The sequence below is a fragment of the Triticum aestivum genome, chromosome 1B (genome assembly GCF_018294505.1).
Source record: "Triticum aestivum cultivar Chinese Spring chromosome 1B, IWGSC CS RefSeq v2.1, whole genome shotgun sequence".
Taxonomy (NCBI): Eukaryota; Viridiplantae; Streptophyta; class Magnoliopsida; order Poales; family Poaceae; genus Triticum; species Triticum aestivum.
Genome location: NC_057795.1, coordinates 589,702,623 through 589,774,711, shown reverse-complemented (window position 1 = coordinate 589,774,711; position 72,089 = coordinate 589,702,623). Strand labels below are relative to the sequence as shown.

General features: G+C 45.6%; 1 protein-coding gene and 1 pseudogene across 2 annotated transcripts; both read right to left on the bottom strand.

Annotated features, from left to right (window-relative positions):
• Positions 1-20,338: 20,338 nt before the first annotated feature.
• On the bottom strand, positions 20,339-41,681 carry LOC123140366 (putative disease resistance protein RGA1). 2 transcript variants are annotated; one of them, XM_044559913.1, is made up of 7 exons: positions 41,403-41,681; positions 41,096-41,284; positions 26,493-26,755; positions 23,239-26,419; positions 21,398-22,440; positions 21,146-21,308; positions 20,339-20,652 (listed from the first exon to the last, which is right to left on the bottom strand). In XM_044559913.1, the coding sequence occupies exon 4, from the start codon at positions 26,401-26,403 to the stop codon at positions 23,275-23,277; it is 3,129 nt and encodes a 1,042-aa protein (XP_044415848.1). In that variant the 5' UTR covers positions 26,404-26,419; positions 26,493-26,755; positions 41,096-41,284; positions 41,403-41,681; the 3' UTR covers positions 20,339-20,652; positions 21,146-21,308; positions 21,398-22,440; positions 23,239-23,274. The 2 variants fall into 2 exon arrangements, with proteins under 2 accessions (XP_044415848.1, XP_044415847.1); XM_044559912.1 differs by having other exon boundaries at positions 23,239-26,755; positions 41,403-41,680.
• A 927-nt stretch (positions 41,682-42,608) lies between these two features.
• On the bottom strand, positions 42,609-49,017 carry LOC123140349 (disease resistance protein RGA2-like; annotated as a pseudogene).
• Between the last annotated feature and the right edge of the window lie 23,072 nt (positions 49,018-72,089).

Here is a 72,089-nt window from a genome sequence, read left to right as displayed (position 1 = left end):
GACGACGAGGCACACTCCTCCCCCGAAGGAGGGGGAGGCTGGGACGTCCAAGAAGGGAAAGACGTCCCTTCTGGACTACTCCACCACGGCCGCTCACAGCGAGGAAGAGTGGCTGCCCAGGGGGAAGCCCCTAGCGGGATCGTAAGTCTCCACACTCTATTGTACTTTAGTGTGACTTTGCTTCATAGTCTTGTTATAATGCCGAACATATATGCAGTCCGGCCCGGGTCCATCCGGAGGTGTCGTCTTCAGATGGGTCCTTGAGCGATTCAGCGATGGACTTGCTCCCGACGGCTACCACTCCTCGACCCGCGGATGACACGGAGGTATTGTCCCAAAGGCTCCCAAAGCAGGGGAGGTGACTCTAGAGGCGCCCCAAGGCGTAATTCCAGATGTCGGACACGCGGGGTTCAAGATCCCCGCGGATCGTGCCGATGAGAGCCGTAGTAAGCCGGGCTCTCAGCCGGATACTGTTCCGGAACCTCCAATGGTTCCGGACTCAGGCGGGCAGCCCCTTGTTAGGAAGGGCGAGCCGTCCATGCCGAGGACTTATGTTATGCCCGAGGCGTCGGATAGTCTGCTGGAAGCGCTTCGCGGCGCTTCCATGGATGAAGAGCATCGTACTCTTATGAGTGCGGTGATTCAGAAGGTTCTATCTGCCAAGAGCGGACTAACCAAAGCTTGCACCGGCCTCCTGACAGGCTTTGAGGTAAGTAAGAAATATATAAAATTACCACCCGATAGGTAGTAGCCCCTGATACTCTGTTCGGTGTTCGGAAGGAAAAGCCAAATGGAGGTTCAATTATAATCCGCAGGAGTCTAATAGTAAGTGTGTATGTGAATAAGCAGGATGTGCTGCTTGCCACTGTTGTCCGCACAGTCGAGGTCGCCGTACTAAAACGGGACCTGGAGCAGGCGCAGGGAGAGCTCGACCTCACGAAGAGGCAGCTCGAAGAGAACAAAGGTGAGTAATTCCCCGCTCTCATATAATGAAGGATAGACAAAGTTGGTTATTCTAACGGCAAAGCATCGTGACTTTGTAATAGGGGCCACCACCGAAGTGGCATCTTTGAAGAAAGCGTTGTCCGAGGCCGAAAACAAGGAGGCCTTGGAGCGCAAGGAGCGCGAAAAGCAAGATGCTAGAGTGGGCGAGGTACAACAAGAGCTGCAGGAGTTCGGCAACAAGTTCGAGTCCTTGGAGCATGATTTTAAGATGAAAGAGACTGAGCTTGCATAGGCCCTTGCGAGTGTGAAAGACGCCAAGGCCGAAGCCGAAAAGGCACAGCAGGAAATCCAGGCGGCCAAGAAGATAGCGGCGGGTAAGACATTCTTTATGCAAAGCAAACATGTGGAGGAGGCGTTTCTTTTACTTACCCGAATTCGGAGCTCTCCAGGGGCATTCGCAGATCTGCCATGCAGCGTATCAGATGCCGCGGACTTCTACCGTGCCCAGGAGGGGAGCTCAATGGAGAAGCTGTTCTGGTCCTAGTATGCTGGGGCCAAACACCCAACGCCTCTGAGCGACAAACTGAAGCAGTTGGTTGAACTCCACAAGGCGGTCGAAGTGGCTATGAAAGATTTCATAGTCCGGATGTGGCCTGGTGAGCCCCTGCCCACTAGCTACTTCGGCCTGATCAAGCGGATGGTAAATGCCTGTCCGCGGCTTGAAGTGATCAAGCTATCCATTTGCATTGAGGGTGCCCGCCGGGCCTTTGCCCGTGCGAAGGTGCATTGGGGTAATCTGGATGCGGAGAAGCTGGTGAAGGACAGGCCGCCGGAGGGCAAGGCGTATCGCTGTCCCGAGAAATATTATGATGGCATTATGAAGGGCGCTCGTCTCGTGGCCGATGAATGTACCAAGGATACCATCCTTGAGTAAATGTACTTCTGTCATTGTTGTAATGTAAAGATGAAGTTACTTGCGCTCTGTAGCGCTTTTGATTTAAAATATTACCTTCTGTGCGGCTGTTTATAGAATTCTAAAAATAGGCCAGTCGTCGGCTTCCGCCCCCATGCAACTAGTACCGGGGTGTTCCTGGAAAAACCTGGACACTCTTTATCCAAATTTTTGGTCCCTTAAGGAGGTATCCAGCGCAGCGAAAAAGGCAATCGGACTATGCGGCTTTATAACTTTCACTTAGCCATAGAAGTCTACAATTTTAAATTTCGGCGAAGCCCCTAGAATTCAGAAGGCCGAATTGGGGCACTATATATGCCTAAATAGGACGAAGCCGATTCCTCGCCTAAAGCGGAAAAAATCTTTAAGGATTTTAAGACCTCTCGAACAGCGACCAGCTCTCGCCGCATCATGCCGGTCAGTTTTCGGCTTTCTCTACTGAGGTGCTCGCCCGGAAGAACCGGGACACAATCGCAGTAGTTCTCCCTACGCTACCTTAGCCGATATAACGGAATGTAAGGTACCAAAATAAGGGAGCCGGGCAAACCCAACTATTGACCCAAGACGTGATTCGGAGCTGATGCATATAGTGCTATAAGTTCGGGGTGCCGCGCTGTTGAAAGTGTTCGGACTTGTTTTGCCGTATCATGAGGCGCCATAAGAAGCCCCTGGCAAACTGATCGTACCAAGGTGTACGGATGCAATATTAAATAAGCATTTGCAATAAAATTGCGCAAATAGGAATAATAAGCTGACACTATATATTATCTCCCATTGATGAATAATACATTTAAGCGTATGTTTACAATGGGTGCGTTTAAGCGTAAGTAAATAGGACTATTTAACATGCCCTATCCAAGGGCAGGCTGTATGTAGGTATATAAAACAGGTATAACGATCGTGAACAGATTCCACCTGGGTATTTCCTTTTGTGCGCAAAGCCTGTTGCCTCCTTGGTTTTCTCTCCTGTGTAAGTCCGACAATCCGGCTCTTCTGAAGAGGCTGCCCTAAAGCAGTGTCCTGAAAGATAAGAAGGGAGGGTTATGAAGGTATGTTGCAGTTATACCGTACTGTTGACTGAGTCACTATTGCGCCTCCGCCTATGCCCATGGTATTTTGAGTGCGTAATCGTGTACGCGTGGCACGAATGCTGCTTTGATGGGGCTTGAGCGGAGGCCGGACTGCTAGTCGTGCTCTTGGCATGCCTGGTGATCCTGTTGCGGGGTGCTCCGGACTCGCTTGACGGTGCTCGAGGTGGCCGTCGCCGGATTGGTGGTTTGTCGGAGGAGGCCGCATTGTACTTCCGCCGCGAGGGCTGCAGTATGCTCTTCTGTTCGGAGAGAGCGGTCCATGTTTCCGTTGACTGTTATGACCCCGCGCGGTCCTGGCATCTTGAGCTTGAGGTATGCATAGTGTGGTACCGCATTGAATCTAGCGAATGCGGTTCGTCCAAGCAGTGCATGGTAACTACTACGGAAAGGGACGATATCGAAGATTAACTCTTCGGTTCGGAAATTATCTGGAGATCTGAATACCACTTCCAATGTTATAGAGCCCGTGCAACGGGCCTCTACTCCAGGAATTACACCTTTAAAGGTGGTTTTGGTGGGCTTGATCCTTGAAGGGTCGATGCCCATTTTGCGCACTGTGTCCTGATAGAGCAGGTTCAGGCTGCTGCCGTCGTCCATAAGGACTCGCGTGAGGTGGAATCGTTGATGATTGGGTCTAGGACCAATGCGGCTGAGCCGCCGTGATGGATGCTAGTAGGGTGATCCCTACGATCAAAGGTGATCGGACAAGCTGACCATGGGTTGAATTTGGGGGCAACTGGCTCCATCGCATAGACATCCCATAGTTCTCGCTTCCGTTCCCGCTTGGGAATGTGGGTGGCGTAGATCATGTTGACCGTTTTCACCTGGGGAGGAAATTTCTTCTGTCCCCCGATGTTCGGACGCCGGGGCTCCTCGTCATCGTCGCTGTGCAGCCCCTTGTCCTTGTTTTTTGCGTTTATTTTACCGGCCTGTTTGAACACCCAGCAGTCTCTATTAGTGTGGTTGGCTGGTTTGTCCGGGGTGCCATGAATTTCGCACGAGCGTTCCAGTATGCGGTCTAGACTGGACGATCCCTGATTGTTTCTTTTGAACGGCTTCTTCCGCTGACCGGACTTGGATACGCCGAATCCGGTGTTGACTGTCGTGTCTTCAGTGTTGTCGCCGTTGTTCCGTCGCTTATGTCTGTTGCACCGTGGCTTGCCTTTATTATCGCGGACGTCCGAAGTGCCAGAATGTGGCGTAGTGCTGCTGCGAGCCAACCAGCTGTCCTTGCCCGCGCAAAAGTGGGTCATTAGTGTCGTGAGAGCTGCCATGGAGTTGGGTTTTTCCTGGCCGAGGTGTCGGGCGAGCTACTCGTCACGGATATTATGCTTAAAGGCCTCCAGGGCTTCGGCGTCCGGACAGTTGACTATTTGGTTCTTTTTAGTTAGGAACCGAGTCCAGAATTTCCTGGCTGACTATCCAGGCTGTTGAGTAATGTGGCTCAAGTCATCGGCGTTCGGTGGCCGCACATATGTTCCCTGGAAGTTGTCGAGGAACGCGTCTTCCAGGTTTTCCCAACTGCCAATGGAATTTGCGGGCAGGCTATTTAGCCAGTGTCGGGCGGGTCCTTTGAGCTTAAGGGGAGGATACTTGATGGCATGTAGATCGTCTCCGCGGGCCATGTGAATGTGGAGAAGGAAGTCTTCGATCCATACTGTGGGGTCTATTGTGCCATCGTATGATTCGATGTTTACAGGTTTGAACCCTTCTGGTAATTCATGATCCATCACTTCGTCAGTGAAGCAGAGGGGGTGTGCGGTGCCTCTGTGCTGGGCTATGTGGCTACGCAATTCGAATTGGTCTGGGTGGCTGTGTTCGGCCCGGCCGGACTTGTTGATAGTGTATCCGGCGTGACGGTCATCGTCGCGTGTTGGGGCACACCCCCGCGATCCGTAGATCGATCTTGGCTGTCCTGCTTTGTTTTCCAGTATATCTTGCAGGTCTTGCCTATTGCCCCGGGCCGTAGTGTATTGGCGTGGGGGTGCGGGCTGGTATTCGGGCTGATATGCTGTTTTATCCCGGCCACGAGGTGGCCGGTCAGCCGTGTGGCGCTCGAGTCCATATTCCTCGGCTGCCAGGACTTCAGTCCATCTATCTGTGAGCAGGTCTTGATCAGCTTGGAGTTGCTGCTGCTTCTTTTTCAGGATCCTCGCAGTGGCCATAAGCCGACGCTTGAAGCGTTCCTGCTCGACGGGGTCCTCAGGCATGCCGAACTCGTCGTCACCGAGGCTAATCTCGTCTTCGGAGGGGGCATATAGTTGTCCTCCTCCGGATATCCGTCCATCGCCTGTTCGTCTGGGCTGACCTGCCCGTCTTCCTGCTCGGCCTGCTCGAAGGCAGGCTGATCAGGGTTGAATTCCTCTTCGGCACCATCCGGGTTGTTTTCGTCTCCTGGGCCGGTATTGTTGTGGCGAGGCTTGGAGCGGCGCCGATGACGCCAGTGCTTTGTTTTTCTCCCTGAGGGGTTATCCTCCGTTGCCTCATCGCCATTGGTTTCCTTCGGAGTGTCCACCATATATATATATCGTATGAGGAGGTGACTGTCCACCGCCCCGTGAGCGGTGGTTCCTGTTCTTCTCCTGCATCGTCGTCAATACCGTCGATGTCTTCGGAGTCGAAGTCAAGCACGTCGGCTAGATCATCGACCGTGGCAATGAAGTGGGTGGTGGGTGGGCAACAAATTCCTTCGTCGCCTGCTTCCCACTCGAGCCGGACATAGTTCGGCCACGAGCCTCCTAACAAAGAGAGAGACTTTAACGAGTTCAGCACGTCGCCAAAGGGCGAGTGTTGGAAGATATCCGCTGCGGTGGACTCCATTACAGGAGCCCAACCAGGTTTGGCGGGCTCAGGAGAGCGCGGACTGGAACCTACAGCTTGATATGAGTCCGGGGGTCCGGCGTCACAGGCTTCTTTGGGGGCGAGGCCTGTGTTCGGCTCTACCGCCAATGAGTGTGCGGCCTGCGGGGAGGGGTCCATCCATCCGTCCTTAGGCAACGCGGTCTGCTCCGGATTTAGGTCCGGGTCTACCGCAGGGACGACATCCCGAGCATTGTCTGACAACAGGTCTAAGCCGTGCTCATCGTGACTGTCCTGCGCTCCTGGCACTAGCCCAAATCCGTTGAAGATCAAGTCTCCGCGGATATCTGCCGTGTAGTTCAAGTTTCCGAACCTGACCTGGTGGTTAGGGGCGTAGCTGTCGATCTGCTCCAGTTGGCCAAGCGAATTGGCCCGCAGCACGGAGCCGCCGAACACGAAGATCTGTTCGAGAAGAAAAGTCTCACCCTGGACCGTGTTCTTGACGATTGAAGGAGCCATCAAGCCTTGCAACAACGACACAGAGGAACTCTCAATTAAAGCACCAATGTCGGTGTCAAAACCGGCGGATCTTGGGTAGGGGGCCCCGATCTGTGCGTCTTAGGCTGATGGTAACAGGAGGCAAGGGACACAATGTTTACCCAGGTTCGGGCCCTCTCGATGGAGATAAAACCCTACTTCCTGCTTGATTGATATTGATGATATGAGTAGTACAAGAGTAGATCTACCACGAGATCATAAAGGCTAAACCCTAGAAGCTAGTCTATGATGATTATGATTGTGATCGTCCCTCTAAGGACCAACATCTCCGGTTTATATAGACAGCGGACAAGGCTAGGGTTTACATGGAGTTGGTTACAAGGAAAGAAATATAATATCCGGATCGCCAAGCTTGTCTTCCACGCAAATGAGAGTCCCATCTGGACACGGGACGGAGTCTTGAGTCTTGTATCTTCACGCTCCAATAGTCCGGACGAAGTATATAGTCCGGTTGTCCGGATACCCCCTAATCCAGGTCTCCCTCACCTATGCCGCCCCGTCCCCACCTCGCTCCCTCATCCCTCTTGGCGTCGTCTCGATCGCATCGCCCCTGGCACGGCCACTCGTCGCCCGAAGCCGTCCACCGCCGCCCGGAACACCGCCTGGACCTCGCCGGAGCGCGTCCTCGCCGGCCTGCTTCCTCTCCGCCGCGTCGTCTCCGCCCTTCTCCTCGCCCCCCGTTGCCTCGAACCCCATGACCCGTGGTGAGGCCCGACCTCTCCTCTCTCCCCGCATCCTTCGTCCGCTCCGGCCACGGCCTCGCCTAACCCTGCCCGCTCGACCCTGCAGGCTGCTTCCCCCGCTCTCCTGGCTCCGCCAACGCGCTTACCGGCCCTTGGCCGCGCGGCGCACATGGGCGCGCCCCGCCCCACCCCTGTGGCTGCTCCCCGTTGCCCCGGGCTCCAGCGCCCTGCCACTCAGCCGCAGCCACCTCCGCCGCTGCTTGCCGACCCGCCCCGCGGTGGTCCGATCACACCCTTCACGGCCCCGACGTCCTCCTCTGGCGACTGCCCGCTTCGCCACGGCCCCACCCCGTTGTGACCTCGTTGGCGCCGCGTCGGCACCCATCCGCGCACGCTGGGCGTCGCTCGGGTTCGCCCTGACGGGCAACCTCGCCCCTGCACCCGTTACGCCCACGCTCCGCTAAGGCCCCTGGGGCCTATGACAGATGGGCCCCATGCCCCCATGCCCAGAGAACGTTAAAAAAAGAAGAGAAAGAAATAAAAATATATAATTAAAAAATAATAATTAATTAATTAAATACTTAATTAATTAACTTAATTAATCCTGATTAGATTAACCTAATCACTTAGGTTAGTTAAATAATCGGTTAGGTTAGTTAACAGTCAATGACACCTGGGACCCACACGTCAGTTTGACCCAGTCAATGCCCTATTGGCTGCTGACGTCATGATGACATCAGCATACACTATTCTGGATAATGTTGATATAAAATAATTAAATAAATTCTAAAAATGATTAAATCTTTTAAAATTAATATAAAATAGACCGTAGCTCGGATGGAAAAACTTTGTACATGAAAGTTGCTCAGAACGACGAGACGAATCCAGATACACAGCCCGTTCGTCTGCCACGCGTTCCTAGCATAGTGAACCTACAACATTTCACCTTCGGTTCATCTGTCCGAAAACGCGAAACACCGGGGATACTTTCCCGGATGTTTCCCCCTTTCGCCGGTACCACCTACTGACGCGTTAGGGCACACCTAGCACCGCGTATTGCCATGTTACGCTTTGTGATGCTTTGATTGCTCTATTATTTATTGTGTTCCTCCTCCGTTACTTCTTTCCGGTAGACCCCGAGACTGCCGGCAACCCCTAGTTCGACTACGGAGTTGACGATCCCTCCTTCTTGCCAGAGCAACCAGGCAAGCCCCCCCCCCTTGATCACCAGATATCGCCTATTGTTCTCTCTACTGCGTGCATTAGAGTAGTGTAGCATGTTACTGTTCGGTTACTCCTATTCTGTTGCATAGCCTGTCATTGTTGCTACAGTAATTGATACCTTAGCCGCAATCCTAAATGCCTAGTATAGGATGCTAGTTTATCATCATTGGCCCTACATTCTTGTCAGTCTGCCTTGCTATACTATCGGGGCCGTGATCTCTCGGGAGGTGATCACGGGTATATACTATACATATATATATACTATACAGATGGTGACTAAAGTCGGGTCGGCCGTTGACTACCCGCACGTGATTCCGATGTGGGGGGTGAAAGGACAGGTGGCTCCATCCCGGTAGAGGTGGGCCTGGGTTCCCGACGGCCCCCGACTGTTACTTTGAGGCAGAGCGACAGGGCAGGTTGAGACCACCTAGGAGAGAGGTGGGCCAGGCCCTGGTCGGCGTTCGTGGTTATTTCATAATAACATGCTTAACGAGATCTTGGTATTTGACCTGAGTCTGGCCACTGGCCTATACGCACTAACCAGCTACGCGGAAACAGTTATGGGCACTCGACGTCGTGGTATCAGTCGAAGCCTTCTTGACGTCAGCGACTGAGCGGCACGCGCCGGGTTGGACCGCGTAACGCAACTTCCTTTGTAATGGAGGTTGCTAGGTCTGCTCTTTGGCTGCCCACGCAATGTGCAGGTGTGCAATGGGCGATGGGCCCAGACCCCTGCGCGCATAGGATTTAGACCGGCGTGCTGACCTCTCTGTTGTGCCTAGGTGGGGCTGCGACGTGTTGATCTTCCGAGGCCGGGCATGACCCAGGAAAGTGTGTCCGGCCAAATGGGATCAAACATGTTGGGTTATGTGGTGCACCCCTGCAGGGAAGTTTATCTATTCGAATAGCCGTGTCCCTCGGTAAAAGGACGACCCGGAGTTGTACCTTTGGCCTTATGACAACTAGAACCGACTTAATAAAACACACCCAGACAAGTTCCAGAGACAACCCGGTGATCGCTTTCCCACAGGGCGACGAGGGAAGGATCGCCGGGTAGGATTATGCTATGCGATGCTACTTGGAGGACTTCAATCTACTCTCTTCTACATGTTGTAAGACGGAGGCTGCTAGAAGCGTAGTCTTCGATAGGACTAGCTATCCCCCTCTTATTCTGGCATTCTGCAGTTCAGTCCACCGATATTGCCTCTTTACACATATACCCATGCATATATAGTGTAGATCCTTGCTTGCGAGTACTTTGGATGAGTACTCACGGTTGTTTTGCTCCCCTTTTTCCCCTTTTGCCTCTTCTTCTTGGATGCCGCAACCAGACGTTGGAGCCCAGGAGCCAGACGCCACCGTCGACGATGACTCCTACTACACTAGAGGTGCCTACTAATACGTGCAGGCCGCTGACAACGACCAGGAGTAGTTTAGGAGGATCCCAAGCAGGAGGCCTGCGCCTCTTTCGATCTGTATCCCAGTTTGTGCTAGCCATCTTATGGCAACTTGTTTAACTTATGTCTGTACTCAGATATTGTTGTTTCCGCTGACTCGTCTATGATCGAGTACTTGTATTCGAGCCCTAGAGGCCCCTGGCTTGTATTATGATGCTTGTATGACTTATTTTAGTTTTAGAGTTGTGTTGTGATATCTTCCCGTGAGTCCCTGATCTTGATCGTACACATTTGCGTGCATGATTAGTGTATGATTGAATCAGGGGGCGTCACAGAGACGCGGCGGGCGCGGCGGCAGCGGCGAGCAGCGTGCGCGGCAGGAGCGAGGCGCGGCAGCAGCGGGAGCGGCGCGCGGTGGACGTGGCGAGCAGCAGCAGCTCTGGACGTGCTGGTCCAACGACGGGAGGTTGACGAGCATCAGTTTTTTTTTCTTTTTTGTTTCAATGACAGGTGGACCTCACGGGGCCACACATAATGATAACGTTAGCCAACATCGCGGTTACTTATGCTGTGCCACGTCAGCCTGACTGGTGGACCCCATTTATCATAAACTCACTTAACTGAGCCCGATTCGCTTATCAATGTTTTTTGCAAAGGATTACCGTAGACGTGGTGTTTTTTGTAAAGAAAATGTATTATAGTGTGTTTCGTAAACCCAACCTTCAAAGTGATGGTTTTGTGCAATTTACTCCCAATTAACTAACTCTAAGCTGCGCCTGGTTGATGGTAGCAAGGCAAAAAAGGGCAGAAAGGAGCGAGCTCCCTGCAAAACACACTGAAACAACCAAAGTCGGCACGAGCTGTCACCAGCCAAGTTTGGAGTATAAAACTGTTCACAAATCAACCGAGCAAAAGCAAAAGCAAATGACACAGCCACACCATAAAAGGCAACAGTAGCGCAATACGTGTTTTACCCTCACTTGTTGCAAATACAGCAGAATATGTTCTCAGACACTCGTAGAAACACTCCTTTTATTTTTTGGAAGATTCAGGTTCACTGGCTTTCATGGTTCTCAGACACTCGTAGAAACACATTGGAAATTACTGGATTGCGTCTGTATCAAGCATTGCAAAGAACAAGTGGACTCCCTTGAAAGATACCGGGGCGTTATCAACGGCTAGAAAGCGTCTTCTGCCGTTCTGCGGAACCGGTAGTTATCAGCATATATAAGTTTGGACTGGAGAGACGCATTTTTCCTCCTCACTGGCCTTGATGCGAGTCAACTCTCACTCGGTAATAAGCTGCATCTGGAGAAGAAGGCATTGATCAGTAAAGTGCATCGAGGAAAATCAGTAAATTGCTGAATAGGAAAATGGGGCTACAGGCTGCAATGAGAATTAAGAATTTGTCCTCGCATCATATACAGAGTTTCAAAGTGCAGGTGTTTCGGCCAACAGAAGCATGTAGTGGTTAGGTAGAAGGTTCGAGCATGATGCACGAGGCACTCATTTAGCTAGAACATTCTACTCCCTCCGTTCGGAATTACTTGTCGTAGAAATGGATGTATCTAGATGTATTTTAGTTCTAGATACATTCATTTCCGAGACAAGTAATTCCGAACGGAGGGAGTACTTGTACAAGGTCAGAAACAAATAACCAGACAGACTGTATTAGCTAACTAAGCACGCTCACGCCCAATTTGCAACGCCCTTGGATCCTAAATATATGCAGTGATAAATCGTAGCAACACAGGAAGGCAACTTGATTAACTTCAGTATACATGTACTCACAGCTAATGTTGAAATAAAACATTGGAAGCAATTGTCGCTCAACTTTCCTTCACGTGTTTGCTAGTACTGTGCAAAGTGACCATGGATGAGAAAAGTGCACTGAATGAGGTGTTATCAGTAGGTCGCCCAGCATACGCAGCTACAGACGTGTTATATTGTTGTACTCCCTCCGTTCGGAATTACTTGTCGCGAAAATGGATGTATCTAGATGTATTTTAGTTCTAGATACATCCATTTCCGAGACAAGTAATTCCGAACGGAGGGAGTACATCAGAACAATGCAAGAACAAATGAAGAAAATCTGGAAAGGAACTAGTGTGAACTTCTGTGAGATGTAAACACACGTACCATGTGGAAAGAGAGACCCCACTCTCTTACAACTGAGTCGGAAATGAACAGGAGGGTGAAGGTCGAAGTGTAAGTGACAACATATCTGTGCCTCTGCTCACAGGCTGCTTAAGATCCTCCATCTTTGGGCAATCGTAAATGCCCACATACTTTATTTTTGCAACAGCCTTTGCTCCACCAATTGACACGAGGTCCGGACAACCCGAGATATGCAAATCACGAAGTGATGCGAGATTACTTCTGCAAGCGCCGGGTGGAATGGATGTTATACTTGGACATCCAATCAAAGCCAGATCAACCAGAGATTTGAGGTTTTGTAGGCAGCTTAAAAACCAGGAGGAAATATCCCCACATCGAACTAAGTGAAGCTTTTTTAGGGATGATGGTAACACTAGTTCCCTTGGCCATTTGAGACTAGGGCAATCACGAACCAACAGATCTTTCAGGTAAGGAAAACTCCCAGGCCTTTCACCAAAAAGGAACTGTAACTTGCCACAATTCCTAACATCAATCGTTTGAATGGCAGGCAAACATTGTTCCGTTAGGAGACCGTCCAGTGTTGTCAGGTTCTCACAATTATCAATGATTAGCAATGTAAGGGATTCGAATGCCCTGATTGGTGGTTGTCCTTGTCCAACAGATAAAAGATATCTGCAGTTTGCAACATGCAACTTTTGTAGAGCTGGAAGATTCCACATTTGGGGTTGGATGGTCGTGACATAGTCACTTGATAAATAGAACTCGATGAGGGAGCAGCACTGGATATTGTTTGTGAGATACCCAGAACTTCCCAGTTTGAGTGTCTTGAGGGAGTGCGCCACCAAACTTCTCGAGCAGATATTTGGACAACCATGCACTTCTAAGCTCTCAAGGGAATGAAAATCCCCAAAAGTTTCAGTTGATAATGATACTAACTGCTTGCAATCAACAATCCTTAATTTCTTGATGGTAGGCACATAAGCTGGACGCAGAAGTTGCTCAACGCTTCGTAGATTTTGACACTGAAGAATGATTAGCTCTTCCAAGGACGGCAAAGTACCAATCTCGTCATTATTGTTGTCAGGCATCTCATTTACGTTTCTATGCTGCTGAAACCAATTTGGGAGAGACACATCTGGATAACCGTTGAGGAACAGAGATTCCAGACTGGTGGGAGGCTGTAGGGCTTGAAGCACTTCTTTCTCAACGTCCTCAGGAGAGAACGGCAAAGACCATGTCAGTCCCAGTCGGCGAAGATACTTCTTATCCTTCAGTTTAAATTCTGCCGCATAACAATTGCTCACAGAACCAAGATTCCTTATGTTCATATGTCCATCAAATTGGTTCAAATTCTTTATCAACATCATTTCGAACCGATTGGTTGCATCAATATTCAGAGTACACCCTGCATAATATTCAAATCCTCGTGATTTAAATCTCTGTAAACTTATCAACTTACTAAAATCACAGGGCAAACTTTCTAACTTGCACTCCTTCGCGTATAATCTCTGCATATTATAGAGGGAACAAAATGCTGAAGAAAAGCTATTGAAAGCACAAGCCTTGGAGATTTCAAGATGCCGAAGATGCTTCAAGTTGGCAATACTGTCTGGCAACTCATTTGGAGAGGCCCAAAAAAGCACACGCAAACGCTGAAGCTCACAACACCAACGGTCCATTATAACTGCAGCTTGATTCCGAAAAGACATGTCACAAATTAGTGTATGCAGCTTTGTGTGCTTGCTTAGGCTTAACAAGTTGGGAAGGCTCAAGTCTCTGCTTGGGAGTATGTACAGATGACGAACATTCTGGGGAACCATTTGGAAGTCCCTCATATTTCTTATGGTGAAGCAGTCATGACCTGACACTAGTTTTGTCATGTCATGCAGCAAGTCATGGATTATGTATGTACCACAAACTTCTTGAAAGAAGGACCTATTTACAAGGTCCTGAAAGTACTGATGGCCAATATCATCAAGTGGAATGTCGCCTTGAGGCTCCACAAAGCCTTCTGCTACCCAAATTTCAGCTAAATGGCCCTTTTCAAATTTGTGATCTTTGGCGTATAGAGCACAGAACGAGAATCATCTCTTCAAGTGGAATGGCAAATATATGTAGCTCAACCGAAGGGCTAGCAAAATATCAGTCTTCTCTTGTTTCAACTTCCAGAGTTCACTCTCTAGTATATTATTCCAGTGTGTTGTATGAAGGTTCATTCCTAATAGACGTCCAAGAGTTTTGGCGGCCAAAGGAGAACCCTTCAACTTTGGAACTATGCCTTTTCCAATCCTCTCTAACTCAGGATCATTCCGGGAATTCACAGACCCAAACGCACAAAGTTTAAAGAAATCCCAAAACACATCCTCCTTCAAACCATCTAATGGGAAAGGCTCCATTGTGCGCACTCTATCAGCAACATCTGGAAATCTTGTTGTGACCAACATCATACTTCCCTGTACCACATTTGTTAAAGAATCATAGAAATCTTTCCAACGCTGCTCATTTTCCTTCAAGGCATCATCCCACACATCATCAACAACAATCAAGAACCTTTTATTGCTCACACTGTGAGAAAGAGCATGTTGAAGAGAAGCTAAATGATCAAGAATTGTCCATTTTCCGGAAGCGGATTGTATGGCATCTTTAATTAATCTCTTTACATCAAAGTCATCTGCACAAATCCAGATTATTAACTCAAAGTAATCTTTCACCTGTTGATGATTGCATATATATTGAGCCAAAGTGGTCTTTCCAACGCCCCCCATTCCAACTATTGGCAAAACAGGAATAGCTGGTATTCTTGATTCATTACTAATTTGGTTCCATGCTGATGTGCTTGTTGATGCATTGACTGCACTACTTTCTCTCTTCCGTTTTAACCACGCCCATCCTTTATTTTGAGGTACACCAAGAAATCCCATCACCTCCTCCAGTTCCTTGTCACGACCAAATATATTTTTTTCATTCGGGAAAGGGGTAGTGTCTGGCCTGACTGATTTGTCGAACCCTGGTGTCACTCCATATAACCCCATTTTCTCTAGCTGACCAGAAATACTATTCAACCTTGCTTGGATATCATTCACTTTGTTGAAGCTTCCTTGTACGGTAGTGTTGTAGAAGTCATCAAAAGCAGAATGATTTGCATTGCCCTCCACCTTCATCTTTAGCTCATGCCATCTGAACTCATCAAGAAGGTCATCAGCATCATTCACTGCATCTTTGAGGTTGGGAAGGAGCTCAGAGACACGACCTTCGTGGATCCTCCACTCTGCTTGGTCAATAAGGCCGTACATTGCAGGAAGAATATCCCTAAGACGTTGTAAGCTGTAAAACTATAATATTGGGGCAACTGCTCGACACCCTTTGGGGGTGCGGCTATCTCATTATATATAAGTACCAAAGGGTACAAGTACAAGTACAACACGTATACACAAGTCTACGCATCCATATACAGTCTAACACCCTCCCTCAATCTTAACTGTGGCCTGAAGTACAAACTAAGTTAAGATTGCGCCTGCAGCCTACAAACTGTGGTTGTGGAAGAGGCTTCGTGAAGATGTCAGCAAGTTGATCCTTTGATGATATGAACTTGATGCTAAGCAGCTTCTGTGCAACACGCTCTCGAACAAAGTGATAGTCAACCTCAATATGTTTTGTTCGAGCATGAAACACTGGGTTAGATGATATGTAGCATCAATGTTATCACACCAAAGCACTGGAGAGTGAACTGAAGGAACTCGCAACTCCCTCAGCAAGGACTGAACCCAAATGATCTCAGCTGTCGCATCAGCAACTGCTTTGTACTCGGCTTCTGTGCTGCTGCGAGACACCGTAGCCTGCTTGCGAGCATTCCAGGCAATCAAGTTGGGACCAAGAAACACTGCATAGCCCCCCGTGGATCGCCGGTCATCAGGACTACTAGCCCAGTCAGCATCAGAGAAGGCCGAGATCTCATAAGACGGCGCACGCTGGAGAAGCAAACCATGAGATGCAGTGAGGCATATATATCGCAGAATGCGCTTCACAGCGGACCAATGGGATGTCGTGGGCGCATGAAGAAACTGACAGACACGATTGACTGCATAAGAGACATCTGGTCTGGTGATAGTAAGATACTGCAGGCCTCCAACAAGATTGCGGTACTCAGTGGCATCATCAGAGGAGAGAGGGTCACCATCAAAAGCAGACAACCGATCAGTGGCAGACATAGGAGTAGCGACAGGTTTACACTGCAGCATACCCGCAACAAATCCAGAGCGTACTTCTTCTGAGTAAGAGTGACTCCAGCAGAAGACCGTGACACCTCCAGACTAAGGAAGAAGTGCAGAGCACCGAGATCCTTAACAGCAAAATCACCACTCAATGCAGCCACAAGGCGGTCTGCCGCAGCATCTGAGGAACTGATGAGAATAATATCATCAACATAGACCAGTAAATACATCGTAACCTCAGGGCATTGAAGAAGGAACAATGATGTGTCAGCAGTAGAAGGAATGAACCCAAGTGCACGCAAAACCGAACCAAGACGTGCATGCCAGGCACGGGGAGCCTGCTTAAGACCATAGAGCGCCTTAAAAAGACGACAGAGATGATTAGGACGTGCAGGATCCACAAACCCTGGTGGCTGACGCATATAAACCTCCTCCTCCAGAACTCCATGCAAAAAAGCGTTCTGCACATCAAGTTGATGGAGAAACCATCCTCGAGTAACAGCAAGGGATAGTAGCAGACGAATGGTAGTAGGCTTGATAACTGGACTGAACGTGTCTTCATAGTCAAGACCATACCTCTGTTTGAAGCCCTTAGCCACTAACCTTGCCTTGTAACGCTCAATGGAGCCATCAGCATGCCTTTTAACTTTAAACACCCACTTAGAGTCAATGATATTGACCCCAGACACTGGAGGAACAAGCTGCCAGGTGTCATTCTTCAGCAATGCTTGAAACTCCTGTTCCATCGCGGCACGCCAGTGGGGAATGCCTAGTGCAGCCTGAAAGTGGTGAGGCTCAGTAGTGGGATCCGCAGCAGCATGAGCCATGCACGCGGCGAGCCACACAACAGTCCCATCGGTCCGGATCTTAGGCTGAAAGACACCGGTCTGACTGCGCGTGCGATGTCGAGGAGCAACAGGTTGTGGTGACGACGCAGGGCATGATGCAGGCGACGAAGAAGGTGACCCCGAGTCGCCAGGGCTCGCGTCGGAGCCACTGGGCGTTGGGGAGGCGGGCGGTGTGGCGCCCGACATGGCCACGTCGCCCAGGCCCACGCCGGAGCCGCTGAGCGCCGAAGAAGCAGGCGAGCCTGGGGTGGCCAGCCCATCGGGAGCCGAAGCCGGCCCAGGCGAGCCTGGCGTGGCTGGCCCAGGAGCAACCTCCTGTGAGGCCACCTCGGGGAACTCCCACGAGGCGGGCGAGGACGCCGCTCGCGGAGCGGGGTCGGGCGATGCCCGCGAGGCAGCCGCGGCGCAGCTCTTGCGGGTTGCGGTGTGCCGCCCGATATGCATGCCCCATGCACGCGATCGTCCTCCGGACGCGCCGGTGCTTGTTCTTCAAGGAGCTCGAGACGAGCGCCACGGCCAACACCTGCAGCATGGTTAGGGAGCAACACAGGAGCATATGCAACATCCACAAATTGATCAGGCAGAGGTGTGGTAGAAGAAGCGTCTGGCATAAGAGTGATAGAGGTATTCGGAAGTGCACGAAGGGGAAACACATTCTCATCAAAAACAACGTCACGAGAAATGTAAACGCGATTGGTGGGAACATGTAGGCATTTGTACCCTTTGTGAAGGGAACTATACCCAAGAAAAACGCACTTTTTCGACCGAAACTCTAGCTTATGTTTATTATATGGAAGCAAATAAGGCCAACAGGCACACCCGAAGACTTTGAGAAAGGTGTAGTCTGGGATTTCATTGAGCAAGAGTTCAAGTGGGGTTTTCATATTCAGTAGTCGTGAAGGAAGCCTATTGATCAAAAAACAGGCAGTGGAGAAAGCATCACTCCAGAACCTAAAAGGTACGGAGGCATGAGCTAACAAAGTGATGCCAGTTTCTACAAGGTGACGATGCTTACGTTCGGCAGTCCCATTCTGCTGATGCGTATGGGGGCAAGACACACGGTGTGTAATCCCAAGCTTGTTAAAGAATGAGTTGAGGTTGTGGTATTCACCCCCCCAGTCGCTTTGGACATGAATAATTTTCTGGCGAAGGAGACGCTCAACATGTGCTTGAAACTGGATAAACACATCAAACACATTAGATTTTTTCTTAATAAGATAGAGCCAGGTAAACCGAGTGTAAGCATCAATGAAACTGACATAATAATTATGGCCACTAACAGATGTTTGGGCATGACCCCATACATCGGAAAAAATAAGCTCAAGAGGATGTTTCACAACACGACTAGACTCTGAAAACGGGAGTTGGTGACTCTTGCCCTGCTGACAGGCATCACAAATAGTTTCAGCAGTTTTATTTGACACAACTGGTAGCTCATGACGATGCAACACATGACGGACTATGGGAGCGGCAGGATGACCAAGTCGCGCGTGCCAATGTGTAGTCGAGACACGAACACCACTGAACGCCTGAGGAGAAAACTGCATGGGAGGTGCGGTTGGCGCGTCAAGTGCATACAAGCCACGGCGAAGACTACCGCTAAGCAGAACGGCCCTCGTGTCCCGATCCTTGATAAAGAAATGAAAAGGGTGAAATTCAGCAAGGACATTATTGTCACGAGTAAGTTGTGGAACAGACAACAAACTACGCGAAGCAGTGGGAATACGAAGGATGTTAGACAAATGCAGTTTTCGTGAATTGTGTGCAAGAAGGGATGCCTGACCAACATGGGAGATGCGCATACCTGCTCCGTTAGCGGTGTGCACCTGATCATGACCGCGATATGGCTCCTGGACCGAGAGCTTGCTCATGTCGTTGGTGAGGTGGTTGGTAGCTCCCGTGTCCATGTACCACGAGGTATCAATCGAGTAGGATGGAGTACGCCCGTGCTCATGACCCACCACCGCAGCGGCCGCCTGTTTTTCATTCCCCTTGCCATTGTTGCCGAGGCCAAGGAAATCTTGCTTGTAGTGGCGATGACAGCGAGAAGCTACGTGGCGCTCAATCCCACACAGCTGGCACGCCTGCTGAGCACCACAACTGGGGCAGCAAGCCACCGGCCGCGATCCCCCTGTGATGGACGGCGCGGCGCCCCGTGAGGGCTGAGATGTGCCCGCCGGCTTGGCAGGGAGCGACGGCTTCTGCGATTTGCCACGGGTTGCGGCGTTAGCAGAGGCAAAACTCGGAGTAGATCGACGCGCTTTGATGCGCTGTTCGCAACCAAGGAGCCGCGCATACAGTTCCCGTGGCGGGAGAGGCGCCTCGCGCCCATGGACGTTCTCAATGAGATTGTCATAGTCATCATCGAGGCCATTGAGCACATGAGTGGTGAAGTCCTCATCTCCAAGGGGCTGGCCAATGGAGGCCAGCGTGTCTGCAAGTCCTGACATCTTGTTGAAGTACTCCGTGATGGTGAGGCCTCCAAGCTTGGTCTCCCCCAACTCAGTGCGGATAGAGTGAGCACGCGCCTGAGACTGAGAGGCAAAACTGCTGTGAAGTGCAGACCAAGCCTCCCGGGATGTCGCGGCGAAGATGACAAGCGACGACACGCTCGGAGTCAGCGAGGACTGGATGGCCGAAAGTATCGCCTGGTCTTGGGCCACCCACACATGATGAGCCGGGTGATACGGCGGCGGACACGGGATAGAGCCATCAACATAGCCCTCCAAGTAGCGACTCCGTAGGAGAGGTAGCACCTGCGCCCGCCAAGATAGGTAGTTGTCCGGTGTAAGCTTCACCGGAAGAAGATGCGAGAAGTAGAACGGCGATGGCGCCGGAGCATAACCCGCATGGGGACCCATGTTCTGCCCATCATGGGGATCGAGGGCCAAGGACGCCTCGTAGCCAGGACCGGAAGGGGCATCCACCGGACCAGGCGTGGCCACCGAAGACACGGCGGGCGCGGCGCCGTAGGCAGCGCCATAGAGTGACGGCGCTATCTGTGACGGCGGAGGCATCGGCCAGGTAGAAGGCATCGGTGGCGCGGCGCCGTAGGTTGGTGCAGGGGCGCCGTACCATGGAGCGTAGGTCGGGGTAGCGCCATAGTAGGGCGGAGGGGCTCCGTAGGGTTGGGGAGCCGCCCCGTAGGCGGACGGTGCAGCGCCGCGAGAGGGTGGCGGCGCGAAGGCGAAGGTCGAGGGCGAGGCGCCACCAGTGGCGATCGGCGGCTGGGGCAGGCTCGGCCCGCCCTGCTCCTGCCCGCCCTGCCCGCCCTGCAGATGGCTTTCGGCGGGCAGCGACGGCTGCCGCCAAGCCGTGGCGAGCGGGGGGGATGCGAGAAAGGGCGACGAGGGAGCGACAGGCGCGCCAGCAGGAGAGGAAGCCGAGGCGGCGGCGGAGTGCGCGGAGGCCATCGGGCTAGGCGGCGGCAGCGATCGGCGGAGGCGGCGGCGGCAGCAAGGGGTGCAGCGGAAGACGGGAACCCTAGTCTGATACCATGTAAAACTATAATATTGGGGCAACTGCTCGACACCCTTGGGGGGTGCGGCTATCTCATTATATATAAGTACCAGAGGGTACAAGTACAAGTACAACACGTATACACAAGTCTACGTATCCATATACAGTCTAACATAAGCCACTCTGCAAGTGCAATACTTCATGATGAATACTTTCCTCCTGTGTTGCGGACCACCGGGAGCGCAGATATGAAATAGAAGATCCAGCCCACTGAAACAAATTGACACATTCATTGAGGCCACTAATGACCCCAATGGCCCGGGATATGCTCATAGAGATTGGAGTCTGGATGTCAATTTCTTTGGTCCTATGAACAAAAAGGGGATGCATTAAGCATTCTGGAAGCATACTTGTTCAGAGCAATACTAAAAATACAAAACAAGTATATGAAATACATCTTGAAATTCTTTTCATTGATAGTTTCATCAGGAAGTAGGAAAACATGGAAATAAAGTTTAAGCGTGTCCTTGCAATTAAGTAAATTTAGATTTTACTTTGTACTGTAGCTACAAGAGGATGACCATAGGAAAAACACAACATAATACAGCTTACAGCTGCCTAATGATATATGATCTGATGAAGAAAGGTAAGACTGAAACTGGTGTTCCAGTTTTCGGAGTTCGTATCATCTCCATTTCTTAACATTTTGTTAATCATTTATACATGTATTCAGTTTGGATCTTTTATATTCTCCTGCCTTGTTTATGAAGCCTGGCAGCTTTCGGCCTTCCATTGAAAAGAATATGCAAAAAAAGAAGAAGATAAATACAGTAGAAGAGGGAATGGATGTACAAGCTTACTCCTATCGATCTTGGGTGCCAGTGATATGGAAAGCTGCTATCCCTTTCCGCTGTCGGCCATCATCATTCGCTGATCAATCGGTGCTTCAGCAAGGTAACCGAACTGAAAGATAGCTTGCACAGCCCGATCTACTCACCGGTCAGTTAGTCACCAGTATAGATCCTGAAAATAAGAACAGGTCAATCGAATTTATGCGCGAATTTGTTAAAGGAAAGTGAAGCCAAATTGTTCAAACTCGTGCATTTCAGTACCAGGCAAGTGATTGGCGTTCTTGGAGCAGATGGTGGAGCAGACTCTGGCAGCAAAGATTGGAGATGGATGAAAGGGAAGGAGGGGAACTGCGATATAATGTGCGTGTGTGCGAGGCCGTCTACCTGAACAATGATGAAATGTTCACCCACTCCTCCTACTCGAATCAATTAATTGGTTGTAGGTGGGCTTTGTTCTTTTGTGGAGGAAAATGCTGCGAACTTACGGGATAGTACTGGCACGTTTTTCTGAACGGCGGCTTATCGGAGTTGGAAGGAACGCGAGTTGGGTTAGGTGGGGTATGATGTGGCTGCCGTGATATTCGTTGTTCACTTATTCTTCTTCCTATGGCGTCCCCGTTGAGTGAGTTGTTGCTACGTGGACGTCGACGAGTGTGGACTGGGGTGTGGGGTGGGTTTCTGATTGGCATGGCATGGGGCCCGGACCGGGGAGCTGTGACCTCACGCGCTTGACTGTGGAACCGGAGCCAAGACGAGAGATAGCGGCACCATCAACAAGGCAACAACTACGGGCCGGGGCGGGGCGCATCCACCGGCGGGCGCGCCATGGATGACGTCTCCCGTGCCGGCCGGCCGCAGCGTGGCCCCGCGTGCGTGTGTCTTGTCGGCTGCGCTGCGCTGCGCCGGGGTGTGTTGCTTCAGGTGCAGGCTTGCAGCCGCTAGCCGCCCCCTCGCGTACGCGAGCGATGCTACAGTCACACGCAATTTATCACGGATTAAAAGAAACTTACGCGCAGATGTGCAGTACATGTTTTACCCTCACTTATTCCAAATACAGAAGAAAAAATATCAGGAATACGCAAAGAAATGCGATACAAATTACTAGATGGCGTCTGTACCACACGTTGCCAAGAACAAGTAAACTCGCTTCGAAGACATCGAGACGTTATGAATGGCTCTAGAGACGCCTTCTGCCGGAACCGGTAGTTATTATCATCATAAGTTTGGATTGCCGGAACCGAGACAAATGCTCTTTTTTCTCCTCACTGGCCTTGATGCGAGTCTAACTCTCACTCGATGATAAGCTACATCAAGAGAAGAAGGCATTGATCAGCAAAGTGCATAGAGCGAAAATCCACACATTTCTGAATAGGAAAATGAGACTGGAGGCTGCAATGATACTTAAGAATCTGTCCTCACGTCATATACAGAGTTTCAAAGACCATACATCACTGAAGCATGTACCACTCCTACTTAGCTAGAAGGTTCAAGCATGATTCACGAGGCGCTTCAGTTAGCTACAATATTCTACTTGTACTGGACCAGAAACAAATAACCTGACAGACGTATTGGCTAACTAAGCATGCACACGCCCAACTTGCATCCATTGCGAATTCCCGGTGCCCTTGGATCCTAGATATATGCAGTGATAAATTGTAGCGACACAGGAAGACAATTAGTACTGCGGTAATTAACTCTAGTATATACTCCTATATGTGCTCACAGCTAATATAAAAAAACAAAATCATTGAAAACAAAACCATCGGTCAACTTTCCTTCACGTGATTGCTACTGTGCATAGTGAATTCAGGCAACACAGAAAAGAAAGCATTTTGACCATGGATCAGAAAAGTGCATTGAATAAGGTGTTATCAGTAGGTCGCCCAACATACGCAGCTACAGACGTGTAATATTGTTGTACTCCCTCCGTTCGGAATTACTCGTCCAAGAAATGAATGTATCTAGTTGTGGATACTTAGATACATTCATTTCTTGGACGAGTAATTCCGAACGGAGGGAGTACATCAGAACAATGCAAGAACAAATGAACAAAATCTGGAAAGGAACTAGTGTGAACTTCTGTGAGATGTAAACACACATACCAGGTGGAATATAAGATTAGTGGAAGCGGCCTCTCCTCACAAACAGGTCGGAAATTTATGAGAAGATTGAAGTCTAAGGGACAACATATCTGTGTTTGAGCGGCCTCGAATCAGAGGCTGCTTAAGACCCTCCATCTTTGGACAATCATTAATGCGCACATACTTTAATTTTGCAACTGCCTTTGCTCCACCAATTGACACAAGGTCTGGACAGCCCGAGATATACAACTCATCAAGTGATGTGAGATTATTTCTGCAGACTCCGAGTGGAATGGATGTTATACTTGGACATCCAACCAAAACCAGTTCAACCAGAGATTTGAAGTTTTGTAGGCAGTTTGAATACCAGGAAGAGATATCCCCACATCGAACTAAGTGGAGCCTTTTTAAGGATGATGGTAACACTAATTCCCTTGGCCATCTGAGAGTAGGGCAATCATAAAGCAACAGATCTCCCAGGGAAGGAAGACTCCCAGGCGTTTCACCAAAAATCAACAGTAACTTGCCACAATTCCTGACATCAATCTTTCGAATGGCAGGCAAACATTGTTCCGTTAGGAGACCATCAATGGTTTTCAGGTTCTCACAATTGTCAATGATTAGCAATGTAAGGGATTCGAATGCCCTAATGGGTGGTCGTCCTTGTCCAACAATTGTAAGAGATCTGCAATTTTTAACATGCAACTTTTGTAGAGCTGGAAGATTCCACGTTTGGGGTTGGATGCCCATGACATAGTCACATGATAAATAAAACTCGGTGAGGGAGCAGCACTGGATATTGTCTGTGAGATTCCGAGAACTTCCCAGTTTCAACTTCAAGAGGGAGTGCGCCACCAAACTTCTTGAGCAGATATTTGGACAATCCAGGTCTAACTTCTCAAGGGAATTAAAATCCCCAAACGTTTCAGTTGGTAATGATACTAACTGGTTGCAAGCAAAAATCCTTAATTTCTTGATGGCAGGCACATAAGCTGGACGCAGAAGTTGTTCGACACTTCGTAGATTTTGACACCAAGAAATGGATAGCTCTTCCAGGGACGACAAAGTACTAATCTCGTCATTATTGTTGTCAACTAGCACATCAGGAATCTCATTTAAGTTTATACGTGGCTGAAACCAGTTTGGGAGCGACACATCTGGATAATTAAAGAGGAAAAGAGATTTGAGACTGGTGGTAGGTTGTAGGACTTGAAGCACTTCTCTCTCACGGTTCTCAGGAGAACAATCCCAAGACCAGTTCAGTGCCAGTCTGCGAAGATATTTCTTATCCTTTAGTTTGAATTCTGCTGCATGATCCTTGCTCATAGAACCAAGATTCGATATGTCCATATGTCCATCGAATTGGTTAAAATTCTTATATAACTTCATTTCGCACTGATTGGTTGCATCAATGCTCTGTTCACGCCCTGCATAATATTGAAATCCCCGTGATTTAAATCCCCGTAAACTTATCAACTTACTGAAGTCACCGGCCAAACTTTCTAAGTTGCACTCCTCCACATATAACCTCTGCAGATTATAGAGGGAACAGAATGCTGAAGAACTCTTGAAAGGACAATCCTTGGAGATGTCAAGATACCGAAGATGCTTCAAGTTGGCAATACTGTCTGGCAACTCATTTGAAGAGGCCCAAAAAATCACACGTAAACACTGAAGCTCACTACACCAACGGTCCATTATAGCTGCAGCTTCATTCCCAAAAGACTTGTCACAAATTAGCGTACGCAGCTTTTTTGTGCGCTTGCTTAGGCTCAACAAGTTGGAAGAGCTCAATTCTCTGCTTGGGAGTATGTACAGATGACGAACATTCTCGGGAACCATTTGGATGTCCCTCATATTTCTTATGGTGAAGCAGTCATGACCTGACACTAGTTTTGCCATGTCATGCAGCAAGTCATGGATTACGTATGTACCACGAACTTGTTGAAAGAAGGACCTATTTACAAGGTCGTCAAAGTACTGATGGCCAATATCTTCAAGTGGAGTATTACCTTGAGGTTCCACAAAGCCTTCTGCTACCCAAATTTCAGCTAGACGGCCCTTTTCAAATCTGTGATCTTTGGCGTATACAGCACAGAATGAGAAGCATCTCTTCAAGTGAAATGGCAAATATATGTAGCTCAATCGAAGGGCTGGCAAAATATCAGTCCTCTCTTGTTCCAAATTCCAGAGTTCATTCTCTAGTATATTATTCCAATGTGTTGTATGAAGGTTCTTTCCTAATAGGCGTCCAAGAGTTTTGGCGGCCAAAGGAGAACCCTTCAACTTTGGAACTATGCTTTTTCCAATCCTCTCTAACTCGGGATCATTCTCGGAACTCTCAGACCCAAATGCACAAAGTTTGAAGAAATCCCAAAACACATCCTCCTTCAAACCAGCTAATGGAATGGGCTCCATTGTGTGCACTCTATCAGCAACATCTGGAAATCTTGTTGTGACCAACATCATACTTCCCTGTACCACGTTTGTCAAAGAATCATAAAAGTCTTTCCAACGCTGCTCATTTTCCTTCAAGGCATCATCCCACACGTCATCAACAACAATCAAGAACCGTTTATTGCTCACACTGTCAGAAAGAGCATGTTGAAGAGAAGCTAAATGATCAAGTTTTGTCTTTTTTCCGGAAGCGGATTGTATGGCATCTTTAATTAATCTCTTCACATCAAAGTCATCTGCACAAATCCAGATTATTAACTCAAAGTAATCTTTCACCTGTTGATGATTGCATATATGTTGAGCCAAAGTGGTCTTTCCAACGCCCCCCATTCCAACTATTGGCAAAACAGGAATAGCTGGTATTCTTGATTCATTAACTTGGTTCCGTGCTGATGTGCTTGTTGATGCATTGACTGCGCTACTTGCTCTCTTGCGTTTTGAACAGGTCATTCCTTTACTTTGAGTTTGAGGTACACCGAGAAATCCCATCACCTCCTTCAGTTCCTCGTCACGACCAAATATGTTTTTTTCATTCGGGAAAGGGGTAGTGTCTGGCCTGACTGATTTGTCGAACCCTGGTGTCACTCCATACAGTTTCATTTTCCCTAGCTGGCCAGAAATACTATTCATCCTCTCTTGGATAACATTCACTTTGTTGAAGCTTCCTTGTACGGTGGTGTTGTAGAAGTCAAGAAAAGCACAATGATCTGCATTGCCCTCCACCTCCATCTTTAGCTCATGCCATCTGAACTCATCAAGAAGGTCATCAGCATCATTCACTGCATCTTTGAGGCTGGGAAGGAGTTCAGAGACAAGACCTTCGTGGATCCTCCACTCTGCTTGGTCAATAAGGCCGTACATTGCAGGCAGGGTATCTCTAAGACGTTGTAAGCCACTCTGCAAGTGCAATACTTCATGATGAATACTTTCCTCCTGTGTTGCAGACCACCGGGAGCGCAGATATGAAATAGAAGATCCAGCCCACTGAAACAAATTGACACATTCATTGAGGCCACTAATGACCCCAATGGCCCTTGATATGCTCATAGAGATTGGAGTCTGGAGATCAGTTTCTCTGTTCCTGTGGACAAATGAGAGATGCACTCAGCATTTTGGGATTATACTTTGATCAGAGCAATACTAAAAATACAAAGCAAGTATACGACAAGCAGCTGGTGCGGTAATCATTTTGTCCACAAATGTTTCTATCAAAAGGATGTTACCTTGAAGTTATTGTCATGGATAATTTCATCAGCTAGTAATTCATAAAGTGTGACCTTGCAACTAATTAAATAGAGATGCGATGAGACTTTAAAGTTCAAGGGGTTGACTACGATGAGACTTTGTCATCCGTAGCGATGCTTAAGTTTGTCCGAATCATGTTAGCAATTGCCGCATTTTATGATTACAAAATCTAGCAAATGGATGTCAAAATTGCATTCCTTGATGGATTTCTTAAAGAAAAGTTGTATATGATGCAACCAAAAGATTTTGTCAATCCTAAAGGTGCTGACAAAGTGTGCAAGCTCTAGCGATCCATCTATGGACCGGTGCAAGCATCTCGGAGTTGGAATATAAGCTTTGATGAGGTGATTGACACGTCTCCATCGTATATACTTTTCCAAACTCTTTCACCCTTGTTTTGGACTCTAATTTGTATGATTTGAATGGAACTAACCCGGACTGACGGTGTTTTCAGTAGAATTGCCTTGATGTTATTTTTATGCAGAAATAAAAATTCTTGGATTGACCTGAAAATTCACGAAGAATATTTCTGAAATAAATAAAAAATATTGGCGAAACAATCAATGAGAGGGGACCCACCACGTGTCCACAAGGGTGGAGGACGCCCCCCCCCTAGGGCGCCCCCTACCCTATGGGTCCCCTGGACCTCCTCCGACCCTAACTCCAACTCCATATATTCACGTTCAGGGAGAAAAAATCAGAGAGAAGGATTCATCGCGTTTTACGATACGGAGCCGCCGCCGCCTCCTGTTCTTCATTGGGAGGGCTGATCTGGAGTCCGTTCGGAGCTCCAGAGAGGGGCATCCATCGCCATCATCATCATTAACCTTCCTCCATCAGCAATTTCATGATGCTTACCGCCGTGTGTGAGTAATTCTATCGTAGGCTTGCTGGACGGTGATGGGTTGGATGAGATTTATCAAGTAATCGAGTTATTTTTGTTAGGGTTTGATCCCTAGTATCCACTATGTTCTCAGATTGATGTTGCTATGACTTTGCTATGCCTAATGCTTGTCACTAGGGTCCTAGTGTCATGGTTTCAGATCTGAACCTATTATGTTTTCATGAATATATTTGTGTTCTTGATCCTATCTTGCAAGTTGTAGACACCTATTACGAGTTATGATCTGCATACCCCAAGGTGACAATAATTGGGATTTTTTTCGATGATTACCGTAGTTTGAGGAGTTCATGTATTCACTAAGTGCTAATGCTTTGGTCCGATTCTCTATTAAAAGGAGGCCTTAATATCCCTTAGTTTCCATTAGGACCCCGCTGCCACGGGAGGGTAGGACAAAAAATGTCATGCAAGTTCTTTTCCATAAGCATGTATGACTATATTCAAAATACATGCCTACAATATATTGATGAATCGGAGCTAGTTCTGTGTCACCCTAGGTTATAACTGTTGCATGATGAATGCCATCCAACATAATTATCCATCACTGATCCATTTCCTACGAGCTTTTCACATATTGATCTTTGCTACATTACTTTTCCGTTGCCATTGTTACAATTGCTACAAAACTGCTACTGTTACTTTTGCAATTGTTACCGTTACTTCCATACTACTTTTCTACTAAATAATTTGCTGCAGATATTAAGTCTTTCAAGTGTGGTTGAATTGACAACTCAGCTGTTAATACTTGAATATTTTTTGGCTCCCCTTGTGTTGAATCAATAAATTTGGGTTGAATACTCTACCCTCGAAAATTGTTGCGATCCCCTATACTTGTGGGTTATCAAGATCTTTTTCTGGCGCCGTTGCCGGGGAGCATAGCTCTATTCTCTGAGTCACTTGGGATTTATATCTGTTAATCACTATGAAGAGTTTGAAAGATACCAAAACCAACATCTATCCCTCTACTACGAAGGGAGGTAAGGAACTGCCATCTAGCTCTGCACTTGATTCACCTTCTGTTTTGACTAAGCTTGCGACACCTACACCTGCTATTGATTCTGATATGTTGCATGTTATTGATGATGCTACTTCTGCTATGAATTATGCTTATGATGCTACTACTTTGCTTGAGAAAACTGTGCCACTGGGAGAATTACTTGGTGAACATCTTGCTAGAGTTAGAACTATTGATTATGCTGAAGATGATGCTATTTCTGAAACTGATGAAATTATTGAAACTGAAAACTTTGAAACGCGTATAAGACCAGCTCTCCTAGATAGGAACTTCCTGTTATGCCTGAGGGTTATGTTATGGATGGACTGGTAGCTAGGGACTTTCTTGCCTGTAAGGATAGAGATGATCTTAAGAATTTATTATGCAAGTGGAAAAAAACTCTTTGAATGCTAGAATGCAATATGATTCTAAGTTTGCTACTTCACCTATCTGTGTTACTGATAAGGATTATGAATTCTTTGTCGATCCTGAATTAATTACTTTGGTTGAATCTGATCCTTTCCATGGGTATGAATCTGAAGCTATCGTGGCACATCTTACTAAACTGAATGATACAGCCACCCTATTTGCTCATGAGGAAAAAATCGCTATTACTATATTCTTAAATTGTTTCCTTTCTCGTTAAAGGGTGATGCTAAGTTATGTTTTAATTCTCTTACTCTTGGTTGTGTGCGTAGTCCCCAGGATATGATTTATTACTTCTCTGAAAAATATTTTCCTGCTCATTAGAAACAAGCTCCTTTAAATGAAATATTTAATTTTGTGCAAATTGAAGAAGATAGTCTCCCACAAGCTTTGGGGAGGCTTCTCCAGTTACTTAATTGTGATGCCCCGAGACCGACGCTCCAGATGCCTTTCATATATTTCGTGTTGGTCGTGATAATTATTTGCTTGTTGCATTCATCTTAGCATCAATTGCATCATGTCATTATGCCATCTTCTCATTAAAATTCTTGCACTCTTTTAAATAAACTGTATGGATCTTCGATCCACTTAAATTGAGGGATGTCACATGGTGATTTATCTTTATAACATATCCTCCCAATATTTAGGGAGCTATGATAAAATACTATTGAAATAAATCATACCACACTTACAATTTAAGTTCCATGCATTTTCTATCTCAATTTCTTGCCTCAAACTTTGCCAACAATTCTTTCATCACTTTCTTGAGCACCACCTAATTCTCAACATTTTTGGACACTTCTAAATCCTAGTCCTAGTTCAAACCATCCGAACTAAATTCAAATGAGTTTGAATTTAATTCCTGCAATCTTGCCGCTTCTATTTTTCTATGAACATGCACATTTTTGCGAGTCCAGAAAAATAATCCCCATGCCCAAATTATATCTCTACCTTCCTTTCTTCTCCTTTTGTTCTTTGATATTTTCTGTATTGGGAAATAAAATAAGCAGGGAGAGAGAGAGAGAACCGGGCCAGCCCATTTACATCATGACCCAGCCAACAGCCCAGCCACCTGCTCCTAGGCCCAGGCGCCCCCACCTAATCCTAACCCTTGCCTGATTTCATCCCGACCGGTAGATCCCCATCTCCCTTCGATCTCCTCCCTCGCGCCGCCATCTCCCACGCTCGACCCCGATCTCCTCCTACCTCCTCCTGATCCCCAACTCCTTCTTCCTCACGCCGCCGACGTCCCCCTCGATCCGGCCCTTTGGCCCTGACTCCGGCGAGCGCCACCCCGTCGCCTCTCCGCGGGCTGCCTCTCCTCCTCGCTCCCCTCTGCTTCCTTGTCCTCTGCCCGTGTGCCGTCCGTCCCGGACGCCTCGTCCCTCGACAGCTCCAACCGCCGGCGAGCCAGCCCAGGCCCCCTCGCTCCCCCACGCCGCCCGACTCCCACCACCGCCGTTGCTCCCTCTGCCATGGAGCTCACCTCCTCTCGCGTTATGATACGTCTCCAACGTATAATTTTTTATTGTTCCATGCTATTATATTATCTGTTTTGGATGTTTAATGGGCTTTATTATACACTTTTATATTATTTTTGGGACTAACCTATTAACCAGAGGCCCAGTGCAATTTTTTTTTTTTTGCTTATTTCAGTGTTTTATAGAAAAGGAATATCAAATGGAGTCCAAACGGAATGAAACCTTTGGGAGAATCATTTTTGGAACAAACACAATCCAGGAGACTTGGAGTGGACGTTAAGGAAGCAACAAGGCGGCCACGAGGTAGGAGGGCGCGCCCCCCACCCTCGTGGGCCCCTCATGGCTCCACTGACCTACTTCTTTCGCCTATATACTCATATATCCCGAAAACATCCAAGAGCACCACGAAACCCTATTTCCACCACCGCAACCTTCTGTACCCGTGAGATCCCATGTTGGGGCCTTTTCCGATGCTCCGTCGGAGGGCGTATCGATCATGGAGGGCTTCTACATCAACACCATAGCCTCTCCGATGATGTGTGAGTAGTTTACCACAGACCTTTGGGTCCATAGTTATTAGCTAGATGATTTCTTCTCTCTCTTTGATTCTCAATACAAAGTTCTCCTCGATCTTCTTGGAGATCTATCCGATGTAATACTTTTTGCGGTGTGTTTGTCGACATCCGATGAATTGTGGGTTTATGATCAAGATTATTTATGAACAATATTTGATTCTTCTCTGAATTCTTATATGTATGATTTTATATCTTTGCAAGTCTCTTCGAATTATCAGTTTGGTTTGGCCTACTAGATTGATCTTTCTTGCAATGGGAGAAGTGCTTAGCTTTGGGTTCAATCTTGCGGTGTCCTTTCCCAGTGACAGCAGGGGCAGCAAGGCACGTATTGTATAGTTGCCATCGAGGATAAAAAGATGGGGTTTATTTCATATTGCTTGAGTTTATCCCTCTACATCATGTCATCTTGCTTAATGCGTTACTCTGTTCTTATGAACTTAATACTCTAGATGCATGCTGGATAGCGGTCGATGTGTGGAGTAAAAGTAGTAGATGCAGAATCGTTTCGATCTACTTGTCACGGACGTGATGCCTATATACATGATCATGCCTAGATATTCTCATAACTATGCGCTTTTCTATCAATTGTTCGATAGTAATTTGTTCAGCCACCGTAAGATATGCTATCTTGAGAGAAGTCACTAATGAAACCTATGGCCCTGGGTCTCTTTTCCATCGTATTATATCTCTTTTATTTACATTGCATCTCGTTTACTATTTTGCAATCTTTACTTTTCAATCTATACAACAAAAATACCAAAAATATTGATCTTATTATCTCTATCAGATCTCACTTTTGCAAGTGGACGTGAAGGGATTGACAACCCCTTTATCGCGTTGGTTGCAAGGTTCTTATTTGTTTGTGCAGGTACAAGGGGACTTGCGTGTAACCTCCTACTAGATTGATACCTTGTTTCTCAAAACTGAGGGAAATACTTACGCTACTTAGATGCATCACCCTTTCCTCTTCAAGGGAAAACCAACACATGCTCAAGAGGTAGCACGTTGCGCTGCCTGCCTCCTCTCCGGCTAGGCTCGTCCCCTACTCCTCCCCTTCGCCCCGACCTCGACCCGAGCTCCTCCTCACCAGCACATCCCCGTCGTCAATAGCTCTGGCCGCGGCTCCGAGCTCCTACAGGCCAGCCACCACAACACCAGCCGGAGCGCTGCCGAGCCGTCCACCACCACAGGAGCTCCCAGCGCCATGGCCTCCCCAAGCGATGTTGTGGCTGCAGCCTCCCCGGCCGAATTCGAGTGGTTCCGCCAACTGCCGCCCAAGACCACCGCCTCGCTGCCCTCGTGCGCCCCCGCCTCCTGTTGTTGTTGACGCCAAGATAGCAACTCTAAGACACCATCAATGACAAGTACCCCACCAACAAGACCGCACGGATGCCGAACAACTACCACACCGGAACGCCAAGTACATGGATACGCCAAGTTCCTCTCCGATACGTGTACGACTACCATCGTGGCGAATCTGACAAGATACGTGTACAACTACTTCCACTATGTCGCGAGAACATCTACTTCCTCTACCGAACTCGAACCGCTCCAAAAATGCACCCTTGGAAGGTATAACCGCCAGAACGATGACTGTGGACCATATGCATGTGTTGTATGAGATGCTCGTGTTTGCACCTTGTCCGAATTGTCATTTCCGCATTCCTCTTTTCCATGCCACCGACATGTGGGACACCCAGTATCCGGGATCACCCCACCATCTTTTGCATGTTCGGCACATCCACACCTTCTTTTGCACCGGTATCTCCATGAGTTACCAGAACCGGAATGTTGCCGTGGCATTGTTTCCGTTTTCATCGTCGTGGCACGCAATTCTTTCCGCCATGGTGACCAAATGCTCCTTATCATCTTCATGTCCACACTTCAATAAAGTTGCATATAACTTGAATATGTCATCCGCATCATGATAACCACATTTAAATGCTTAAAATTGTTGTTTGCATTAATTTGCTTAGATGACATGTTAAAAATGGTTTAATTCATAACTAAATAATCGTAGCTCCGAATTAAATAAACTTCATATGCATATGGGGATTTTCTGGATTTGTTGTTTGTTGTTTCAACCTCATTTAAACTTGCCTAGATAGGTAGTTTTATTATGCCTTGCCTCTTGCCATGTTAACCAACATTTAATATTGATGAGTAGCATAAACAAGAATGAACTAAATGATTGTTGTGAAGTTTCATCAATATGCAACTCGTTGCATATTGAGCTCCACTTAATTTGTAGTATCCTTTGTTGCACATTGACATGCCATGCCTCTTTAAACCGGACATGCATCATACTTGGTTGTGCATCATGCCATGATTGTGCTTGTTTGTTTACGATGTTGTTTGCATCTTTCCGGTGTTGCTTCTTAGTTCCAATAATGTTGCGATCATGAGGATTCATTCAACTAGGTTGGTTCATCTACTTCATGCACTCGTTCTTCTTCCTAGCAGGATTTCAGGAAAGATGAACGTTACCCTGGATACCACTACTATCTTTGCTCTGTTATTTGTCTCGATGCTATCGCTATGTCACGCTACCCGCCACTTGTTTCTCAAGCCTCCCAAATTGCGACGACAGCCTCTAACCTTTTCCACCACCCAGAAAACCATTGTTTGGCTATGTTACCGCTTTGCTCAGCCTCTCTTATAGCGTTGCCAGTTGCAGGTTGTTCCACGTTGGGACATGGATATCATGGTATATCACAATATCTCTTATTTAATTAATGCACATATATACTTGGTAAAGGGCGGAAGGCTCGGCCTTTTGCCTGGTGTTTTTTTCCACTCTTGCCGCCCTAGTTTCCGTTATACCAGTGTTATGTTCCTTGATTTTGCGTTCCTAACACGGTCAGGGTTTATGGGCACCCCCTTGGCAGTTCGCTTTGAATAAAACTCTTCCAGCAAGGCCCAACATTGATTTTACCATTTGCCTAATAACAACTAAAACTTGCATAGGGACCGACTAGCACCCGAGGACTCTTAATCAATAACCCGGGCCAGTGCTCCTCGTGAGTGTTGGTCCAAACTAGAGCACCTTGCGGCGCCCCTTGGCAACTTGGGTCTCAGCGACCAAAAGCTTAGCTCATCCGTCATGGCCTGATACGAGATACGCGCGGCTACTATCAGGGTGTCGGCACGTCGGGAGGTCTTGCTGGTTTTGTTTTACCATTGTAGAAATGTCTTGTGAACCGGGATTCCGAGCTTGATCGGGTTGTCCCGGGAGGAGGATTTTCCTCTGTTGATCATGAGAGCTTGTCGTGGACTAAGTTGGGACAGCCCTGCAGGGTTTAATCTTTCCGGAAGCCGTGCCCATGGTTATGTGGCAAATGAGAGTTTTTAATATCTAGTTGTAGAGAACTTGACACCAGATCCGAATGAAAATACACCAACCACGTGTGTAACCGTGACCGTCTCTTTTCCAGTGAGTTTGGGAAGAGAACACGGTGGGGTTATGTTTGAATGTAAGTAGTTCAGGATCACTTATTGATCATTACTAGTTTGCGACCATTTGCGTACTTTCTCATCTTACTCTTGTACTCGTAAGTTAGCCACCATACAAATGCTTAGTCGCTTGCTGCAGCCTCACCACTTATCCATTCCATACCCATTAAGCTTTGCTAGTCTTGATACCCATGGTAATGAGATTGCTGAGTCCTCGTGGCTCACAGATTACTACAACAACAGTTGCAGGTACATGTAATGCGATGATCCGGTGCGAGTTTGATGCTTGCTTGTTTGGAGTTCTTCTAGTTCTTCTTATTCGATCAAGGGATAGGTTCCGGGCTGGGAGCCTGGGATTAGCAGGGTGGATGTCATTCTTCTTTTTAGTTTGATTTCATTCGTAGTCGGATCCTGCTCTTTTGTATGATGATTGCTATGTTTTGATGAACTATTGTACTCATGTTGTAGCTTGTGGCGGGTGTAAGCCTTTATCTTATATTCTCATCTATTCAGTACATGGTATGTTGTAATGATATCCACCTTGCTATGCGCTCGAAATGCGGTTGTACCCCAATCATGAATCCATCACGTGATTGGGATAGAATGCATCTTGGGCGCTACATTAATGCTTTGCCTGATCATCCTCTCAAGAAAAATAAAATACTTGATATCTTTTATAATGGACTAACCGATGCTTCTAGGGACCACCTAGATAGTTGCGTTGGTTGTGTTTTCAGGGAACGAACTGTTGAGCAAGCTGAATTGCTATTGAATAATATACTGAGTAATGATAATGATTGGACACTTCCTGAACCAATTCCTAAGCCAACTCCGAAGAAAGGAGGTATTCTATTTCTCAGTCCCAAAGATATGCAAGAGGCAAAGAAATCTATGAAAGAAAAAGGTATCAAAACTGAGGATGTTAAGAATTTACCACCTATTAAAGAAATACATGGTCTTGATAACCCGACACAACTAGTAGAGGTAAATTCTCTCTATAGATTTGATGAAGGTGATATTCCTCATAATAAGTCTGCTAGTCAACGCTTGGATGAGTTTGGTAATTTTATTGTTAAACAAGAAAAATTCAATGCTTATGTTAGTAAACAATTAAAATGTAATGCATTATCTCTGTTGGCCGGGTCATCGACACCATCTAAGGTGGTGTTGTTACCAAGAGTGACATTACCAGTATTGTTGTCGCTGGCGTCCCCCCTACCGGTGCGTTTATCGCGCTTCCGTCGGCGTCTGGGGACATCCTTTTTTTCATCATCCTTGGGTGTGTCCACCAAGTAGACGTGTAGGTGGAGTAGCAGTCCAGCTGCCTGTGTTGGCTAGCGTGATGCCAAGTATATCGCCGACATATTCCTCCATGTCGGTTGCCTCCTCGGAGGCGTAGTCCAATGTGTCGGTTAAATCCTCGATTGTAGCGACTAGGTGGTGGTGTGTGAGACGTAAATTTTTCTATTTAGACCGACCGTCTGAAATCGCCAGATTCTGGATTCGGTCTAGCATCTCGTTCAGAAGCGAGAGATCTGTCGGTCCCATCTCTTGACACTAAGCGGGACTAACTTGCAGTATATTTGATTGAGCGAGACGACTTCAGAGGGTGAATCGGCCAGGGCAAGAGCCTGGTCTGATCCGCAAGAGATCGGATCCGAACTCGAGGTCGGGTCCAAGGTTAAGGCCACAGTATCCATGGAGCTCTCCAGTCGATCTGGCACCTAGCCAGAGAGGGTGAGATTGCCACGAAATCGGCGGTGTACTCCAGGCTCCCAAATCTAATGATCTGATCTTGGTTGAAGCTTTCAACACGGCCGTGGTATCTAGTCGAATCAGCATGAAAGACGATGCTGCCGAACGAGAAAAGCTGGCCGGGGACCAAGATGTTGCCGCAGCCGATGTCGTCATTGATCTGAAGACGAGCCATTGATCTTTTTTGACCACACCGCGGAACCTGCATGGGCCACCAATGTAGGTGCTAAAACCGGTAGATCTCGGATAGGGGGCCCCGAGCTGTGGATTTAGGAATAATGGTAATAGGAGGGAAACATGAAACGATGTTTACCCAGGTTCGGGCCCTCTCAAAGAGATAAAACCCTACGTCATGCTTTGATCGTACTATTGATGTGATGGAGTACAAAGTACAAGATGATCTACCTCGAGATCGTATGATTATGTTTTAAACCCTAAGGCTGGTAATCATGCCTCTAAAGACTAAACCCCACGGCTTATATATGCACTGGGGTACCTAGATTACACAGATGGTCCGTAGCCAACACGCTGGCTATTGAGCAGTCCTTGAAATACACGCCAAGTCTTTGGAGGTTTTCCATCTTGATCACGCCGAGGTTTATTGCTTCGGTAGTCCTTCCTTTTAATGATCAGTGGGCCGTAGGCTCGGCCCATGGACTGTGGGTCGTATAGTAGTACCCTTTAGTCCACAACACTGTCAATTGCCATTCTGCTTAACTATGCACACAATGTGTTTGTTGAAATGCCAAAGAGAGAGAAAGAGAGGGGAAAGGAGGAAGAAGATGACTGATACTGACGTGTGGGATCCACCTGTCATAACGGATAATTTAACGGTCAAAGTAACGGGGTTGACTTTCCCACCACGCAACCCTGACAGATGGCCTCCGTCTGTCATAAACATATTTAAATCGTCTAAACTAACCACTATCTAAACATGATAGTTTTTAGGCACAAAATTAAGAAGAAGAAAAGTTCTCAAAAAAAAATTAAGAAGAAGAAAAGAGTTTCCGGTCACTTTTTAAACTGTTTTGCTGAAACACGTACACATTCGTTGGATCAAAAGCGCATAGCCATTCGTGCATGTCCGAGCGAAGTTGTCCTCGGCCTATGTTTTTCTCGGTTGTTTGTTATCTTGTCCTGGCGGCCCGTCGCAGCCCGTTACCTCCTCCCGCCGTTGATCCAAGAAGAGGTAGCTGGGATTTCCTATTTGGCGCTGCAGGCGCCCGTTATAGTGCAATTTGCAAACGGGCGCCTGCAAACGGGCGCCTGCAGCCGAGTTAGCTGGGCTCGGCCCGTTTTGCTTTTTTTTTTCTTCTTCTTCTGTTTCTAGAGAAACGTCAAAAAAAGTGCATGACCGAGGGATCGAACCCAGTACCTCGCCGCTGCGAGCGCTACGCTCGAGCCACCCGGCCGTGATAGCTTCTGTCAAATCCTTTTTTAGACCACTTATTTATTATCTACGTAAGTTCACTTTTTTCTTTTTCTTTTCTCCTCATCCTTTTTCAAATTCGGTGAACCTTTTTCGAAATCAATAAATTCCTTTTCAATTTCGATGAACTTTTTTTTGAAATCCGATGAACTTTTTTTTAAATCCGATGAACCTTTTTTCAAACCCAATGAACTTTTTTCAGATTCGGTGAACTATTTTCAAAATTGATGAACTATTTTTGAAATCAACGAGCCTTTTTTTCAAATCTGATGGAATTTTTTCAAATTTGATGAACTTTTTTCTAAAATCCTGAACTTTTTTCAGATTCGATGAACTTTTTCCCAAAATCTATGATTTTTTTCCCAAAACAATGAACTTTTTTTCAAAATTGATGAACTTTTTTCAAAATCGACGAACTTTTTTTTCAAAACGATGAACTTTTTCCATTTAAATTCGTCACCCTTTTTTTGATCGGTGAACTTTTTGTGCGCGATAGTTGTTTAGAAATGCGCGCTGCTTTCGATCACTTGCACGCCAGTGATACAGTGGTAGCTAGTCTATTGCATTACCGTCGTGGCGTTAGATCGAGCCCTGGCGACGCCTGCTTTTTCTGTATATTTTTGCATTACAGTATTTCGGTGTGGGCCGGCCTAGTAGGTTCTCCTGTGAGCGCCAGTTTCGCTTCGGGGCGCTTAAGGCGCCGACTAGACATCTTGTTTAGTTTTCAGGGATAGCGATGCTGCCTTTTTTTCCAGCGGTAGCGACGCTGCCATGTTTCATTATGTGTTAGTCACTGTATATATGTTATCGGGCCATGTTGGCCTTTTCCCCTTTGTTTTCTTTTTCTCAGCGTTTTCTTTTATTTGCCATTATTTGTTTATGTAATTTCTTTTTCCATTTTTAGCTTTACTTTTATTTTTTAAATTATTCTTATTTGTTTTTTATTGGTTTTGCCAGCTGAGTTTTAGTTTGCCAGCATTCACTGTATCACCCGTTGGATGTTTCTTCATGTCATGATTTGTGCTTTTCTTACCTTTTTTGAGGGGTCCGTGCTTTCCTAACTGGCAAGGTTGTCCCAGTCATACGCGGTCCTTGTTGCCTTTTTATCTGTCGCGGGCTGTTTTCTCCTGTTTTTTTCATTTATTTTCGACAGTTGACGTTTACAGCACGCCAGTGACCCGTTTTCTCAAGCCTGCTTACTGTTGTATAGTAGGGAGGCATATCGACGAGTTTTGTTCTGTCCCCACTTCCCACCCGGCGTTTTCTGATCATGTCCCAGAGACCAGAGTGAGCAGAGAGAGTGAGAGCAGAGAGAGGGGAGATCGTTGATTTTCCAAGGCATGTCACAACTCCCATGTTTTCCAAAGTTGATCACAATTTGCATAAGGTTTTTATTTTTATTTTTCATATTTTTCTCATGTTTTTATTACTTTGTGTCCTTTTGCACATGTTTTTTCTTTTCCTTTTTAGAAAAAAATAAATGATGTAAAATGCCATGCTCGAGGGTGCCACTGCAAGTGTTTTTTGAGGGGCTCGCAACCGCAAGTTCTTTTGAGACGGGTAGCAACTGTGAAGTTCTCGAGGGGAGGGGGGCACAATTGCATGTCCCCAAGGGGGAACCGCAACTACACGTTCCCAAAGGCAACTATAGAGATGGGGAATCGCAACTGCATGTTTTTTCAAGGCAGATCGCAACTGCATGTCCCCAAGGAGAATCACAAATGCACTTTTTTCCCAAGCCAGGTCGTAGCCGCAAGTTTCTAGTGGTTTTCGCAACTGCAAGCCCCCAAGATGTGTGAATCTGGACTGTAATGTTTTTGAGGCATGTCGGAACTGCCAGTTTCTAGGGTTTGTCGCAACTGCATGTCCCCAAGGGGAAATCACAATTGCATGTCTTTCAATGTAGGTTCCAACCGAAGCCCAAAGAGTGGGATAAACTATGCGGTTCCCAAGGCATGTTGCAACTACAAGTTTCTAGGGTTTGCTGCCCCCAAGGGGAAATCACAACTGCATGTTTTTCAAGGCAAGTTGCAACTGCAAGTTTTGTAGCATTTTTCGCAATTGCATGCCCCCCCCTCCCGGGGAATTGCAACTACATGTTTTTCAAGGCAAGTTGCAACTGCAAGTTTTGTAGCATTTGGCGCAATTGCATGTCCCCACGGGGGGATGGCAATTGCATGTTTTTAAGGCAGGTTGCAACTATATGCCCCAAGGGTGAGAATCAGAACTGCATGATTTCCAAGGCATGTCGCAACTGCAAGTTTTCTCGGATTGTTGCAATTGCATGTCCATAAGAGGGAACCGCAACTCACCTTTCCTAGGTTTTGTCGCAATTGCAAACCCGAAGGGGGAATCGCAACTGGACGGCCACGAAGGCGATTGCAAGTGTTGCAACGCTAGCTGCAACTATGGTGGCGCCCAAGCGCGACCACAACAGGTGGTGGTTTGCATTTTTATTTTTTTGTTTCCATTTTTAATGATGATTTATTTAAACCGGTCAACATTTTTGGAGAAATTGTGATTTTTATAACTTCATGATTTTTAAATGTTAGTGAACATTATATTTTTTTGTATTTGACGAACATTTTTAAATACAGGGAGATTTATGTATCCGTCAACAATTTTGAAACAGAAAATCACATATTTTATCGTGTAACGGAGCAATAGGAAATCTACATGGCTCCTGTTAATATACTTGTAACAACATTTTTTGCCAACGTATTATGATGAAATGGAATAATAGAAAATCGGCAAAATGTCATGGTTAATAAGTTTGTGATGTCAATTGTTGCTTCAATATTTTTTTCTACAAGTTTCCACCTAGCTTCCATGTCTTCAAACAGCAACTACTAGTTTTTTTTTTGAGCGGTAGCAACTACTAGTAGCTCAAGCGTCTTGGCAAAATGTATTAGTCTTGCCGCACAACACAAGAAGTGGCAAGGCCAAGTCCGGCCCAACAACAATCAAGAAAGCGCACTAGGCCAGCCACACACAAAAAACGAAGACAACCAGATCGGAGGGGAGCAAGAAACAAACTCACTAGAACAGGCTGACATCATCAGTGAATGAGACCATAGGTATGTCTCAGCTAGATGAGTTCCAGGTGCTCCCTTTTGGTTAAATACTCCATAAATACAGTAGAAGAGGGAAGACCGGACATACCTGGAGGGAGAGCTCGAGGTACGGTGAACGTTGATGTCCAAGATCCTATCGGTCTCGGATGCCCATGATTAGGAAGCTGCTACCTCTTTCCGCTGTGGACCATCACCACAGGTAACCGAACTGAAAGATAGCTTGCACAGCCCGATCTCCTCGCTGGTCACTAAGTCACCAGTACGTAGATTGTAGATCCTGAAAAACAAGAACAGGTCAATGTTTTTTTTGAAACAAGTAGAGGTCAATCATATTTATGCGCGAACATGTTAAAGAAAAGTGAAGCCAAATCGTTGGAAAATCTGTATTTCCGTACCAGGCAACTGATTGGCGATTTTGGAGTAGACTCTGGCCGCAAAGGTTGGAGATGGGCAGATGGATGAGAGGGAAAGAGGGAACTGCGATGAACTGTGCAGAGCCTACGACGACTGCAAGTTCGGGGGTGCGTGAGTGCGAGGCCGTCTGTCTACTGCAACGACAGAGAAATACTGAAATGTTCACCCACTCCTACTCGATCCAATTGTTTGTAGGTGGGCTTTGGTTGTTTGTGAAGGAAATTTCTACGAACATGCGATAGTACTCCACTTTAGTTCCCGAATGGTTCTTACTGGGAGTTGGAAGGGAAGGTTCCAAGATGAGGTTGGGTGGGTGGGGTCTGCGGTGTATGATGTGGCTGCCGCAATATTCATTGTTCTTCTGCCTATCGTGTCCCCGTTGAGTTGTTTTTGACGTCGGCGAGCGTGGACTGGGGTGGGTGTCTGATTGGCACGGCACGGGGCCCGGATCGGGGAGCTGTGACCTCACGCGCTTGACCGGGGAAGCGAAGCCAAGACGAGAGATAGCGGCACCACCAACAACTACGGGCCGGAGCGGCAGCGTTCGGCCTCGCCGTCAGTTTTCGTGTCAAATCGTGAGTAATCGAGTGTTCAGTGCTTTTGGCAACCAGATTACTGAAAATCAGTGCTTTCCGCAAACTCTTATGAAAACGATGTATTTTCGGACGCAATTGTGATAGCTTTTGGCAATTTACTCGGGGCAGAGACGCATCCACCGGCGGGCGCACCATCGGATGCCGTCTACCATGCCGGCCGGCCGGCCGCAGCGTGGCACCGCGTGTGTCTGGTCGACTGAGCTGCGCTGCGCGAGGGGTGTTGCTTCCAGGTAGCCGCCCCTCGCGTACGCGTACATCGGTGCCGACCCATGTTGCAGCCCCGGTGCTACGACCTCGCGCCCCGTTGCGGAAATGAACAGGAGATTCCTTTTTTCAGTTTAGCGACGGAAAGAACAGGAGGTGGCTGCGTTCGTGTTCTAGTATGATTTTTTCAGCTCAAAACGTTGATGCTAGCGGCCCACCACAGGAAGTGCGTGACTCATGCAGCTGAAAACCAGATCGACCAGAGTAATAAAAGGATCACCAACCAGCAGCACGGGCACCAGTTAAGTCGAAGCACCTCTCGGTTGATGGAGCGCCAGGAGTTTGGATTCAAATCGTATATATAAAATCAACCGGCCAAAAACAAACGACACAAACAGACCATAAATGCTACAGTAGCGCAGTACATGTTTTACCCTCACTTGTTCCAAATACAGAAGAAAAAAATAGTATCTGCAATACGCAAAGAAATGCAATATAAATCACAAGATGGCATCTTTACCGCACATTGCGAAGAACAAGTAAACTCGCTTCGAAGACATCAGAGACGTTATGAATGACTGTAGAGACGCCTTCTGCCGGAACGGTACTTGTCATCATAAGTTTGGATTGGACAGATGCTAATTTTTTTCTTCTCACTGGCCTTGATGCGAGTTTAACTCTCACTCGATGATAAGCTACATCAGGAGAAGAAGAAAAAGGCATTTGATCAGCCAACTGCATCGAACGAAAATCCATACATCTCTGAATAGGAGTAAAATGAGACTGCAGGCTGCAATGAGAATTCTGAATTTGTACTACTGCAAGCAGGATGCACGAGGCGCTTCAGTTAGCTAGAATAATCTACTTGTACAGGGTCAGAAACAAATAACCAGACACACGTATTGGCTAATCAAGCCCAACTTGCATCATTACGAATTTCTAGTGCCCTTGCATCCTAGATATGCGGTGATAAATCATAGCAACACTGGATGGCAATTTGATACCGCAGCGATGAACTTCAGTATATATGTGCTCAGAGCCATAGTTCAAAAAAGACCTAGGCGTTAATTGTGCGTTTTGCCACCGCCAAAGCGCACACTTATGCGCAGTTATGCACAGATTAAGCGTAGTTATGCGCAATGCGTTTTGCCAACGCCTAGAGCCTAGGTGCGCTTAAGCGCTTGCTTACGCGCGCCTTTTTTAAACTATGCTCAGAGCTAATGTCAAAAAACCATTGAAAGCAACTATCGCCCAGCTTTCCTTCGCGTGCTTGGTAGTTGCCAGTGTGCACAGTGAATTCAAGCAAGAAGCAGCAGAGGAAAGAAAACATTGACCATGGGTCAGCAAAGTGCACTGAATGAGGTGTCATCAGTAGGTCGCTCAAGATACACAGCTACAGACGTCTGTATTGCAGTACATCAGAAGAATATATAAGAACAAATGAACAAAATCTGGAAAGGAACTAGTGTGAACTTCTGGGAGATGTAAACACACGTACCATGTGGAATATAAGATTAGTGGAAGCGGCCTGTCCTCACAATTCTGTTGGAAATGAATCGGAAGGTTGAAGTCTAAGTGACAACAGATCCATGTTTCTGAAGCCTCGAACCAGAGGCTGCTTACGATCCTCCATCTTTGGACAATCATTAATGCACGCATACTTTAATTTTGCAACTGCCTTTGCTCCACCAATTGACACGAGGTCTGGACAACGCGAGATATGCAAATCACGAAGTGATGCGAGATTACTTCTGCAAGCGCCGAGTGGAATGGATGTTATACTTGGACATCCAATCAAAACCAGATCAACCAGAGATTTGAGGTTTTGTAGGCAGCTTGAAAAACAGGGGGAGATATCCCCACATCGAACTAAGCAGAGCCTTTCTAGGGATGATGGTAACACTAATTCCCTTGGCCATTTGAGACTAGGGCAATCATGAAGCAACAGATCTTCAAGGGAAGGAAAATTCCCAGGCCTCTCACCAAAAAGGAACTGTAACTTGCCACAACTCCTAACATCAATCTTTCGAACGGCAGGCAAACATTGTTCTGTTAGGAGACCACCAAGGGTTGCCAGGTTCTCACAATTGTCAATGATTAGGAATGTAAGGGATTTGAATGCCCTAATGGGTGGTTGTCCTTGTTCAACAGATGTAAGAGATCTGCAGTCTTTAATATGCAACTTTTGTAGAGCTGGAAGATTCCACATTTGGGGTTGGATGGTCGTGACATAGTCACATGATAAATAGAACTCCGTGAGGGAGCAGCACTGCATATTGTCTGTGAGATTCCGTGAACTTCCCAATAAGAGCTTCTTGAGGGAGTGCGTCACCAAACTTCTCGAGCAGATATTTGGACAACCATGCAGGTCTAATATCTCAAGGGAACGAAACTCCCCAAACGTTTCAGTTTGTAATGATTCTAACTGGTTGCAGTCAACAATCCTTAATTTCTTTATGGCAGGCACATAAGCTGGACGCAGAAGTTGTCGGACGCTTTGTAGATTTCGACACCCAAGAATGCTTAGCTCTTCCAAGGACGACAAAGTACCAATCTCGTCATTATTGTTGTCAACAAGCACAGCAGGCGTCTCATTTAGGTTCATACGCGGCTGAAACCAGTTTGGGAGAGACACATCTGGACAATCTTTGAGGAGCAGAGATTCAAGACCACTGGGAGGTTGTAGGACTTGAAGCACTTTTGTTTCACACTTCACAGTAAGATATTGCCAACACCATTGCAGTTTCAGTCTGCGAAGATGTTTCTCATCCTTTAGTTTGAATTCTGCTGCATGATCCTTGCTCAAAGAACCAAGATTCCATATATTTATATGTTCATCGAATTGGTTCAAATTCTTAAATATTTCCATTTGGATCTGATTGGTTGCATCAATCTTCTGTTCAAGCCCTGCATAATATTGAAATACTCGTGATTTAAAGCCCCGTAAACTTATCAACTTACTGTCTTCGGGAAAACTTTGTATGTTGCACTCCTCCGCATACAACCTCTGCAGATTATAGAGGGAACGGAATGCTGAAGAACTCTTGAAAGTACAAGCCTTGGAGATTTCAAGGTACCGAAGATGCTTCAAGTTGGCAATACTGTCTGGCAACTCATTTGAAGAGGCCCAAAAAATCACACGTAAACGCTGAAGCTCACTACACCAACGGTCCATTATAGCTGCAGCTTGATTTCCAAACGACTTGTCACAAATTAGCGTGCGCAGCTTTGTGTGCTTGCTTAGGCTCAACAAGTCGGGAGTGCTCAAGTCTCTGCTTGGGAGTATGTACAAATGACGAACATTCTGGGGAACCATTTGGAAGTCCCTCATATTTCTTATGGTGAAGCAGTCATGATCTGACACTAGTTTTGCCATGTCATGCAGCAAGTCATGGATAATGTATGTACCACGAACTTTTTGAAAGAAGGACCTATTTACAAGGTCCTCAAAGTACTGATGGCCAATATCTTCAAGTGGAGTGTTGCCTTGAGGTTCCACAAAGCCCTCTGCTACCCAAATTTCAGCTAAGCGGCCCTTTTCAAATTTGTGATCTTTGGCATACACAGCACAGAATGAGAAGCATCTCTTCAAGTGAAATGGCAAATATATGTAGCTCAACCGAAGGGCTGGCAAAATATCAGTCTTCTCTTGTTTCAACTTCCAGAGTTCACTCTCTAGTATATTATTCCAATGTGCTGTATGAAGGTTCATTCCTAACAGGCGTCCAAGTGTTTTGGCGGCCAAAGGAGAACCCTTCAACTTTGGAACTATGCTTCTTCCAATCCTCTGTAACTCAGGATCATTCTCGGATCTCTCAGACCCAAATGCACAAAGTTTGAAGAAATCCCAAAACACATCCTCCTTCAAACCAGCTAATGGAAAGGGCTCCATTGTGCGCACTCTATCAGCAACATCTGGAAATCTTGTTGTGACCAACATTATACTTCCCTGTACCACGTTTGTTAAAGAATCATAAAAGTCCTTCCAACGCTGCTCATTTTCCTTCAAGGCATCATCCCACACGTCATCAACAACAATCAAGAACTTTTTATTGCTCACACTGCCAGAAAGAGCATGTTGAAGAGAAGCTAAATGATCAAGTGTTGTCTTTTTTCCGGAAGCGGATTGTATGGCATCTTTAATTAATCTCTTTACATCAAAGTCATCTGCACAAATCCAGATTATTAACTCAAAGTAATCTTTCACCTGTTGATGATTGCATATATGTTGAGCCAAAGTGGTCTTTCCAACGCCCCCCATTCCAACTATTGGCAAAACAGGAATAGCTGGTATTATTGATTTATTACTAACTTGGTTTGATGCTGGTGTGCTTGTTGATGCATTGACTGCGCTACTTGCTCTCTTGCGTTTTGAACAGGCCCTTCCTTTACTAGGTACACCGAGAAATCTCATCACCTCCTTCAGATCCTTGTCACGACCAAATATTTTTTTTTCATTCGGGAAAGGGGTAGTGTCTGGCCTGACTGATTTGTCGAACCCTGGTGTCACTCCATACAGCCCCATTTTCTCTAGCTGACCAGAAATACTATTCAACCTTTCTTGGATATCATTCACTTTGTTGAAGCTGCCTTGTACGGTAGTCTTGTAGAAGTCAATAAAAGCAGAATGACTTGCATTGCCCTCTACCTCCATCTTTAGCTCATGCCATCTGAACTCACCAAGAAGATCATCAGCATCATTCACTGCATCTTTGAGGTTGGGAAGGAGCTCCGCGACACGGCCTTCATGGATCCTCCACTCTGCTTGGTCAATAAGACTGTACATTGCCGGAAGAGTATCCCTAAGACGTTGTAAGCCACTCTGCAAATGCAATACTTCATGATGGATACTTTCCTCCTGTGTTCCAGACCACCGGGAGCGCAGATACGAAATAGAAGATCCAGCCCACTGAAACAAATTGACACATTCATTGAGGCCACTAATGACCCCAATGGCCCGTGATATGCTCATAGAGATTGGAGTCTGGATATCAATTTCTTTGGTCCTGTGGACAAAAAAGGGATGCATTCAGCATTCTTGAAGCATACTTGTTCAGAGCAATACTAAAAATACAAAGCAAGTATACAACAAGCTAGCTGGTGTGGTAATCATCTCCTCCATATATGTTTTCATCAAAAGGAAGTTCCCCTTGAAATTGTTTCCATGGATAGTTTCATCAGCAAGTAGGAAGAAATCATAAACTTGGAAATGAAGTTTAAGTGCATCCTTGCAACTAATTAAATAGAGTTTTTACTTTTTTTCTACAAAGGGGTGACCATAGGAAAAACACAACATAATATGCAGATACTGAAAACAAGTATTTGTGACTATTTCTTACAGCCACCTAATGCTATATAGCCTGACAAAAAAGGATAAGACTGAAACATGTGTTCTATTTTTAGAATTCTAAATTGTATCATCTCTAATTCTTAACTTTGTGCGGTATTAGTCATTTCCATATGTATTCAGTTTGAATCTTTGTATGTTCTCCCGCCTTATTTATGAAGCTTGGCAGCGCTCGGCCTCCCATTTAAAACAATATGCAAATAGAAAGTGCATAAATACAATAGAAGAGGGAAGACCCGACATACGTGGATCTAGAACTCGAGGTACAGTGAACGGTGATGTCCAAGATCACTCCGATAGGTCTCGGATGCCCATGATCAGGAAATCTCCTATCCCTTTCCACTGTCGGCCATCATCATTTGCCGATCAATGGTTCGAGAGGCAACCAAACTGAAAGATAGCTTGCGCGGCCCGATCTACTCACCAGTCAGCAGCCACCAGTACGTGCATTGTAGATCCTGGAAAATAAAGGCCAATGATATTTATGCACGAATATGTTAAAAGGAAAGTGAAGCCAAAAGTCTGTATTTCAGTACCAGGCAACTTATTGGCGATTAGAGATGGATGAAAGGAAAAAGGGAACTGCGGTTGACTGGAGTTGACTAGGATGACGAGGCACCTTTGGGTTCCTGCTAAATCATTATGAAGGAAATTTTCAGCGTATTCTTATGAATAAATCAATTTTTTGGCTCGGCATGACCATGGTACAGTCGACTGTGCTTAAACTATCATAATATATACAGAAGGGTCTGTCTAGGAAGAGCTGATGTCCACTCTGTTTGTGGTCTATTTTTTCTTTGTCTTAGTTTTTTTATTGCTGCATTATATATTTATAAGAGTTTAGATGTGACATCCTTAAAAAACATCTAGATGTGAATTAGACAAACTGTATACATAAACCCTAACCCACCGAGCTTGTCGACGGAGGCAGTATGAGGAGGAGAAGGCCGGCCACTGGAAGCCGCTCGCCTGATCCGGTGAGAAACTCCCAAACAGCACGAGGCCAGACGCCACTAACGCAAGTACAGACCTAAACCGATTATATACAAGAGCGACCCGATCTCCCATCCCATCCCCACTGCGGGCGGCGCCGCCGCCGTGGCAGGCGGGGTAAACCGGCCGACTCTCAAACGGGAGAGCGGGAGAAGAGAGAAAGGTGCCAAGAAAATGAGAGCCTCGCAATCGCAATGCCCTCTCTACAACGATCCATTAAAAAGGGAAACGGAAATCAAGATAGTGCACACGCCTAAAATGCAGCTGAGCTCAGGTGGCGCTTACCGGGTGTGGCTAGATCGACGCAAGCCAAATGCGGTGGCGCTGCTTCCAGTAGTCCGAAGACGATCAGGAAAACCGCCGCCGCCGCCGCCGCCGCCGCGCGCCGTGTTGGCTACTTCGATCGCTGTCGCACCGGCACAGCAAAGAGGAATGGAGGAGGAAGCTGAGGGGAAAGTGAAAGGCAAGTTCACAAGGAGACCCACACGAGTCAAGTCGCCGTCGCCGGTCACGGACGTACTGTAGAAGACTGAATTGATTGATTAATAAAAAAATGATTAGTTGTGCTTTTTGCATGCCTTTGAATATTCGTCATTATCCCTCTCGGCTCTCGCAAACAACATAGGCTCCCAGCCACAATGTCATTTTACCACTCCAAATATGCCATTTCCAAAACAATTTTCTTTTTACCACTCCAAGTATGACAGTCGCTTGTAGAAATGTACACCTTCACAGTTAGGACCGGTTGTGTTCTTTCTTCGGACAAAAGATGCATATTTGAAGCATATACAAGCACGACGAGCACACCCAGTTTCTGGATATTTTGAATGCACACAGTCAATATTAATTTGCACACACAAATAAACACGCCGCAAAGAGAAAAGTCATACAATACCAAAGCTATGCCTAAAGCAAAGAAAAAACAACAATCTACAAACTAGACCAACAACCATGTCCGCATCAACCATCTCTTGACACCGGTACAATAATCTTATCCTTCCAAACAAGAGTGATGCACGTGTCGCTCGGGACCCTAGTCGCCGCCCAAAGCCATCCCATGTCACCCTCCCCTGCATCGCTGCCACCAGAGGGTCGGCCGACGAACTCGCGCCGGACCCAGGATGGTGGCAATGTGGCGGATCTAACGTGTTTGCATGCTCCCTCTCCTCCCCCGTGGTCAATGCCCTCCTATTTTGGTGGGATTTGTGGGTGCCTTGGTCATGCCTTGCGGCTGGCTCGGGGCCCCCTCCTCGCGCCTCAGGCGGCTGCATCTCGTTTGCCACACCCACCCCATCATGATCTGGTCGGCGTTCCCCGATCGGCTACAATTTTCACGGTCGGTTGCGGATCCTCCCGCGATCAGGCATGCCCACACGTGGTGCGCTCCCCCCCCTTCGCGCGAGCTCCGGGTCAACTTCCCTCTGCCCGTGGCCTTGGAGGTGTGTGGTGATGCCCGACGGCGGCTGCCTCTTGCAGCGTGCTGATGACCTACAAGTACAGGGGATCAAACGTAGTTTTTTCGGTAAATAAGAGTGTCGAACCCAATGAGAAGCAGCAGGTATTTGTTGGGAAACGTAGTAATTTCGAAAAAAATACTACGCACATGCAAGATCATGGTGATGCATAGCAACGAGAGGGGGATGTATCTTCGTACCCTTGAAGATCGCTAAGCGGAAGCGTTTATCAACGCGGTTGATGTAGTCGTACGTCTTCACGATCCGACCGATCCAAGTACCGAACGCACGGCACCTCCGAGTTCTGCACACATTCAGCTCAATGACGTCCTCGCCTTCTCGATCCAGCAAGACGGGCGAAGTAGTAGATGAGTTCCGGCAGCACGACGGCGTGGTGACGGTGTTGGTGAAGAACAATCTCCGCAGGGCTTCGCCTAAGCACTACGGAAACTATGACGGAGGATAAACTAGAGGGGACGGGGTTGCCGGCACACGGCTTGGTGTTTCTTGATGTGTCTTTGGTGCTAGCCCCGCCCCTCTATTTATATGTTGAGCCCTGGGGTCGAAACTTGGAGCAAAAGCCTCCTCAAAGTCGGTTTTGACCGAAAGGCAAGAGTCCCACTCGGACTCCAGGACCAAACGCCACAATCCTTGGCGTCTGGCCCAGACGCCATAGGCCTCGGCGCCTGGCCCAGGGCCAGACGCCAGGGTCTCCGGCGTTTGGCCCCCTGGCCTCCGCAAAACTCCTTTTGCACCGACTTATAGCCCCGTGGGCCTGACCCCTTGGCCTAACCATATCATCCAATATATGAATCTTTACCTCCAGACCATTTCGGAGCTCCTCGTCATGTCCGTGATCTCATCCGGGACTCCGAACAACATTCGGTCACCAACATACATAACTCATATAATACTATATCGTCAACGAACGTTAAGCGTGCGGACCCTACGGGTTCGAGAACTATGTAGACATGACCGAGACACCTCTCTGGTCAATAACCAATAGCGAAACCTGAATGCCCATATTGGCTCCTACATATTCTACGAAGATCTTTATCGGTCGAACCGCATAACAATCATACGTTGTTCCCTTTGTCATCGGTATGTTACTTGCCCGAGATTCGATCGTCAGTATCTCAATACCTAGTTCAATCTCGTTACCGGCAAGTCTCTTTACTCGTTATGTAATGCATCATCACGTAACTAACTCGTTAGCTACATTGCTTGCAAGGCTTATAGTGATGTGCATTACCAAGAGGGCCCAGAGATACCTCTCCGACAATCGGAGTGACAAATCCTAATCTCGAAATACGTCAACTCAACAAGTACCTTTGGAGACACCTGTAGAGCACCTTTATAATCACCCAGTTACGTTGTGATGTTTGGTAGCACACAAAGTGTTCCTCCGGTAAGCGGGAGTTACATAATCTCATAGTCATAGGAACATGTATAAGTCATGAAGAAAGCAATAGCAACATACTAAATGATCAAGTGCTAAGCTAACGGAATGGGTCAAGTCAATCACATCATTCTCCTAATGATGTGATCCCATTAGTCAAACGACAACTCTTTGTCCATGGCTAGGAAACATAACCATCTTTGATTAACGAGCTAGTCAAGTAGAGGCATACTAGTGACACTCAGTTTGTCTATGTATTCACACATGTATCATGTTTCCGGTCAATACAATTCTAGCATGAATAATAAAAATTTATCATGAAATAAGGAAATAAATAATAACTTTATTATTGCCTCTAGGGCATATTTCCTTCAGTCTCCCACTTGCACTAGAGTCAATAATCTAGTTCACATCATCATGTGATTAAACATCAATATTCACATCTGTATGTGATTAACACCCATAGTTCACATCGTCATGTGACCAACACCCGAAGGGTTTACTAGAGTCAATAATCTAGTTCACATCGCTATGTGATTAACACCCAAAGAGTACTAAGGTATGCTCATGTTTTTCTCGTGAGAGAAGTTTAGTCAACAGGTCTGTCACATTCAGAGCCGTATGTATTTTGCAAATATTCTATGTCTACAGTGCTCTGCATGGAGCTACTCTAGCTAATTGCTCCCACTTTCAATATGTATCCAGATTGAGACTTAGAGTCATCTGGATCGGTGTAAAAGCTTGCATCAGTGTAACTATTTATGACGAGCTCTTTTTATCACCTCCATAATCGAGAAACATCTCCTTAGTCCTCACTAAGGATATTCTTGACCGCTGTCCAGTGATCTACTCTTAGATCAAAATTGTATTCCTTTGCCAAACTCAGAGCAAGGTATACAATAGGTCTGGTACACAACATAGCATACTTTATAGAACCTATGATTGAGGCATAGGGAATGACTTTTCATTCTCTTTCTATTTTCTGCCATGGTCGGGGTTTTGAGTCTTACTCAACTTCACACCTTGCAACACAGGCAAGAACTCTTTCTTTGACTGTTCCATTTTGAACTACTTCAAAATCTTGTCAAGGTATGTATTCATTGAAAAATCTTATCAAGCGTCTTGATCTATCTCTATAGGTCTTGATGCTCAATCAGTAAGCAGCTTCACCGAGGTCTTTCTTTGAAAAACTCCTTTCAAACACTCCTTTATGCTTTCTAGAAAATTTTACATCATTTCTGATCAACAATATGTCATTCACATATACTTATCAGAAAGGTTGTAGTGCTCCCACTCACTTTCTTGTAAATACAGGCCTTTCCAAAAGTCTGTATAAAACCATATGCTTTGATCAACTCATCAAAGCGTATATTCCAACTCCGAGATGCTTGCACCAGTCCATTGATGGATCGCTGGAGCTTGCACATTTTGTTAGCACCTTTCGGATCGACAAAACCTTCTGGTTGCATCATATACAACTCTTCTTCCAGAAATCCATTCAGGAACACAGTTTTGATATCCATTTGCTAGATTTTATAAAATGTGGCAATTGCTAACATGATCTAGACAGACTTAAGCATCGTTACGAGTGAGAAAATCTCATCATATTCAACACCTTGAACTTGTCGAAAACCTTTCGCAACAAGTCGAGCTTTGTAGATAGTAACACTACTATAAGTGTCTGTCTTCCTCTAGAAGATCCATTTATTCAACTTGGCTTGCTGATCATCGAGCAAGTCAACCAAAGTCCATACTTTGTTCTCATACATGGATCCCATCTCAGATTTTATGGACTCAAGCCATTTTGCGGAATCTGGGCTCATCATCGCTTCCTCATAGTTCGTAGGTTCATCATGATCTAGTAACATGACTTCCAAAACAGGATTAGGCATACCACTCTGGTGTGGATCTTACTATAGAAGACCTATGAGGTTCGATAGCAACTTGATCTGAAGTTTCATGATCATCATCATTAACTTCCTCACTAATTGGTGTAGGAATCACTGGAACTGATTTCTGTGATGAACTACTTTCCAATTCGGGAGAAGGTACAAATTACCTTATCAAGCTCTACTTTCCTCCCACTCACTTATTTCGAGAGAAACTCCTTCTCTAGAAAGGATCCATTCTTAGCAACGAATATCTTGCCTTCGGATCTGTGATAGAATGTGTACCCAACAGTTTCCTTTGGGTATTCTATGAAGACGCACTTCTCCGATTTGGGTTTGAGCTTATCAGGATGAAACTTTTTCACATAAGAATCGCAACCCCAAACTTTAAGAAACGACAACTTGGGTTTCTTGCCAAACCACAGTTCATAAGGTGTCATCTCAACGGATTTAGATGGTGCCCAATTTAACGTGAATGCAGTTGTCTCTAATGCATAACCCCAAAACGATATTGGTAAATCAGTAAGAGACATCATTGATTGCACCATATCAAATAAAGTGCGGTTATGACGTTCGGACACACCATTACGCTATGGTATTCCAGGTGGCATGAGTTTGTGAAACTATTCCACATTGTTTTAACTGAAGGCCAAACTCGTAACTCAAATATTCATCTCCACGATCAGATCGAAGAAACTTTATTTTCTTGTTACGATGATTTTACACTTCACTCTGAAATTCTTTGAACCTTTCAACTATTTCAGACTTATGTTTCATCAAGTAGATATACCCATATCCGCTCAAATCATCTGTGAAGGTCAGAAAATAACGATACCCTCCATGAACCTTAATACTCATTGGTCTGCATACATCAGTATGTATTATTTCCAACAAGTTTGTTGCTCGTTCCATTGTTTCAAAGAACAGAGTTTTAGTCATCTTACCCAAAAGGCACGATTCACAAGTATCAAATGATTCATAACCAAGTGATTCCAAAAGTCCATCTTTATGGAGTTTCTTCATACGCTTTACATTGATATGACCCAAACGGCAGTGCCACAAATAAGTTGCACTATTATTATCAACTTTGCGTCTTTTGGCATAATATTATGTATATGTGTATCACTACGATCGAGATCCAACAAACTATTTTCATTGGGTGTATGACCATCGAAGGTTTTATTCATGTAAACAGAACAACAATTATTCTCTGACTCTAAATGAATAACCGTATTGCAATAAACATGATCAAATCATATTCATGCTCAACGCAAACACCAAATAACACTTATTTAGGTTCAACACTAATCCCGAAAATATAGGGAGTGTGCGATGATGGTCATATCAATCTTGGAACTACTTCCAACACACATCATCACTTCACCCTTAACTAGTCTATGTTCATTCTGAAACTCCCGTTTCGAGTTACTACTCTTAGCAACTAAACTAGTATCAAATACCGAGGGATTACTATGAACACTAGTAAAGTACACATCAATAATCTGTATATCAAATATACCTTTGTTTACTTTGCCATCCTTCTTACCCGCCAAATGTTTGGGGTATTTCCGCTTCCAGTGACCATTCCCTTTGAAGTAGAAGCACTCAGTTCCAGACTTCGGTCTAGCTTTGGGCTTCTTCATTGGAGCAGCAACTTGCTTGCTATTCATCTTGAAGTTCCCCTTCTTCCCTTTGCCCTTTTCTTGAAACTAGTGATCTTGTCAACCATCAACATTTGATGCTCTTTCTTGATTTCTACCTTCGTCGATTTCAACATCACGAAGAGCTCGGGAATCGTTTTCGTCATCCCTTACATACTATAGTTCATCACGAAGTTCTAGTAACTTGGTGATGGTGACTAGAGAACTCTGTCATCACTATCTTATCTGGAAGATTAACTCCCACTTGATTCAAGTGATTGTAGTACCCAGACAATCTGAGCACATGCTCACTAGTTGAGCGATTCTCCTCCATGTTTTAGCTATAGAACTTGTTGGAGACTTCATATCTCTCAACTTGGGTATTTTCTTAAAATATTAACTTCAACTCCTGGAACATCTCATATGGTCCATGACATTCAAAACGTCTTTGAAGTCCCGATTCTAAGCCGTTAAGCATGGTGCACTAAACTATCAAGTAGTCATCATATTGAGCTAGCCAAACGTTCATAACGTCTGCATCTGCTCCTGCAATAGGTATGTCACCTAGCGGTGCATCAAGGACATAATTCTTCTGTGCAGCAATTAGGATAAACCTCAGATCACGGATCTAATCCGCATCATTGCTACTAACATTTTTTAACATAGTTTTTCTCTAGGAACATATCAAAAATAAACATAGGGAAGCAACAACGCGAGCTATTGATCTACAACATTATTTGGAAAATACTATCAGGACTAAGTTCATGATAAATTAAAGTTCAATTAATCATATTACTTAAGAACTCCCACTTAGATAGACATCCCTCTAATCATCTAAGTGATCACATGATCCAAATCAACTAAACCATGTCCGATCATCACGTGAGATGGAGTAGTTTTCAATGGTGAACATCACTATGTTGATCATATCTACTATATGATTCACGCTCGACCTTTCGGTCTCAGTGTTCCGAGGCCATATCTGTATATGCTAGGCTCATCAAGTTTAACCCGAGTATTCCGCGTGTGTAACTGGTTTGCACCCGTTGTATTTGAACGTAGAGCCTATCACACCCGATCATCACGTGGTGTCTCAGCACGAAGAACTTTTGCAACGGTGCATACTCAGGGAGAACACTTATACCTTGAAATTTAGTGAGAGATCATCTTATAAAGCTACCGTCGAACTAAGCAAAATAAGATGTATAAAAGATAAACATCATATGCAATCAAAATATGTCACATTATATGGCCATGATCATCTTGCGCCTTTGATCTCCATCTCCAAAGTACTGTCATGATCTCTATCATCATCGACACGACACCATGATCTCCATCATCTTGATCTGTATCAATGTGTCGTCACATGGTCATCTCGCCAACTATTGCTCTTGCAACTATTGCTATCGCATAGCAATAATGTAAAGCAATTATTTGGCGCTTGCATCTTATGCAATAAAGAGACAACCATAAGGCTTCAGCCAATTGCCGATAACTTCAATAAAACATGATCATCTCATACAACAACTTATATCTCATCACGTCTTGACCATATCACATCACAACATGCCCTGCAAAAACAAGTTAGACATCCTTTACTTTGTTGTTGCAAGTTTTACGTGGCTGCTACGGGCTGAGCAAGAACCGTTCTTACCTACGCATCAAAACCACAACGATAGTTTGTCAAGTTGGTGTTGTTTTAACCTTCTCAAGGACCGGGCGTAGCCACACTCGGTTCAACTAAAGTTGGAGAAACTGACACCCGCCAGCCACCTATGTGCAAAGCACGTTGGTAGAACCAGTCTCGCGTAAGCATACGCGTAATGTCGGTCCGGGCCTCTTCATCCAACAATACCGCCGAACCAAAGTATGACATGCTGGTAAGCAGTATGACTTGTAACGCCCACAACTCACTTGTGTTTCTACTCGTGCATATAACATCTACGTATAAAACCTGGCTCGGATGCCACTGTTGGGAAAAGTAGTAATTTCAAAAAAATTCCTACGCACATGCAAGATCATGGTGATGCATAGCAAGGAGAGGGGGAATGTATCTTCATACCCTTGAAGATCGCTAAGCGGAAGCGTTTATCAACGCGGTTGATGTAGTCGTACGTCTTCACGATCCGACCGATCCAAGTACCGAACCCACGGCACCTCCGAGTTTTGCACACATTCATCTCAATGACGGGCTCGCCTTCTCGATCCAGCAAGACGGGCGAAGTAGTAGATGAGTTCCGGCAGCACGACGGCATGGTGACGGTGTTGGTGAAGAACAATCTCCGCGGGGCTTCGCCTAAGCACTACGGAAACTATGACGGAGGATAAACTAGAGGGGACGGGGTTGCCGGCACACGGCTTGGTGTTTCTTGAGGTGTCTTTGGTGCTAGCCCCGCCCCTCTATTTATAGGTTGAGCCCTGGGGTCGAAACTTGGAGCAAAAGCCTCCTCAAAGTTGGTTTTGCCCGAAAGGCAAGAGTCCCACTCGGACTCCAGGACCAAATGCCACAATCCTTGGCATCTGGCCCAGACACCATAGGCCTCGGCGTCTCGCCCAAGGCCAGACGCCATGGTCTCCGGCGTTTGGCCCCCTGGCCTCCGCAAAACTTCTTTTGCACCGAGTTATAGCCCCGTGGGCCTGACCCCTTGGCCTAACCATATCATCCAATATATGAATCTTTACCTCTGGACCATTCCGTAGCTCCTCATCATGTCCGTGATCTCATCCGGGACTCCGAACAACATTCGGTCACCAACATACATAACTCATATAATACTATATCGTCAACGAACGTTAAGCGTGCGGACCCTACGAGTTCGAGAACTATGTAGACATGACCGAGACACCTCTCTGGTCAATAACCAATAGCAGAACCTGGATGCCCATATTGGCTCCTACATATTCTACGAAGATATTTATCGGTCGAACCGCATAACAATCATACGTTGTTCCCTTTGTCATCGGTATGTTACTTGACCGAGATTCGATCATCGGTATCTCAATACCTAGTTCAATCTCGTTACCGGCAAGTCTCTTTAGTCGTTATGTAATGCATCATCCCGTAACTAACTCATTATCTACATTGCTTGCAAGGCTTATAGTGATGTGCATTACCGAGAGGGCCCAGAAATACCTCTCCGACAATCGAAGTGACAAATCCTAATCTCGAAATACGTCAACTCAACAAGTACCTTTGGAGACACCTGTAGAGCACCTTTATAATCACCCAGTTATGTTGTGATGTTTGGTAGCACACAAAGTGTTCCTCCGGTAAGCTGGAGTTACATAATCTCATAGTCATAGGAACATGTATAAGTCATGAAGAAAGCAATAGCAGCATACTAAACGATCAAGTGCTAAGCTAACGGAATGGGTCAAGTCAATCACATCATTCTCCTAATGATGTGATCCCATTAATCAAATGACAACTCTTTGTCCATGGCTAGGAAACATAACCATCTTTGATTAACGAGCTAGTCAAGTAGAGGCATACTAGTGACACTCAGTTTGACTATGTATTCACACAGGTATCATGTTTCTGGTTAATACAATTCTAGCATGAATAATAAAAATTTATCATGAAATATGGAAATAAATAATAACTTTATTATTGCCTCTAGGGCATATTTCCTTCAGAATTGATAAGTGGTTTTCGGCAAGGTAATCTCTGCAAGCATTGTAAGATAGTTTTGATACGTAGTTTGATAGCAAAATAATTGGTAACAAGTAACCGAAGTAATAAAGTGAAACAAGGTGACCCAATCCTTAATGTCGCTAAGGACAAGCCGGTGATACTTTCTTATAGTGATAAAAACACTCTTGAGGACACACATGAATTTTATCTAGTTACTTTCACCACGATTCATCGACTTGCGTCCATTGCCTTGATAAGTTGTTATGTGGGTGGACTGCAGCTAAGGTGATGTTCTTACTTGAAAAAACAACATACTTATGATTAAACCCTCAATGCAAGCATATGCAAATGCAAGAGAAGTAAATAAGATACATATATTTATAGTATGGAACATATGGATCCAAAACAATCACTTACAGAACAATTCATAAACTGGGGTTCTGGTTTCATTCACTCCCGCAACCCATCATCTAAAAGTTAATTCCACAATGCCTTCCCTAGGCCCAAAGATGGTGAAGTGTCATGTAGTTGGCGTTCACGCGACACCAGTAGTGGAAGAACAACATAACATATCATCAAAACACTAAACGGTGATCAACTTGACATAATTACTAATAACAAGACTTCTCTCATGTCCTCAAGAACAAAAAATACTACTGACAAATCATAATTATGTTCATGATCAGAGAATATATATGTGCATTCAACAATCTAAACATATAATCTTCCACCAAGTAAACTAACTAGCATCAACTACAAAATGTAATCAACACTACTAGCACCCCCACATACTAATTTTGAGGTTTGATATAAAGATTGGGCACAAGAGATGAATTAGGGTTTGGAGATGAGATGGCGCTGATGAAGATGCTGATGGAGATCAAGCCTCCTACAATGAGAGGAACGTTGTTGATCACGATGGCTTTAATTCCCCCTCACAAAGGGAAGTATTCCTTGCAGAGTCGCTGCGCTGGAGAGCAAAAATACACCGCTTCTAGTTCCGCCTCGAGACAGCGGCGACTCGTCCCGAAAGTTTTCTCTTTTTTTCTAGAGTAAATGGCTTCATATAGAAGAAGATGGGCAACAGTAAGCCTATGTGGGCCCCACAGGCCACCTAGGCACACACTGGGGGGTAGGCCGCGCCCTCTTCGCTTGTGGGCCCACCTAGGGTCTTCTCCAGTACTTCTTTCTTCCAATATTTTCTATATATTTAAAAATAAAACCCCATATTTTTTCACATCATTTTGAGCTCCGGAGAATTAATTACTATCTCCACAGTAGCCTTTTCAGGTCAGAATTTTAGTTGCCAGTAATCTCCCTTTTGATGTATCATGCATTTTAAGAGAGAAAATGCATTGGAATTACATCATAATATGAAATATAACTTCAAGACAATATAAATAACAGTACAAAAACATGATGTAAAATGAACATATCATGCGCCGCACGGGACTTGGTTGCGCACATGCTCTCCACCACCCATCCACCCCCCGGCAAGGATGAATATAGCCCAATGGCCATGGAGCTGTGCCCCCTTCTGTGTTCATGGCCTCCCAGCCCGTAGAGTATGGCCAACCGAGATGAGCGATCGGTCCCACCGAGATTGCAATGGAAACTCTCTATTTCCCTTTTGTAATGTTTCGGTCCAACCGAGATGAGCGAATCGGTCCCACCGAGTTTACCTGACCAACTCTCTGGTTAGCTTATTACCAAAATCGGTCTCACCAAGTTTGTGTAATCGGTCTCACCGATATTACGTTATGCCCTAACCCTAACCATATCGGTCCTACCGAGTTTCATGTCGGTCCCATCAAAAATCCTAACAGTCACTAGGTTTACTGAACCGGTCAGACGAGTTTCTTAATTCGGTCCCACCGAGATTGGTAGGTTGTGTGTAACGGTTAGATTTTGTGCGGATGCTATATATACCCCTCCACCTCCTCTTCATTCGTGGAGAGAGCCATCAGAACATGCCTACACTTCCAACCTATATTTTCTGAGAGAGAACCACCTACACTTGTGTTGAGGTCAAGATATCCCATTCCTACCATATGAATCTTGATCTCTAGCCTTCCCCAAGTTGCTTTTCACTCAAATATTCTTTCCACCAAATCCAAATCCTGTGAGAGAGAGTTGAGTGTTGGGGAGACTATCATTTGAAGCACAAGAGCAAGGAGTTCATCGTCAACACACCATTTGTTACTTCTTGGAGAGTGGTGTCTCCTAGATTGGCTAGGTGTAACTTGGGAGCCTCCAACAAGATTGTGGAGTTGAACCAAGGAGTTTGTACGGGCATGTAGATCGCCTACTTCGTGAAGATCTACCCCTAGTGAGGCAAGTCCTTCGTGGGCGACGGCCATGGTGGGATAGACAAGGTTGCTTCTTCGTGGACCCTTTGTGGGTGGAGCCCTCCATGGACTCGCGCAACCGTTACCCTTCGTGGGTTGAAGTCTCCATCAACGTGGATGTACGATAGCACCACCTATCGGAACCACGGCTCAAAAATCTCCGTGTCTACAAATTGCGTTTGCCTCCTCAAACTCCTCCCTTTACCTTCATATGCAATTGTGTTAAATTCCGCTGCTATACTCTAGAATTGCATGTGTAGGTTGATTACTTGACTTGTGCTAATTTGCTAAAAACCTGCCAATAATTAAAATTGGGAAAAGACTAAACTTTTATTTGGTCAAGTAGTCTAATCACCCCCCTCTAGACATACTTTCGATCCTACAAGTGGTATCAGAGCCTTGGTCTCCATTTGCTTTAATTCCATAGCTTTTGGTGGTCATAGCCTGGGTTTCACAACCTAGGAGAGTATGGCGTCTAGCGAGGGAAATTATCACCGTGGTGGTCATAGCCAAATGCGGTGGTGCTGCTTCCGGTAGTCCGAAGACGATCAGGAAAACCGCCACTGCCGCTGCTGCGCGCCGTGTTAGCTACTTCGATCGCTATCGCACCGGCACAGCAAAGAGGAATGGAGGAGGAAGCTGAGGGGAAAGTGAAAGGCAAGTTCACAAGGAGACCCACACGAGTCAAGTCGCCGTCGCCGGTCACGGAGGTACTGTAGAACACTAAATTGATTGATTAATAAAAAATGATTAGTTGTGCTTTTTGCATGCCTTTGAATATTCGTCATTATCCCTCTCGGCTCTCGCAAACAACATAGGCTCCCAGCCACAATGTCATTTTACCACTCCAAATATGCCTTTTCCAAAACAAAACAAAAACTTACCACTCCAAGTATGACAGTCACTTGTAGAAATGTTAACACCTTCACAATTAGGACCGGTTGTGTTCTTTTTCGGACAAAAGATGCATATTTGAAGCATATACAAGCATGATGAGCACACCCAGTTTCTGGATATTTTGAATGCACACAGTCAATATTAATTTGCATACACAAATAAACACGCCGAAAAGAGCAAAGTCACACAATACCAAAGCTACACCTAAGCAAGGAAAAAACAGCGATTTACAAACTACACCAACGACCATGTCCGCATCAACCATCTCTTGACACCGGTACAATAATTTTGTCCTTCCAAATAGGAGTGGTGCACGTGTCGTCCGGGAACCCTAGTCGCCACCCAAGGTCATCCCCTGTCGCCCTCCCGTACATCGCCGCCATCAGAGGGTCGGTCGACGAAGTCGTGACGGACCTAGGATGGTGGCAATGTGGCGGATCTAACGTGTTTGCATGCTCCCCCTCCTCCCTCTTGGTCAATGCCCTCCTATTTTGGTGGGATTTGTGGGTGCCTTGGTCGTGCCTTGCGGCTGGCTCGGGGGCCCCTCCTCGCGCCTCAGGCGGCTGCATCTCGTTGGCCACACCCACCCCATCATGATCTGGTCGGCGTTCCCCGATCGGCTACAATTTTCACGGTCGGTTGCGGATCCTCCCGCGATCAGGCATGCCTACCCGTGGTGCGGCTCTCCTCCCCCCCTCGTGCGAGCTCCTGGTCGACTTCCCTCTGGCCATGGCCTTGGAGGTTTGTGGTGATGCCCGGCGGCGGCTGCCTCTTGCAGTGTGCTGATGACCCACAAGTACAGGGGATCAAACGTAGTCCGTTCGGTAAGTAAGAGTGTCGAACCCAATGAGGAGCAGAAGGAATTGACAAGTGGTTTTCGACAAGGTAATCTCTGCAAGCGTTGTAAGATAGTTTTGATACATAGTTTGATAGCAAAATAATTGGTAACAAGTAACCAAAGTAATAAAGTGCAACAAGGTGACATAATCCTTAATGTTGCTAAGGACAAGCCAGTGATACTTTGTTATACTGATAAAAAACACTCTTGGGGACACACAGGAATTTTGTCTACTTACTTTCACCACGATTCATCAACTTGCGTCCGTTGCCTTGATAAGTTGTTATGTGGGTGGACTGCAGCTAAGGTGATGTTCTTACTTGAAAAAACAACTTATGATTAAACCCTCACTGCAAGCATGTGCACATGTAAGAGAAGTAAATAAGATAAATATAATCATAGTATGGAACATATGGGTCCAAAACAATCACTTACAGAACAATTCATAAACTGGGGTTGCTGGTTTCATTCACTTCCGCAACTCATCATCTACAAACTAATTCCACAATGCCTTCCCTAGGCCCAAAGATGGTGAAGTGTCATGTAGTTGACGTTCATGCGGCACCACTAGAGGAAGAACAACATAACATATCATCAAAACAATGAACGGTGATCAACTTGACATAATTAATAATAACAAGACTTCTCTCATGTCCTCAAGAACAAAAAATACTACTGACAAATCATAATTATGATCATGATCAGAGAATATATATGTGTGTTTAACAATCTAAACATATAATCTTCCACCAAGTAAACTAACTAGCATCAACTACAAAATGTAATCAACACTACTAGCACCCCAACATACTAATTTTGAGGTTTGATATAAAGATTGGGCACAAGAGATGAATTAGGGTTTGGAAATGAGATGGCGCTGATGAAGATGCTGATGGAGATCAAGCCTCCCACAATGAGAGGAACGTTGGTGATCATGACGGCTTCGATTTCCCCTCACCAAGGGAAGTATTCCTTGCAGAATCGCTATGCTGGAGAGCAAAAATGCACCGCTTCTAGTTCCGCCTCGAGACAGCGTGGCTCGTACCAAAAGTTTTTTTTCTAGAGTAAATGTCTTCATATAGAAGAAGATGGGCAACAGCAGGCCTATGTGGGCCCCACAGGCCACCTAGGCACACACTGGGGGGTAGGGCGCGCCCTCTTCGCTTGTCGGCCCACCTAGGGTCTTCTCCAGTACTTCTTTCTTCCATTATTTTTTGTATATTTCAAAATAAATCCCCATAATTTTTCACATCATTTTGAGCTCCGGAGAATTAATTACTATCTGTACAGTAGCCTTTTCAGGTCGGAATTTTAGTTGTCAGTAATCTCCTTTTGATGTATCTTGCATTTTAAGCGAGAAAATGCATTAGAATTACATCATAGTATGAAATATAACTTCAAGACAATATAAATAATAGTACAAAAACATGATGTAAAATGAACATATCATGCGCCGCATGGGACTTGGTTGCGCACGTGCTCTCCACCACCCATCCACCCCCGGCAAGGGCGAATCCAGCCCAATGGCCATGGACCTATGCCCCCTTCCTCTGTTCATGGCCTCCCGGGGCGACTTCGAGCCCAGCGCGCTGATAACCCACAAGTATAGGGGATAGTTGTAGCCTCTTTCGATAAGTAAGAGTGTCGAACCCAACGAGGAGCTAAAGGTAGAAGAAATATTCTCTCAAGTCCTATCTACCACTGATACGACTCTACGCACGCTTAGTGTGCGTTTTACCTAGAACAAGTATGAAACTAGAAGTACTTTGTAGGTATTGTTGGATAGGTTTGCAAGATAATAAAAAGAACATAAATAAAAAGTAGGGCTATTTAGATAAAGAAGCAATAAAGTAAATATAGCGAGTGTGGAAAAGTGGTGGTAGGAGTTGTGAAATTGTCCCTAAGCAATTGACTACTTTACTAGACTGATAGCAAATTTTATGTGGGAGAGGCCACTAGCATGTCATCCTTGACTTGGAATTCTATGCACTTATGATTGGAACTATTAGCAAGCATCCGCAACTACTAACGTTCATTAAGGTAAAACCCAACCATAGCATTAAGATAAATTGGTCCCCCTTCAATCCCGTATGCATCAATTTCTATGCTAGGTTGAAGCTTCTGTCACTCTTGCCCTCCAATACATAGTCCTATCAACGTACAACTAACCCTATGGTGTGATCCACGCGCGCGCTCATATGATGGGCACCAAAGGGTAGCAACATAACCATAAGAAAATTAAACCAATCATAAAAATTGATCAATCACCGATAGGACAACGAAAATCTACTCAGACATCATAGGATGGCAACACATGATTGGATAATAATATGAAGCATAAAGCACCATTTTCAAGTAGAGGGTACAGCGGGTTGCGGGAGAGTGGACCGCTGAATATAGATGGGGGAAGGTGATGGAGATGTTGGTGAAGATGGCGGAGGTGTTGGTGTAGATCATGGTGATGATGATGGCCTCCGGCGGCGTTCCGGCGCCATCGGAAACAAGGGGGAGAGAGCCCCCCTTCTTCTTCTTCTTCTTCCTTGACCTCCTCCATAGATGGGAGAAGGGTTTCCCCTCTGGTCCATGGCTCCCATGGCGTGGGAGGGGCGAGAGCCCCTCTGAGATTGTATCTATCTCTTTGTCTCTCTCTGTTTCTGCGCTCCTGGATTCTGCCCTTTCACCGTTTCTTTTATATCCGGAGATCCATACCTCCTATTGAGGTGAATCTTTCGCCCAAATTTTTCTCATAAAATTAGCTTTCTTGCGGCAAAAGAAGAGAGTCAACCGCCTTACGGGGTGCCCACAAGGGTCCAGGGCGCGCCCCCTGCCTCGTGGCCCCCTCGGGCACTGTCTCGCGTTGATTCTTCCTCCCAAAAATCAAAAATATTCCAAAATAATTCCCTGTCCATTTTTATTCCGTTTGGACTCCGTTTGATATTGGGTTTCTGCGAAACATAAAACATGCAACAAACAGAAACTGGCACTGGCCACTGGATCAATATGTTAGTCGCAAAAATAATATAAAAAGTTGCCAAAAAGTATATGAAAGCTGTAGAATATTGGCATGAAACAATCAAAAATTATAGATACGACAGAGACGTATCAGCATCCCCAAGCTTAATTCCTACTCGTCCTCGAGTAGGTAAATGATAAAAAAGATAATTTTTGATGTGGAATGCTACCTAGCATAATCTTGATCATGTAATATAATCATGGCATGAATATTAAGACACGAGTGAATCAAAGCAATAGTCTATCATTTGACATGAAAACAATAATACTTCGAGCGTGCCAATAAAGCAATCATGTCTTTCAAAACAACATGGCCAAAGAAAGTTATCCCTACAAAATCATATAGTATGGCTATTGCTCTATCTTCATCACACAAAGTATTTAATCATGCACAACCCCGATGACAAGCCAAGCAATTGTTTCATACTTTAGTAATCTTAAACCTTTTTAAGTTTCACGCAATACATGAGCATGAGCCATGGACATAGCACTATATGTGGAATAGAATGGTGGTTGTGGAGAAGACAAAAAGGAGAAGATAGTCTCACTTCAACTGGGCGTATCAATGGGTTATGGAGATGCCAATCAATAGATATCAATGTGAGTGAGTAGGTATTGCCATGTAACGGATGCACTAGAGCTATAAGTGTATGAAAGCTCAAACTGAAAACTAAGTGGGTGTGCATCCAACTTGCTTGCTCATGAAGACCTCGGGCGTTTTGAGGAAGCCCATCATCGGAATATACAAGCCAGGTTCTATAATGAAAATTCCCACTAGTATATGAAAGTGAAAGCATAGGATACTCTCTCTATGAAGAACATGGTGCTACTCTGAAGCACAAGTGTGGTAAAAGGATAGTAACATTGCCCCTTCTCTCTTTTTCTCTCATTTTTTTATTTTCCCTTATTTATTTATTTTTTGGTGGGCTTCTTTGGCCTCTTTTTTTATTTGGGCTTCTTTGGCCTCTTTTATTTTTCATAAAGTCTGGAGTCTCATCCCGACTTGTGGGGGAATCATACTCTCCATCATCCTTTCCTCACTGGGGCAATGTTCTAATAATGATGATCATCACACTTTTATTTACTTACAACTCAACATTACAACTCGATATCTAGAACAAAGATATGACTCTATATGAATGCCTCTGGCGGTGTACCAGGATGTGCAATGATCTAGCATAGCAATGACATCAAAAACAGACAAACCATGAAAACATCATGCTAGCTATCTTACGATCATGCAAAGCAATATGACAATGAATGCTCAAGTCATGTATATGATGATGATGGAAGTTGCATGGCAATATATCTCGGAATGGCTATGGAAATGCCATGATAGGTAGGTATGGTGGCTGTTTTGAGGAAGATATAAGGAGGCTTATGTGTGATAGAGCATATCATATCACGGGGTTTGGATGCACCGGCGAAGTTTGGACCAACTCTCGAGGTGAGAAAGGGCAATGCACGGTACCGAAGAGGCTAGCAATGATGGAAGGGTGAGAGTGCGTATAATCCATGGACTCAACATTAGTCATAAAGAACTCATATACTTATTGCAAAAGTCTACAAGCCATTGAAAACAAAGTACTATGCGCATGCTCCTAGGGGGATAGATTGGTAGGAAAAGACCATCGCTCGTCCCCGACCGCCACTCATAAGGAAGACAATCAATCAATAAAATTGTGCTCCAACTTCATCACAAAGCGGTTCACCATACGTGCATGCTACGGGAATCACCAACCTCAACACAAGTATTTCTACTAGTCCACAGTCGCCCACTAGCATGACTCTAATATCACCACCTTTATATCACAAAACTGTTGCAAGGAATCAAACATATCATATTCAATGATCTACAAGTTTATGTAGGATTTTATGACTAACCATGTGAATGACCAATTCATGTCATCTCTCTAAATAGATATACGTGAAGAAAGAGAGTTTATTTCTTTCTACAAAAGATATGTCCATGCTCTAACAAATATAAGTGAAGTAAAAGAGCATTCTACAAATGGTGGTTTTCTATGTGAAGAGAAACAGGCAATCCAAACTTCAAATGATATAAATGAAGCACATGAAGCATTCTATAAAGCCACACTCAAAAGATTTTTAAGTGAAATGCAATGAGAAATCTATAAATCAACCAAGGACTATCTCATACCAGCATGGTGCATAAAATAAAAGTAAAAACTAAATGCAAAAGACGCTCCAAGACTTGCACATATCGCACGAACGAAACGAATCTGAAAACATACCGATACTTGTTGAAGAAAGAGGGGATGCCTTCCGAGGCATCCCCAAGCTTAGACGCTTGAGTCTCCTTGAATATTTACTTGGTGTGCCTTGGGAATCCCCAAGCTTGAGCTCTTGCCTCTCTTCGCCAAGTACTCTAAGTACTATTGTGTCTACTGTTGCAAACCCCAAGTACTGTTGCAAACCAATTCATATTTCGTTTTTGCATTGTGTCTACTGTAATATAACTTTTCCATGGCTTAATCCACTGATATAAATTGATAGTTTCATCAAAACAAGTAAACTATGCATCAAAAACAGAACCTGTCACTACAGTCATCTGAACATTCACCATACTTCTGGTACCCCAAAAATTCTACCAAAATTAGGAAAAATAAACAATTTGTACAGCAAGACAATGAAAAAAGAATCAGAACCATTTGACTTTCCAGCAAAAAAATGTAAAATCTATCACTATAGCCAAAGTTTCTGTCTTGCACCGCACAAACCAACAAGCATTGTAAACATCCTAAAGGAAAACCTTGGCACATTATTTTTATAATACAATGGAATTGTACAAGGGGATATTTTTTAAAAAAGTTTCTGTAATCAAGATTCACAAAGTTTCCGTGAGCATGAATAAAGTTCAAGGCTAGCTCCCACTTCAACAATGCTTGTCTCTCTCACTTCCACTTTCCTTTTTGAAAAGTTTTGGGCTCCCCTCTTTATTTTTTTGTTTTTAAACTTTATGAAAGCACTCAATAGAAATAAATGACTCTCTGAAACTTCCAGGTTGTCTCCCTGGCAGCGCTTTCTTTAAAGCCATTAAGCTAGGCATATAGTGCTCAAGTAATGAATCCACCCGGATCCCAAGGTATATCAAAGCCAATTTTAATTAACAATGATTTGTAATTTAGTAGTGAGCACAAAGTAACATATATCATGCAACAACGAAGTCTAACTCTCTTCCTATGCATCGGCATATCATAAAAGAACAATTCATGCACACCAAGTAAAGGCCAATGCATAGTATAAGCAGTTTCTTGTAATTTTATCATATTGAAAACAGAGAGAGGTGGAGATATAGTTCCTCTCTCATAATAATTGCAAGTAGGAGCAGCAAGCACATGCATATTATATCTATCAAAATCATCATGTGCAACGGTAAAATGCAACCCATCAACATAACCCTTAATAAGCGCAAACTTCTCTGATATTGTGTAGTAGGGAGAATTCAAAAAGATAATAGGACCAGCATGCGTGGGTGCAATAGTAACAATTTCATGTTTAACATAAGGAACTATAGCAAGTCATCTCCATAAGCATAATTCATATTGGCATCTTGGCCACAAGCATAGCAAGCATCATGAAAAAGGGATATTTCATACGAATTAAAGGGATCATAACAATCATCATAGCAATCATCCTTCGGTAAGCACAAAGGGGAATTAAACAATGTATGAGTTGAAGAGTTACTCTCATTAGAAGGTGGGCACGAATGATCAATCCGCTCTTCCTCCTTTTGTTCTTCGCTCTCCTCCTCATCTTTTTAATCCAATGAGCTCACAGTTTCATCAATTTATTCTTCCATAGACTCCTGCAAAATATTAGTCTCTTGTTGGACAGTGGAGACTTTCTCAATAAACGCATCAATATTGTAGTTATATTCATAATTCTCATATCAATATTTCAATATAGCATAATTTTCAGGTCTATAAACTGAATCATCAAAATCTTCAAATGTTTTAAACATGGGTTAATTATCCTTTTGCCCTCAGTGGTGTCCATCTGCTTAGTTTTGCCCTCATATGCTAATTGTGCTCAGTTTTGCCCCTAGTCCATGCGCACCGACTCGTTCTGTGAACTTTGGCGTCTCCGTCAGGTCAACGTTTTGACTCGGCCCTTACAGGTGGGACCAGGCAGAAGAGGCGGCCAATTTTATTCAGACCATTGCACGCGTGGCTTGCGGGACCCAGCAGAGAGCCGTTGAGCATTTAGTCGTTGCGGGTGTGCTATATAAGCGGGCGACAGTGGCGGTGACCACGGCGACAGAGAGCACGACCCTGACCACGGCGAGAGAGCGAGAGCACGACGGTGGTGGGAAGCTAGCTGTGGAGGGCGCGGCGGCATTGAGATCCCGTTCGGCTCCGAGCTCCATGTCTTCCGTAAGCTCCCGCGCCACCTCACGGATGTAGAGCCGGGCGCGTGTGGAGATGCCTGCCTTCGTCTGTCTGCAGTGCCGGGCGAGCATTGATCGGAGGGTTTCTCACAGACCAAGGAACCAGAATCGTCCGTTCTACGTGTACAACGAGAATGGGGTAAGAATCGGGGCAATTGCACCATTTTCGTGGTCGGGATCTTTGAGCAATGGGTTGATCTGTTCCGTGTTCATGCAGGTGACATGCTTATTTATTTGGGTTGATGCTCTGGCCAAGACTCTGATAAATGAACTGCAAGAAGAGCATGAAGAATGGTTGTGCATGCTGCCCCGAACCGCAGTGGCCGCAGCACGAGCTTCGAAAGAAGAGATGGAGGGCGAAGCACGCACTGACAGAGAGCTAACTGTTGAGCTTAGGATGTTGAAGAAGAAGGTTAGGAAGCTTGAAGATCAAGCACTACCAATACCCATTTGCAAATGCTTTTGGGCATTTGTAGGTATGGTAATCGCACTGGTTGTAATGTTGAAAATGTATGGAAAGGCATGAATTATGGAGGAATTTGTAATCTTGAAATTGTATGAGAAATGCACCTAGTTTAAATGTTGGTCAAAGTTGTTTAAATGTTGAAAAAAAGAGAAGAAATGACCAACATTTAAATATGTCGAAAAAAAGGAGAAGAAATGAGGAATTCAGAAACTTTTGATCAATGAAATGCAGCTAATGAATTATTCCAGAGCCAAACAATTAAGGTTAGAAATTTTTTGGAGTTGTTAAATATTTAATAGCAATTTAAGCAATCCAATTCAAATACACCATGATTTAAATCAAAGACCAAAATGTCATGGAAAATGTGCCTCAGCTCTCGTAGAGGTTTACACCTAGTGCCAAAATAAATGAACATTTTTTAAGGGCATTGCATTGAGTAAAAACTAATTTGTATAAAAAATGAAGGGTGGAAAATGCACAAAAAATTGGTGCGGCTGGGGACTCGAACCCAGGACCGCGTGGGTTTGTGGTGTTTAGGGCTGCGCTGGTAACCGCTAGGACAGATGGCAAGAGTTTGACATGGGTAGGGAAGGAAGGTATACATAGTGAGACTGTGAAATTTGTCAAAAAAATAGTGAGACCGTGAATGTTTGCACATGCGTGAGAATGGTTTTCCTTTGTTTTGCACTGAAATTTTGGAGGGTTGGAAGGTTGAAAACGTATGTTTGCACTGCCACATGGTTTTGGTTAGAGTGGCACTTGGTTTAATGTTAGAGTGGCACTTGGTTTAGGATTTAAAGGGAATAAATTTGCATGTTAGTTCATGACTTATTTTTTTGAATGAAACGGAGGGCTTCTCACCCCCTCTGATTTTCATTAATGAAAACCACAAGTTCTCGAGGTTCATGACTTGGTTTAGGGAAGAAATTATATGTTTGGGCACGAACATTTTTTAACACACATAATAAACCCTAATAAATAACTTAGATAAGATGCAACACAAGTACCATTACAATAATAAGTTCACGGACAGTTCACGGACACATGACGAAACGTGACACGACACGACACGACATAGAAAAGCAACAAATAAAAAACAAAACAGTCTTCATCTTGACCTCCTCCTTCCACTTTGGCCGCGTGCGCCCCTTCAACACCGTCTTCATCTTCACACCTCCTCCTCGTCATCGTAGGGAAGGGAGTGCATCCCGGCTGGAGTGGGGAAGATGCTCTCGTAGTTGGTGTAGATGTTGTAGACGGTGAAGAAGATGACCTCGCAGCCGCACCAAAAGACTTGTCTGAGGAGCTCGCGCGTGTCAAACGGGTTGGTGAAGGTGACCGTGAGCAGTAGGAGGATGCCGCCGCGGTCACGAACCTCGTTGAGGGTGAACATCCTCGGCGAGCCCCGTGGGAGGTGGGCATAGCCGGCTCTGAGGAAGGCGCGGGTGAGCTTGACGGAACCCCTCCACCTTGAAATAGCCCACACACGGAGCTCCCTCTCCACGAGCACGCCCGGTGGGCAGCGCAGCTCCGGCATGAC

Bases quoted from the DNA above. Each gene is read 5' to 3' on its own strand.
- LOC123140366 (XM_044559912.1), bottom strand. From the start codon at position 26,721: ATGAGCATATCAAGGGCCATTGGGGTCATTAGTGGCCTCAATGAATGT.